This window comes from Notolabrus celidotus, chromosome 4 (assembly GCF_009762535.1).
Source record: "Notolabrus celidotus isolate fNotCel1 chromosome 4, fNotCel1.pri, whole genome shotgun sequence".
Lineage (NCBI taxonomy): Eukaryota > Metazoa > Chordata > Actinopteri > Labriformes > Labridae > Notolabrus > Notolabrus celidotus.
The window spans coordinates 35,124,208-35,196,296 of NC_048275.1; the positions used below are offsets into that span (position 1 = coordinate 35,124,208).

A 72,089-nucleotide genomic window follows, 5' to 3' on the forward strand; every position below is an offset into this window, starting at 1 on the left:
GGATTGGGTGGAATGTGCATGATTGATGGAATAGGTAATTTAAGGGTTGGGATGACGTGGATGTAAATAAATGTGTGCAGAGCTTCTTCAGAGTCAATCTTTGTAGAATAGTTAACATTGAAACAGGCTAAGTGCAGGAATTAAACACTTTGGCCAAACATTAAGAACAAAAAAGAAAAAAAACCTACAGCTTGATGAAGTTCACTAATGCATCCTCCTCTCCATCTCTCCCAGTCCCCACTCCAGTTAAAGTCAGCCTAAACCCCCAGTGCCTTGTCCACCTTTAAATTTCCATATAGAGGAAGAGGGCTGCAGAAAAACCAATTTACTAACAGAGCGACATCATCTGTTTGGCCGTTTATCTCTGACACACCACCCCTCAGTCCAGTGTTGACAGTACATGATATTCCATTAATCTGCCTAATGAAAATTTAACCAGTGTTATAAACAAATAATTGGCCATTATCCTCTCAAAGATCCCGAATAAATTACTTGGGCGTTTTTCATGGCTACTGAAAGAAGAAGAAGCCGGCCCCTCCTGATTGATGTTGGAATAAATGCGGGGCCGGCTCCGACGCTGCGAGTGGGTCTCAGCTAAGCCTGTGATTGACTTAATGAGAGTCTTTGGGGTGAGTAAATGTTCCAAATTGCTCAGTCATTAGCTTTTGCTCGGCTGTCTGAAGATACCCCGGATCTGCAGCGCGGGTCTCTCCTCTTGTACCATTCCGCCTGCAATTACATTTTCATTTAGAGCAAACCTCTGAAGTCCGATAGGCAGGCCCCTTTTCATTATGCTGGCCTCCTTTTTCTTTTTTATCTAAATGGTGTGAAATGTCTCTTCATTTAGACCAATTAAAGTTGAAAAAGACTGTGCTGTAATGAATTATCATACAAATTATTTACTTAATGCCACAATCTCTCTCCCTCTCCTCTCTCATCCTCCTCTCTCTGGCAACCGGGATGCACAGAGTCAGGGAGACAGGGAATACAGTGTGGGGGTCCACGATGGATGGAGGGACTCTGAAATTGAAACTGTCTTTAAAATGATAAACATTTTGCCCTCTTCTTGGCTTTTCACTAAGTCCTGCATGGACTGAGCTCTGCATATGGACAGTCCTCGCTAATGGAGGAACCCATCGTCTGAACAAAGGGAATAGTATGTCGTCAATATAGCTGAATTCAGATATTTCATTTAAGGAGATGTCTAAGCTCTCCTTAATTAAGGACAAGCTTATGGTTTCAAATTAACTCGTTTAATTGAGGGGACCAGCTCTTGTCTGCAAGACGGTGTGGAGAATGTCTCCAGTCTCCTTCTGGAGGCTGTTGGCTGACACATAAACACTGAGAGAGTTCACAACTATCACAGCAGCCCCATCCGTACCTCTGGGACTCTCTCTCTCTCTCTCTCTGCCTCCTCAATGAGACACACACTGCCAAAGACTCCCTCCGTTAGCTTTTCATCAGCAGAACAGCTATTCAGGGCATATTCTCCAGCCATTATTCATGTAAGCAGCCAATGCACCATATTAGGGCTGTTTTTCATGAGCCGACATAATGGGAAGAGGAATGAAACGGTGTATTTTGTCTCAATGTCTTGTCTGTTTTTAAAGCCAGTCAATTCACAGCCTGATAGCGCTGGGTAAAGCTGGTGAAGCCAAAGAGACCTGTCACCATGGAGACAGCAGCTTCTTTTTCATGCCACAGCAATTCGGCAAAAGCCCCGGGATGAGGTGGCAGAGGTGGAAGAGGTGGCAGAGGGGTTGCCACTCTGTCCTCGGCCCAACCAGTCCTTCACTTCCTGCGAAAGAGGAGGACTTGCCTTATACCTTATGACCTTATATCAGAGCCAGTTTAGTCCCAGAGGCTTATTTATACACTGCCAGTCAAAAGTTTGGACACACCTTCTCATTCAATGTTTTTTATTTATTTTAATTATTCTCAACATTGTAGATTAATACTGAAGACATCAAAACTATGAAATAATCTGGTTTTGCCATAATCTGGATTACAACAGTAGTCAAATAGGGCTATCCATTGTGTACTAACCCTACCTCTGAACAACACAACTGATGGTCTCAAACACATTAAGAAGGCAAGTCATTCTACAAATGAACTCTTGACAAGGCTCATGTTCATTAGAAACCATTCCAGGAGACCACTTCATGAAGCAGACTGAGAGAATACCAAGAGTGTGCAAAGCTGTCATGAAGGAAAAAGGGGGCTACTTTACAGAAACTAAAATATCAAACATATTCTGCTTTGTTTAACACTTTTTTGTTCATTAAATAATTCCATATATGTTCTTTCATAGTTTTGATGTCTTCAGTATTAATCTACAGTGTTTACAATCATTACAATAAATACAAACCCTTGAATGAGAAGGTGTTTCCAAACATTTTTAGAATTGCAGGCTGTTGAAATAAAAAGTCCCAGTCTGGACAAAAACTGTCTCAAGTGTGTTATACCCGGTGAAGAAGTCTGAAGTCTTGAGAGGGGTCAGTGCTGGAGGAGTTGACTAAGTGATGTTAAAGTCATTTGGAAATAATCTTAAGTACCTCGTGATTTGCACTAATTGGTATGAAATAACCCACGGTGCTTAGGTGCAGCTACTGCTTCCACAGGCAGCATCTGCTCTGTGTCACTGTGTCAGAGCGGATTCCTCGTGACAGCACAGAAACACCAACACACATCTGCCATGTGGAGCGCCCACCTTTGAGCTCAAGTCACAGGTGCAAAAGAGGGAATGGATTTTTACCAGAAAATCTCTATTTTTCAGCCTTCTGCTGTCTTATCAGTATTAAGGAATACAAGTGCTATATGCTTTCATTATAACAGGACACATAAAGGCTGCAGATATTCTCCTGTGCAAAGGAAGCTATTCTAAATATTGTGACATGAAAGGATTTCAACATAATGACAAGACTGCAGTTTGGCAACTCAAAACAAGCAGCTGGAAGTGGAGGGGTGACATAAATCACAATATTTGCAGATATGTTCACAATACAAAAAATGTGTTTCCTTTCAGCCCGAGACAAGTGATTAGGACATTAAGACTCTCTGCTGTGTGTTTGTTGAGGCTATTTGCTCTCTCAAACATCAGGTTTTCTGAGTAATCATACCCAAGTACCTCTTATAGCACGAACACCGCTGCTTATTATTCAATATAGTTTCTTTTTATAAGAAACAAGGCTGTTTAGAAGTGTTGAGAACAAGTTAGCACTCGTATGAATCTAAAACAAGAATCCCTCTGATGAAGACAACACTCAGTTTACTCTTCATTATTGAAGCATTGCATGGATACAACCTCAGGGTGGTTTAATATGTGCCTATATACAGTAAGTCGCTGTTTTCTCATTCCAAACGTGCAGTAGATATTTCTGAGGGATAGAAATCTCTCAGTCTGAAAGCAGAGTCATGAGTGGTGTAAAAACTGTTCAGTGACACGAAATTCTTCACAAACCTGCAGGCTAACATTACCTCCCTGTTACTTCAACACAAAAGGGGTTGTTTCTTTCATATTAATATCCAAGCCTCACCTAAAAAAATTAATTTGAAACTATGCATACACTCCTGAATAGGAGAGGGTAAAATTATCAATTAAAAGTGGAACAGGTTCTTATTTTAGTGGAAAAAATATGAGCTTTTGTTAAGGAAAGCCCAGGAGCAAAGCTTTCATTAGCCTACATGCATGGCAAAAGCAATTCATCAACTGTAATTTTGCCTCAATGGGCAAAAAAGAGGGATCAACCTCGGCATGCTATTTATGGAGATTTACGGAAGTCTGGGAAATGCTAATGTGATTAACATTTATCTACAACATGTTTCGAAATGGCCCTCATGTCCATGTTTTGCCTTAAAGATTAAGTTATTGCACTTGCTGGAGAAAAGAGAAAAAATATAGAGTGATAAAAAATCTGCTATGCAGTGCAGGAACACACAATGATGATTTTCTCTTTTTTTTTGAGAATTCTCTGTCACATTAGTGGAGGATCCCCCCCACCAATCCCCTCCCCTCTCTCTAAATATCTCTCTTTATGTATGTCTGTCCCTAGATGAAGGCGCGGTGAGGAGAGCGGCGCTTTTGTCCTACCAGAGTGTCTCTCTCGAAAATGTGAACTGTTCCACGGATTAGCTGAGCAGAGATTTATTTAATGCATCCTCATAGAGTATTGTTGAAATCTATTTTGGGATACGGAGCTTGCCAAGCTCTAAGCCTGGTAATATATGCCTGCTACAGTTTAAGAGAGAGGGTTCGCAGACCCTCTTTATGTTGGGATCATAAGGATCATACAGACTCATTGAATATGAAAAATATTCATTGCTGGTTGCACATTTATTGTTTTCACACAGGGCCCAAAAAAAGGTTTGTTTCCATGCCCTCCCTCCTGTCTCTTGTTTGTTTGGCCTGTTTAAATATTTGATGTCCTAGACAATGATTGTGATATTCACCAGATAAGATGCTGCACATGCATATGCCATGAGAGGCCCCTATTTAAGATACCAGCTTAAGGTTCCTGAGAGGCCAACAAAGCCATGGATGGAAAAGACTGCAGTGCATTTGCATTTAAGCTGTGGATTTAGGAACAGCTCGAGCAGAATGAATACTAATAATGTATCTAATTTAAAATGCTAAGTATTTACCTTAGAATTTATTCAACCATAAAACCTCACAAATAAAATCAAAAGACACATTTCCTTTCAATATCTATCATAATGTGCTGGCTGCAAATTGTAATCTGAGGAGCTTTTACCTTTTAGTACAATGCAGACGGAGGGTACTACAGCAGCCTCTTATGAGAACTGTAAACTGAACTGAAGCTCCGTTCTGAGACGCTGAATTCAACCAAGTCCCCCCAAAAAGGGACCATAGGCAAACCCTAGCCTGCGACTACACTTCCCAGCATGCCTTAGGGGAATAAGGTTTGGACCTCTACTCCTTACTGTGAATGGGTAGCAATGTGACAGAGAGTGACACAAAAGAGGAAAGCCAGGGGGTGCGCAGGAGTGGGGGAGAGGGAGCTGGACAAAAGAGAAGACATGGGCTTTGCACGGAGGACATGATAAAGCCAGGAGCATTATCGTCAAGTGTGAAAGACGGGGGCCATACTTCAAACGGGATTTTCTCTCCATGACAGGATACTCTGCTGACGCAGAGCAAATAGCTCTCTGTAGCAGTATATGGCTTCAGGGCTTCTTTGTAAATTCGACAAACTACAATGTGATGATAGGATCTCATACAGTGAAGCCAGCATGCTCAGTATCAAAATTATAGATAAGTCACAATAATGTCAGAGAGGAGAAACAAAAAAATTAGAGTGAGATAAAAAAAAATCTTTGTTTAGTTTTATTTGATTTTATTTTTGAGAACAAATAAATGAGAGCCATGTGAAAGCAACACTGGCAACCCATGTATTATTTTAACTGCTATAGTGGATGCATTAAGCTTTACAAATAAGACTCTTGCAAGGAAGCCACAGAGTTCAATCAATTAGTCTGTGATTATTATTACTGCTGTTGTTATTACTAGTCCCAGCAGCCAGGCTGTTATGGTAACCCTAGACGTGCTCCACACTACTAATCCTTGCCCCTTCCCTAACCTTAACCTTTACTCTCTTAATCAACATCATATTCTGAGCAAGTGGGCAAAATATTTTCATGTTATCTCTCGCAGCGCTCGGTGAGAATTTGTTTTCACTCCAGGAATTCTCAGCTAAAGTTGTCTTCATGCTTGCATACATCACTGTGCACGTCAGACTCTGTGTGTGCACGGCTTTCTGTGCATGCGTGTGTAACTCTGTCTGGGCCAGGGTTGGTTTTTCATCTTTTGTCTGAGTTGAACGTCACAAGGACATTAGGGTCCCAATAAATTAGAGGAAGAAAGGCTCTAATTGGGTGTTGGCTGTTGTAGCTCAGTCTTTATTTAGCTCTGTCTTGCACATTATGGTGCTGTGAACGGGGACAAACAATCATTTCGGCTTGGCCTCAGAGGTTGTGGTGAAATGTGAGATATTTTGAGTTAATAAAAGCAGTAGTACAGTAACCACAGCTAAAGAAGTTTATACTCTGGACTGGTGGAAAACTTTGATTTAATACAATATTCAACCCATCTGTCTCCAAGTTTGAAAAAGGACTATTTAGATGTTGGATCCAAAAGCAAATATAAACTGGACAGCAAGATAAAGGAAAAGCACGAAAACACTGAAGCAAGCAAACATCACAGAGAGACAAAGATATTTCCTATGCAAAGCTCACACACAATGTCATGTGTGATAGCGACAAATCCCGTCCAAGTCACACACAGGGGGGTTGGTGGGGAGACAGAAACGGGGTCAGCTGACTGCATCTTCCAATGAGTCCCCCTCTTTGCTTTGATTCTGCTGATCCAGTATCTCGCCATATAGCAAGGGACACAAAACAGATTTCAGCTTTGGGCTAATCTCATTAAGAAACTCTAACCACCCCTATGAGGAGTGGGGGGGGAAAGTAACTCATGCTGCACTGTGCCAGAGCCAAGGCTCAGGGAGGCAGGTGTAATGTTACATAATTAGCCTCTAAACGGTAAAAAGGAGATTATTGCAAATGGTCTACCAGCCAGCACATGCAGTGGACCTCCTCCCAGAGGACTCCCCAGTCTAGTGAAGCTCAGAAAGTCCCCTGGGGAATTCATGTGTAAGATGGGAAAAACAGGTTATTTGAAGTAAGTGTTTGGTAAAGACCGGCCACGGCTGTTTGTGTTTGAACGTTAAAGAGTTCATAATGAAGGAAGCTTGTTTTGGGGAAATGATCAGAACTGACATGTAGCTTACTTTCTCTTTTTCTTAATAAGTGAAAGTGTTATTATAAAATTCATAAAAGTAGGTTTCATGAAGCCCACGTGTTTGCCCCTGCTAAGACGTCTTGTTAAGCACCAGCAGGTCTCTGCCACTTACTCTCGCAGCGGCTAATAGAAAAATTGATGGAGTCCATCTGATCTGAGGAGCCCACACCTAGTCACTCATAACCTCAAGACTGGATTACCATGTCAGATTGTTGCCATATGTGGCACGGCGCACCACTCTTGCAATGACAGTGATCAACTACAACCATTCACCATAATCATCCAACAAACATACTGTCAGAGTTCAAACACTGATCAGACCCGAGTTCAGGATTTCTGTACGACAGCAAAACACAAAAGCGCATATTGTCCGGCGAACATTAGCATGTCTGTCCGGGCAGAGCCAGCTAAGACAAAGAAGGAACGGCCACATCCCTTTGTTGCCTCTTCAGACACACTGAACCATCAGCTCTATGTTACATTAGTTGTATAACAAATGAGCGTGGGCTCTTTGAACTGGCTGACCACACAAGCCTGGAAGAGTGACTTGGAGCCCAACATGTGGCAGCAATAAGATGGCCCCGCCCTCCCAAAGACATGTGGGAGACACTGCATTCCAGTGGAGCTCATTAAAATGAAGAAACAAATTCAACAAACAATGCCTCAGTCTCAAAGGAGGACCATGAAAAAGTACTGAGAAATGATGCCTGCTATTACGTCTTAATTTAGATGTATTCTCTATTTGTTTGATGATTTCCTTTGTCTTCTCTGCACAACACTCAGGGAGGGAGTCATTTTATAATCCTGCATTCCTTTTGCCCATTAATTCAGTAACTTTAATGAGTCAGCATGACTGACAGCACAATTTTAAGACACTTTAAAGACGGTGACTTTTATAAAGTGCACAGATGTGGTTCAGCATTTAAACCTATCTTTGAATCAGGCGTATTTATAAGTCTTTTTGTTCCACCAGTCTGCCCAGTTAAGCTATGTGTTGTCTGTTTCACTCGGCTGTAAACAGACTGTTGATGACTGTTTGAACTCCTCCTCATACATTTATATGACACAGGACATGTTTGCTTTCTTACTGTTATTGTTAAATGTGACATGATATTCAGTTTGTGTACATGACTTCACAACATGAGGCTGTGCTTTATGAGGATCCCAGAGTATAGTCACTTAAGACTGATAAAAACTCAATAAAATCAAATGCCCACCGGGGAGGCAGTTTCTTCGCTGTAGCAGACATCTGGCATGATTATTTTCAGCTCTTCAGCTAATCCTCTCTAAATGTAAACTACGGAAAATGTGCCAAATGGCTTTAGAGCAAGACTGAATTTTGGACTTGTGGAAGATTTAAATGAGTTTTATAGAAATGTTAGAGGCATTATTGGAAAACACAGTGAGACAATTGTAATTACTTTTCAGCCTGTCACATTTATAATCATTATCCCACTTTTTAGACATGCCAATTTTTGACTTCTGTTAACCATTGCAGCTGTGGAGAAGCCTCATAACATACAGCAGGTTTTTTTTTTCACCATGTTTTGATGTGCCTTCATCTGTGTTGCTGGGCGTTAGATGTTTGATATGTCGCGTTGTGACTGGAAACGCTTGAGTCGTGTGCATGCCATTCAGAGGTGGCCCAGTAAGAGCTAATCTACTTGTCAGGGTTGACTGCCAAGCATATCAGCCCACACACTTCACAATATGACTTTATTCATACTGTGGATCTGGGACATTTACTGTCTCTGCCCACCAGAACACAACACTTACGCCCACCGCTCCCGATGAAAGAAGCCTACATTATAAGCCTGCAAGTGATAAAAAGCTGATCCACATCCTTAACACCTCCCATCTACAACCTCTGCTCCTGTACCCAAAACCTGAACCCTGTTAGGACACATGCCTTTGACAGCAACACTTTTGTTTTAATGCTACACCTCTATATCCTGGTTTTCCTACTCAAAGGACTTCAGGAAAACCAGCAAGCTGTTTGGACATCGCTGTACTTTAAACTGATTCAGGAAAATAATGATGACTACTCTCGAGTGATGATAGCTCCCAAGTAAATGACCTGAAACCTTAAAAGAAAGGTTGCATATCCCTGCAGACATGGAACTGAGAGATGCATTTGATCAGGCTTATTGCACATTGTACCATATTAAAGTGGCTGGCATGATTTATTGAGCTTGAATAATGATACCTCATGGGCATTTCATAAATCTTATAAAAGACTGTGACCTCAGTCGCCAACACTTCATAAATCCGTATCAACAAAATTGGATCTTCAAAAAACACACATGATATTGCAAGTATGTCGAATATGTTTGCTTCAATTAAAGGAAGTGAGCACAGGTCAGATAGGCAGGGTTCACTTAGACATTAAGAGCCAACCTCTTTAGGAAGTAAAACATTCATTGATAAAGAAAAAAGACATCTGCAGTTGTTTAAGGCCTGATAATTTACAAGGAGTTCAGCAGAGGGATGTCAAGTTTTCACACTAATCTAATACAGGGTCTTCCTGGCCGAGCTATTATGAAAAGGATTCCTTGCATAATATATTGTAATGGTAATTTTAACTCTAAACCATAACCCAGAAGAGCTGTCACAGAAAAGGGGGAATGCCAGATGGAAAAAATCTCACTCTGGACGGCATCAAAGTGAGACAAAATGGAAATAATAAACCTATCCAAAGTTCACAATGGCAAAGCTACTCAAATAAACCAATAAATAAATGAGAGCACAAATGTGTAAGCCTCGGGGCAAAGAGAGGATCTTGCTGCCAAGTCACAATCTCAATCTCAGTTTTTAGTACACCACAAGGGGCAGTGTGCAATACATGACAAACAAGGGCTCCAGAGCTGCTCCACATTTGATTCACTGCAGGGGTGGGCTCACAGAAGTCAGCTGAGGTTAGACTCTGTTTATGGATCCAATGTTCTGTAACTGTGAGAGATGAACAACAATTCAAAGTACATAATACTACTACTAATAGAAATAATCAGAACACTAAAATAACAACAACATCAATAACAATAGTAATGACAACAATAACAACAATAACAACAAAAACAATAATAATAATAATAATAATAATAATAATAATCCTAGTAATAATACTAGTAATGATGATAACTAAAATAACAACGACAAGAATAATGATAATAATGATGATGATGATAATAATAATAATAATAATAATAATAATAATAATAATAATAATAATAATAATAATAACAACAATAATAATAGTATTATTGTTGTTGTTGTAATAAAAATACAACAACCATAATTATAATACTACTACTATAATAATAATAATAATAATAATAATAATAATAATAATAATAATAATAATAATAATAATAATAATAATAATAATAATAATAATAATAAAACCACTCCAGCAAAATTGTTTTTATATCATTTAGCTCTGAAATAGAAATTGTCTTTGTCTTATCCTTCATGTGTTCCTGTCATGTGTTACTGTTCTCCTCCTCTGTTGAAGGAGTCTGTGATATTTTGGGGGCTATAAAATTTATGTACACAAGGCCAGCAGAAATACTGAATATCATAAATGCTTGCTGTACAGATTTATTTGAATCAACAAACCGTGTTGCTGTCCTCTTTAATTTCAAGATTAGATCCTTTCCAGGGACAATACATACGATATTGCAGATACAGTTCTCACAATGGTGATGTGTGAGTGTGCTAAATAACACAACCTTTGTTTTTGGCATGTTTCCTAAATATCTTGAAACTCTGGTACTAACTGAAGAAATATCCCAAAAGTGCATTTCAGATTTTTAAATGCAAAATGATACAACCTTGTTTTTTAATGATTACTGACACTTAATTACTTCTAACTACTACACATTGCTTCTTTTTGTCCTATCCTCATGTTTTATTCTAAAGATTTAATGTCTATGAAGTACCTATAAATGATACACTATACTTTCACAAAAGGTCAGTGCATAACACCATTCAGGAGTTTACTATGTGAGGGTAGAGTGGCTGTTCACATTTAAAGAAGATACCTGATTACATACACAGAGGTCTGCAGGCTGAAGAAACACTGAGGAACATGTGGAGGAAACTTAAGAGGACAACCTGAATCAATTCAAGTCCATGGGCTGTATTGATATCATTTAATCCCCCCCCCTCTCTCTCTCTCTCACACACACACACACACACACACACACACTCACGCTCATTTTTCTGAATGCAGGATCGTGTGGTCTTCCTTGTCATCAGCCTCACATTGAGCATTACCTGACACTGAAGCCTTACAGTGGGCAGCACAAACCGGACAAAATAAAGACCAAGGTCACGTCTCAAATATTCTGAATATACTGAAGACATGAAGTCTAAGACATGTCAGCCAGTTCATGGGGGGGCTTGATCATGCTACTGCAGCACATTTGTGTTTTTTTCCACAATGTCACATTTAGGCTCTAATATTCTTCAGGAGAATGAATATATTTGTTGACTAACAGCACGGATAAAACTCTTAAATATTCAGAATTTTTAATCTGGTTTAACATTTCCACCCGTTTTATGCAAATGACAGTCTATTAGCATAATCTCATTTGAGAATACATCCTTTAGTAAAAAGTGAGAGATTATAACCTATTTTTTAAACACATATAAATCAAATGTTCTATTGAAATGTTAATGTTTAAAGTTTGTGTGCTCTGCAGAAAATAAGTCTATTTACATATATACTTTTTTTTTTTGCATTAGTGGCTCATAACTGTATGAAAAGATACAAGACAAAGCTAAAACCTTCATGAGGGAAAACATCCAACAGCTTAAATGTCTTGGCAAACATGAAACATTCATTTAAAGAGCTACAATAAACAACCGCAAATATTCCCTCTGTGATATTTCTGCAGCATTTATGTGGGAAAAACAACAACAACATAATTTCTGAGGAGAGGAGAGGAGAGGAGAGGAGAGGAGAGGAGAGGAGAGGAGAGGAGAGGAGAGGAGAGGAGAGGAGAGGAGAGGAGAGGAGAGGAGTAGGCAGGACATTACTTCAGGCATTTGAGTGGAGACAGGGTCTGTAAGCCCAGCTGAGATACTGAGGTGGATAAAGATGTAAGAAAGGGCCATTATACTGCTGAGATGGAGGGACTGTATTTCTCTGCGTTGGTCTGTCTTGAACCGGTGCAGTTCAGCAGGTCTGAGCCTTCGCTTGAGACAGGCCTCAGGAATGCAAGTGTGGCCACTCAAGCCCGTCCAGCCTGCCATCAAACCAGCTCCATTTCACTGGGCTAACTTACCTATTCACTTACGACAGGACTTCAACTTTATCTCTCCTTGTAACACAACATTAACTGCCAAAGAGCTGGAAATGCATTATCAGCCCGCCCCAAAGCTTGGATTGCTTCCCTCATAAATAAGATCATTATATGAGTGGTAATCCCATTAAATAGATCATTTTGCAAATATCTAAATCCAATTAATAAAGTGTTTTCAGAGGGGGTGCAGCAAATACTGCCTTTTTGAAAGCTGACATGCTGTGACTCAAGTTCTTTGTTCCTCACTCCCTTGGTAGCGAGGGTAATATTAATAAATACAACCCCAAGTCTGAATCACTCTCTGGAAGAAAGCAGGGATTCAGTTTTCGCTTGCCATGAAAGAAAGAAATTTGGGTAAAAGTCAAGGTTTCTCAAACAAAAGGATTCCTGACATTAACTCTGGTTTGTACAGTGTTTGTTGCATTATGTCTTCATGCTGTAATCCTATAAATAAAAAAGATCCCTTTAGCTTGATCTCAACAACATGCTGTACGCTTTGAACTGACTGCCAGATTTATTATGGAATAAAACACTTATAAGAATCAAACTAGATCATTCCCACAGCTGACCTTTACCCTCTGGATGTGGGCTCCATCACTGACCATTCCTACTGTAGAAACACAAACCTGTATCACTTGTTAGTTTCCTTTGCATAATTTTCCTTGTGTGACAAAAAGAGGCATTACAATCCAGCAGATACCCCTAAAGTGCGTATGTTAGTTCTACTGATATGGTAAAGTGCATAATCCGATAAAAGCTGATATCCTAAGCTTTGATTGTGCCTGAAGTGGTTGTTCTACCTTTGTGGAAAGTGCGTCTTGCATGGTAAGAATGTTTTCATATCTTTTCATGGTTTTAATTGCCAGCTAACACTGTTAGGAAAACACTGTGGTTAAAAAATTAGAAAACAGTGCCCCCGGGGGAAGAGAACACGCTCACTCGCTAATCTGAGGTGTACATGAGGCAGCTGCCACCGGATGATCTATGTCACACTTTGTGCCCTTTTTTTTGTACAGAGATGAGGAGCACACAACATCTTTCAGCATCAACATCATTTATTCATCAAGGACTTCATTTATTTTTTCTTAAGTTATATTTTTGGGGTTTTTGTGCTTTATGATAGAACAGCTGAAGAGAGACAGGGAATGTGGGGAGCAGAGAGAGGGGAAGACATGCAGGACATGGTCGCGGCCGGGAGTCGAACTGACGACCTCTGCGATGAGGACCATAGCCTCTGTATGTGGGCTGATAAAACCGCAAAGCCACCAGCGCCCCGTCGATGGATTCATTTTGAAAGCTCAGATGATTTAATGACATCAGATTTTAATGCACTCAGCGTACTGGGAGTCTGTTTTTGAGCACGTGATTCTACTGGAGTGAGAAGTCATCATCTCAGGGCAGAGAGAGGACAGCCTTTAATTCTGAAGCTAACAACAACTCAGTGTACTAATGACAGCATTATCAGACATATCATTACTGTAATTCTTCTCTTCATCAAACAGTGATCCTACAAAGAGGGGCTCTTAAAAACAAACGCTGCTGGGACCAGTCTCCCTCTCCCCCTGTCTGCCTTTACCTGTCTAATCTGTCTTTCTCTAATGCAGAGGAAGAAAGTGAGAACAGTGAAAAGAAAGAGACGTCAAGATTGAGGTCGACCGCCCCCCTTGCAGGGTCAGACTCGAGGGGTTAATACCTGGTGTCTGACACTGCACATAAACTCCGCTGAGCTCATCACACTAATTAAACAGACACACATCCTCTCAGAGCTCCGATGGCCAATCGCTGCCAGCTAAAAAAGCAGTCCATTCATAAAGGTTGGCAGGGTGTGTGTATGTGGGGTGGGCTGGGGAAATGCTACCTGCCCTTCCTCAGTTTGATTAATGTGAAGAACAATGGCGCTCTTGTGGTCTGCCAGCCTCACTCCACTTGGTTCTGGTTCACCGCTGGAGGAGAGGGGACTTCATGTTCCAAGCTCCTCCAAACAGACGTACCAACCCCGGGCCTGACAACACCTTGAGAACTGCTGTCTCCTCTTAACCAGCATGTCCTCATCTTCAGGGTACGCATGTCAAAACACACACTGTAATCCCGAACAAGTTGAAATGTCTCAAAATGTTTGTGGTAACTGATTACATCAGAGTTTTTAAGTAGCGGAAATACAATGTTTCAGTATAACTGAGATTATAAAATACGATTTCAGTTTACTCAATTGTTTTCTTTCTTTTTTGTAACTTTCAAGTTTCCAAACTCAAATTTATAAGTTAAATTTTTTGATATTTTTAATTCATACATACTAGATGAAACTGAGTCCATGTCATGGTTTGGTTAGTTTAGTTTAGTCCTTGTTTTTCATGCCTTGGTTCCTCCCTGTGTTTATTCTGTGTTAGTTCTCCTTTGTCTCTCTTGACGGTTTAGTGATCCATGTCTCTTGTTGTGTTTTCTTAGTCTAGTCTCTTGTTTACTGTTTTATTTTGTAGTTCTGAATCCTTGTGTTTCATGTTTTATTTTGTAGTTCTGAATCCTTGTGTTTCCTGTTTTATTTTGTAGTTCTGAATCCTTGTGTTTCATGTTTTATTTTGTAGTTCTGAATCCTTGTGTTTCCTGTTTTATTTTGTAGCTCTGAATCCTTGTGTTTCATGTTTTATTTTGTAGTTCTGAATCCTTGTGTTTCCTGTTTTATTTTGTAGCTCTGAATCCTTGTTTCATGTTTTATTTTGTAGTTCTGAATCCTTGTGTTTCATATTTTATTTTGTAGTTCTGAATCCTTGTGTTTCATGTTTTATTTTGTAGCTCTGAATCCTTGTGTTTCCTGTTTTATTTTGTAGCTCTGAATCCTTGTGTTTCATATTTTATTTTGTAGCTCTGAATCCTTGTGTTTCCTGTTTTATTTTGTAGCTCTGAATCCTTGTGTTTCATATTTTATTTTGTAGCTCTGAATCCTTGTGTTTCATATTTTATTTTGTAGCTCTGAATCCAGTTTAGTTTTACGTCATGCCCTTGTGTGGTTCCCTCCTTTAGTGATTCCCCTCATTAGTCTCACCTGTTTCCTGTGTTCACACCTGTGTTGATGACTGTGTATTTAGTTCCTCTGTTCCCCCTGTCCCCTGTTGGATCATTGTTGGTCTTCCCTGTACCGGTACAGAGGTTTGGCATTGGCTGTTTCCGAAATCGCCTACTATACTAGCAGTACGTACTGATATGTCCAAAATTCGGTATGTAGTGAGTAGTATGTGAACAAGAGCAAAATCTGCAGTATGCCAAAACTCCCCAGATGTCTACTGATTCAGGAAAATATCTCAGTATGCATCGGACCAGTCTGCCTCGCGTACTGTTTCCCATAATGCACAGCGCTCGTTCTGCTTTTTCTTTTTCCTCATTTTTTGATGGGAGGAAATCCGTTTTTGGGTGCTGTGAAAGTTATCAAATTAAATGTAAACCACTTCCTTACTTTTTAAATCATAAATGGATGCTAAATAAGCATTTTATTTATCGGCTTCGCCGTTGTTTACTTCCGCTTTCCGAAAACGGAATTCCAGCGAAGTCTGGCTCAGCATGCTGCATGACAGATCGGACAGAACAGTCATACTACATACTAAATTCAAACGCAGTATGTAGTAGGCAATACCTACTGCCTACTACATTAGTAAGTAGTATGTAGCAGGCCGTTTCGGAAACAGCCATAGTCTTACCTCGTTACTCGCCGCTTCATGAAGCACAGCCATTGTGGTTTTTCAAGTGTGTGAAGACTAAATTGGTGACGCAGCGTCCCTCTATACACTCAAAAGTTGTTATTTGGACATGGATATTTCAGTAACTCAATCAAATTGATCCGCATATAATTAAAACAACACTAATCGTTCAGATAACTCAATAATTAATTGTTGGTTCAACTAAATAGCTGGTTTTGAGTGCTCCCATAGGAAAATACATTTAGAGAGGAGATCTCAAAAGTGTTTCTTTCATGTCTCCTAGACAACAATGAGATCTGTTTGAAAGCAAAATGAGACTATAGCTTATGTCTCCTGTTTCTCATTCTTGCCTTCAAAAAAAAAGTTGCAAAAAGTCTCAGCTTAGTCTCCCTTTCAGTTCAAAAGGAGATCTGGTCAAAATCTGAAATGATTCTCAGGTATTTCTCAAGTGTTGTGACTCCTTTTGAGCTCAGGTGGAGAAATCAGGGAGCTCTCTCAATTGTCTCAATCTAACCTCATCCATTTGTTTTTGTCAGACTCAGTTTTTGTGTATCAAGTTGAGCTCAGATGGAGCAAAGAAAGAGCCTGAGCTCATCTTTTCATGAACATTTATAGTGCCCTGCAAAATTAACATTTCAATGTAATTGTCCACAAACTTACAATTCTCATTAAAACATTTGAACCACTTGCAAGATCAGCTATTTAGATGTGAAATGATCTCTTCTTTGAATTCACAATCTGGTCATTCCTTTACAAGTCTGTTTGGAACAAATCAACTCAATAAAGCAATATCTTATCTTAACTTCACAAAGATTTAGTGGATTTGAGAGAAATTGCAAAAGATAGAGATTTCATCCCAGGTATGACAGATCATTTATTTAATATATGGGCCGCAAAGGGCCGACCAGATTTAGCCAGATTATTACAATTAAAGGAGGGGGAGATTCTTTTGGGCACTGGTGGCCTAACGGTCTAAGCGCCCCACATGCAGAGGCTACAGTCCTCGTCGCAGGGGTTGCCGGTTCGATTCCCGGCCGGTTGACCATTTCCTGCATGTCTTCCCCCGCTCACTACTCCCCACATTTCCTGTCTCTCTTCAGCTGTCCTGTCAAATAAAGGCAAAAAGGCCAAAAAATATATTTAAAACAAGAGAAGAAAATTAGCCATTAGTGAGATCTCTCATTTAAGTCTCAGATAAGACTCATGTCATGGTCTCAACTATTTCTCCTAGTGAATTTTAGGAGAAACGAATGAGAACAATTTGAAACTTGAATGAGGCTGAAGTGAGAATCTCAATTTTGTCTCCTGAGACTTAGAAGAGAAAGCCTTGAGCAGTAAAATTTTCCTCTGGGCTGTACCCTTAATGGTAATGAGTTACAAGTTCTGTTGGAGTTTACAGTGCATCCTGAACAAAAATCAACAACAATAACAAAAGAAAACAACAACAAAAAACATTTTACAGTACATTTCATTAAATCAGTCCAACAAGGATCTTCAAGACCGTCAGAGAAAGTCTTAATTAGTGATTGTGGTAATTCATGAGATTGTTTTCTTTGTATTGCTCTCTGCTGATTTTAACTGCTCCAGTCATTTCTCTATTTATCTCATCAGAAGTCTTCCTCGTCTTCATTTCAGAGTGAAAACAATAACATCATCTGGTCCCACAAGTTTTTCTTGGCTAAACTTTCCGTTCATGGTGCGGCTGAATCCCAGTTGTGTTAAACTGATTGTGACAGATGGCTTCAAAACTGACTCGTATATTTATATGACATTGACAGATTAATACTTTAATGTCTCATTTGAGGGTTTTTCCTCAGCCTTAACAACCAAGAATCAGACGCGTTGCAAGTAAACAGAAGTCTGTGATGAACTTATTAAACTGTCTCATGTAGGTTTTATCACAAGCGTACAAAAACTCTTCCTCACTGTTGGCATGAAGACAAAAAGCAGAGGGCAATAACCTTGAAGCACAAAGACTTCAAGGTCATCTCTCTTTGGAAGGGACGGTATAATGTTATGTGTGACATACCTAACTGCAGCACTTCTTGTACTCACTAAAAACTTTAGGAACACATTACCAACACTCCCCTTCAGTTGTATTAAAGCCTCTGGAAACATAAACGGAATATTTAAAATTCACATAGAATATCAAAATGTAATGTGTAATCAAGCTTCAAGAAAAAATCTGAGTGAAAATAAACATCCATAACTCTGAAATTACTCTCTTCAAAAACAGCTTATATTTCAGGTCAGAGCATTTCTCAGGACTGTGTGGGCGTGGCCTAACTCTTTGATTGACAGGTCAACAGAGAGTTCACAGCCTGCATGTTTGAGCCGTCTGACTCTGAATCTAAAGACATCAAAACTCCAGAATAATGAAAATGATTCATTGACAAAGGTCTCTGAGTGCTGAGTCACAAAATACTTCAGAATCAGGACTTCTATCATTTATTAGTTTTATCACTCCATAGTCTCCGGGGCATCAGGACCATGAGACGCCCGGAGCAGAGGAGGCTGAAGTGTAGTATGTGCACGCAAAGGAGCTCGGCTCCGCGTGTCAGAAAGAGCTGTTTGTCTAAACTCTGAGCTGTTTGGGGAAAGTTAGTGAACCGGTCCTGGGGAAAGTTAGTGAACCGGTCCTGAGGAAAGTTAGTGAACCGGTCCTGGGGAAAGTTAGTGAGCCGGTCCTGAGGAAAGTTAATGAACCGGTCCTGAGGAAAGTTTGTGAACCGGTCCTGGGGAAAGTTAGTGAGCCGGTCCTGAGGAAAGTTAGTGAACCGGTCCTGGGGAAAGTTAGTGAACCGGTCCTGGGGAAAGTTAGTGAGCCGGTCCTGGGGAAAGTTAGTGAACTGGTCCTGGGGAAAGTTAGTGAACTGGTCCTGAGGGAAATGAGCGGAGCATGTGCAGGACTGCTTTAGTCACTTGTTCGCGGCTCAACTCATCTGCGGCCCAAAGTTTCCACAAATCATGGCAGTTAGAAAACAGAAGAATGACAACAAGCTGTCATCTTCAGCGATGGATGTGCAGACAGGGACACACGAGCACAGCAGTGCAAAGAGCAGAGACAGCTATACAGACAGATTACAGGCAGTACGTGATTAGCTAACAAGCTAACAGCTAAGACAACACTGAGGGGAGCTGGCTGAGACGTCAGGAGAGTGGAGTAGTTTTATTGAACATGTGTGCACGTGAGTCAGTGTTTCATTTATGATTGGTTAGATATTTATTTCATCATAAATATCCAATTTAACCCTGCCTTCTTTATCCTAGCGTTAGAATGGTATCAAATACGTAACCCATAATATTTCAAAAATGGATTGAAGTTCAGTTCCAATATATTAAATATATGTAATAGTATGTAAATGTGACAATAAATATCATAGGTAGAACGTTTTTGTTGATTTGGGTTACCAGACGCTTTAAATGTGGGGACAAAGTGAGCCACCTGCCCATCTCCAAAGCTGGCATTTAATCTTATTTTCAAATTTCATCATTCAGCATTTTACCCTCCCACGGGCTTCAGAGCTCCTGTCCAGCCAAGTCTCCTGTCTGCATGCAGCTTGGCTACACTTTGGAAAATGGTGAAAACATTTAAGGAAACTTGAGGTTTGAACAAACATCAGCAGTCCTCAGAAACCCAGTTTATACGGCAAACAGCAGAGTTTTTCTCACATCTGAAAATGTATAGAGAAGTATTTTTAGTCGACGTGTATTCAGTAAAAAGAAACCCTGACTATACTGCCCTTAAGAAGGACTAAAGTGTTAATGGATGGCCAGTGTCTGTATACTCAGCCAGGTGAGTTTAAACGGTCAATAAGCTATCAGACGTTGTTCCAGTGATACAGGAGATGACCTGCAGTCGCTTTGAATACCAGAACGAGAAAAAGAGAGAGACAGAAGAAAGAAGGAATCTTTCAATTCCTTTCATTAAAACTTACTTCTTTGTATTTTTGGGTATTGTAATCCTCTCTATGAGCAATTTTGTAATAGCATAAACCACTATTTATCTCAGATTAATTAGATCAAAGACCTTTAAATCTCCTCTGGTGGAGAGTGCCTGTGGAGCTTCTCTTTCACAGCCATGTAACACGGAAAATCTTTCCTGCCCATCACTTTCGCAGATTAAAGGACTGTTATAATTGGTCAATTGGTTAATTGTTTTCCTTCTTAATTAGTCACCACAGAGGAATAACAGGCTCTGTTCAATGTTCCTCATTCACAGTAATGTTCCTGTTAGTTTGGACTCACATGCAGGCCACAACCTTTGTTTTGTTTTAGGAGAGCTCAAAACTAAATGATACAAATAGATCTCGCCCCTGATACATATATATGTTATTACTCATTGAGTAGTGCACAGTAATACTGTATTAGTGTTATTCATTGTAAGAAGAAATGAAAACATTTGTAAATAACAAAAGGACAAAACAACATTTATTTCGTTCCAGCTGACAAGTAGTAAGAACACTTGGTATGCAGAAAAAGGTTTACAGGAGTGTTTGGAAGATAAGAGAGGTTGTGCATGTGAATGTGTGTGAATAGCTACATTCGCTTTAGTGAGCTACTTAGTAATAGCACATTATTAGACTGGTATAAAAAGGAGGTAGAGTGTATTACAGAGTCACTGTTGGTAAAGCCTCTTAAAACCAGCACAAAGCATGAGAGAATACTGGTTTATGACTGTAAACAAATAAACCTAAACAAGCATCAGAGCATTCTTGGTACAAGCTAAAACTTGTTTTTCCTGACAGTGGATGTTCCAAATAAGAGAAACACAAAGTCTCTCAGCAGACATCCATAACAACATCACTAATTCATCAGCATTTGCCAAAACAGGCGCATTTCTCAGCTAATATGAGCATCTGCCTGAAGTGTGGTGAATACGTTTGCTGATCCCTGGTAATGTGTATGATGTCACTCTGCAGCATGCAGGGTTGTGTAGAGGACAGTGCAGCCATGTGGAGACAGAGTAGAGCAGGGGTGTCCAAACTTTTTTCAAAGAGGGCCACATATGATGTTGTCAGAATACCTCAGGGCCATTGGCTCCTACTGAGACTTAGGAATCTTAAAGTTATATATGAAATCTTTATTTAATAACAATTATTTACATGTTTTGTTCTCAATAAATCAGTAACTAGGTAGTCCTCAGTTCTCCACAAGCCACGTAAACATGATCAAACTTTATCTTCTTCTGGAGGAAAATGTTTTTCATTAGTCGGGCAATGTGGGAAAAATATTCTCATTATTTTTCTATGGCAGGATCAGGATCTGGATTTCATCACACTTCTATTTCATGTTGTTTTTAAGACTTTTCTGACCAGCAGACAACATTTTATCACAAAATAATTATTGTCCTGAGTTCTGAACAATTTTTATTCACCAAATTTTGCCTTTTCTGCACAATTTCATAATTTTGATCTTGTCTTGTTTACTCTTTTGTGCCCTCTGAACTTTTAGTGTTCATAAAGAACATTTTCACATCATGATAAAAACATTAATTTGAAAACCTGTCAGCTTTCACGTGTTTGTGTTTCCTCCTAATTATATTCTTGCAGAATTCCCAGAGCTTTGGCTTTAGAGAGGTCGTCCATATGAAGCTTTGTGAGATGTTTCTGGATTGACTTTAGTTTTGTTTGTGCTCTTGAAAGAAACTGCAAATGTACAGATGATTCAGAAGGTGATTCATTTCTGTGCTATAAATAACACACTTTAAGATGGAAGCTTGGGGCCATGAATAAATGGACCTTGGGCCGCAATTGGCCCCCGGGCCGCACTTTGGACACGCCTGGAGTAGAGTCTGGACTCTTCTTCAGCCAGTTGTATTTCTCTTTTTTTGAAAACATTAAACATCTCAGACCACAATTTTTGGGCTAAAATTCTGTAACATGGAAAGCCACTGGCAGACACTTCCTTACCCAATTTAGGTACAAATGCAAATACATTCTATCTTACCTTATCTTAAAATAATACAATAACTCTTGCTGAATCATGGATTGTTATTCACTTTTTTGGGACACAAGATGGTTATAATGATAATTTTGATCTCGTGTCTCCCGTGCTAGTCAGTGACAAGGGCCAATACTACTAATAATAATTATTCATAGAATTTATATAGAGCTTTCCTAAGTACTCAAATACTATACTAATACTTAATATATTACACTTGAATATAATACAATACAATATAATATAATATAAAACAATAGAATACAGTAGAATAGAAACAAATGCAATACATTAAAATGAAATAATCTGAAATAAAAATGTAAATATAATATAATGTAATATAATATAATACAATATACAATGTAATATAATAAAATATGATATAATATAAAATAAAATAATGTAATGTAATATAATATTACATATTATAATATAATTTAATATAATGTAATATAATATAATATAATACAATTTAATATGATATAATATAATATAATATGTTGTTATATGTTATAACATGTTATTACCCGGCTTTCTTACTGATCTTCCGGTTGTGTAAGAAGCTTGATTCTGATTGGTCAAAACTCCTTGACAGCGGTTATTAACATTCACTAACATGAGCAGCACTAGAATCAAACTGATCACATGCATTCATGTCAAAACAATCCACTGAAAAGAGTTTGGTCACATTTAAAGCTGGGGCTGGTAGTCTCGGAAAACTAGCATGAATTTGAAAGTAGCATTTCCTCATGACTCCATCTAACCCCTCCCCCCCTCCCTCAGAGCTCCTCCAAAACGAAAATTTTGGCACCCAAAAAAGGGTGATTGGTTGGTGTTTTCCCAGGTTTACTCCGGCTGTAGGTAGCAGCTTTTCTTCGCTCTTTTTTAAGTACACATTATGTATTGATGTCATCAGGACATAAAGATCATTTTAACCAGTATAACAAAAAGTGTATCTAAATCTGATTACCAACCCCATCTTTAACAGGCAGATAAGAATCCATCACCATGGAACGCTAACTGACGTGGAATCACTGGGATGATTTTTTTGAAACTGTAAATATAAATCATTTTAAATCAATTAAATAATATTTTAATTAATGTTTTTGAGGCCGCTCACTGCTCCGCTTCGCGTCAGGGTCTTGTCTCACCCTGTCGAGATTATTTTTCCCATAACTACCTGCTAACCGTACATTATCCCTTACTTATAATATGTTATAATATAATATTATATAATATAATTTAAAATAATATAATATAATATAATATAATATAATATAATATAATATAATATAATATAATATAATATAATATAATATAATATAATATAATATTATGGTGAGCTTGTATGTAGAATAATGCTCAAGGCCAGAGATCCATGTTTAATGAGCAGTATTTATGCCACATGCAGCAGGGGCAAAACTGAACTATCAACCAAAGAACAAACATCGTTATTATCACATCGTACTCACCCTTATTATGACCATTATGATGCTAATGAACAACTTGACTCCAACTGCTGTAATTGATGTTATCATTACTATCCCTGTTATCATCATCATTACTCTAAATGCTAATATTAGCCCTGCTGACTTTAACAGCCATGAATACTAATATCAGTCTATAAGCCATCATTTGTTGTTCCTGTAAATAGAACACTTCTACCATTATTAATGGCACTGTAACCATAAAGCTGCATGTGCTGTTGTTGTTTTTGTCTGGTCTGTCTCCATCCATCTCTCTCTTTCCACATCTTCCTCTATCTCCTCTACAGGCCAAACTTGGTCTCAGCAGGTCTGTTCAACCCGAGTCTGGTTCTGCTCCAGGTTTCTGCCTGTTAATGGACATTTTTTTTGCCACTGTAACTTTGTGAAATGCTCTGCTCATGGGGTTTAAGATAAGACGAGTCACTGTGATCAACTTGTGGTTCGTTGTCAGGGCATCTCTCTTTTCAATGAGAGCAGCTATGGTGCAAGTCTGTCCTGGTGCAGCACAACCATGCATCTCTTGTCAGGTATACTCACCAGGTACACTACCTCTGATAGTCGATCCAAGACCTCACCAGACCTTTGCCAGTGACTGCAGAGCATTGGGGACAACAGCATCGCTGTGCTGTTGACCTTTAAGATTCTGGTTTGGATCCATCATTATCCATTATCCGTCTTCTCTCTCTCTCTTCATCTCTCAATCCCTCTCTCCAACATGGTCTCAGCAGATGTGTGTCTAACATGAGTCTGGTCCTGCTGGAGGTTTCTGCCTGTTAAAGGAAGTTTGTCCTTGCCACTGTAACTTGCTAAATGCTGCAAAGTGCTCTGCTCATGGTGGATTAAGATGAGATCAGACTGAGTCCTGGATCTGATCCTGTCTTGATGTTGGGTCTTTGTTAATAATAGAACATAGAGTACGGTCTAGACCTGCTCTGTTTAGAAAGAGTCTGAGGATAACACTTGTTGGGATTTGGCACTATATACTAATGTATATATAAAGATTGATTGTTGATTGATATTAAATGTCACATTCATACACTGATGGCAGAGGCCGCTTTGTAGAGCCCTCATCAGTATGAGCTAATCCCCTCACCTTCCTGACACAGCCACCAGGGGCACATTTGGGGTTCAGTTCCTTGCCGAAGGACACTTCGGCATGTGGACAGCAGAACCTGGGATTGAAACCCCAGTGGTGTGTTGGACGAGCCCAGTCCATTTGAAGTCTTTGTGTTTTGCAGTAAAGATTTCCAGGCTGTCATCAAGGAGGCTTTTCAAGTGTTGGCACAGCTTTGGATCAAGACCATCACTGCTCCTCTGCCACAGATCCTATACAGCCCTCACTATCTAGGCATATAGTGAAGGCTTTCACTATCTGCCTAAAGTACAGTGCCATATCCTGTTGTTAGTGCCTCCAACTGTAAACTGTAACCATCCATTGCCATCATCTGTTTAACAACCAGGGAGCACAGCTCAACATGAAGCTCTGTATTGAGACATTGAGGCCAGACACTCAAAGACATTGGCAGACTTTGCTGTGCTCAGCCCAAATATACAACAGGCTTCCCTCAAACCTGAGCTTGTTTAGCTGCTGGCACCAGAAGGCGTCAGTCAGATGTATGCCAGATGAGCTGAAATGTGCCCACAGAGTACATACTGCAGCACCACTACCAGCAGTTGTGCCCTCACCTTGTCTACCTTGGCACTTTTTGAGTTTGATTGGAAAAAATGGCTCATTGCAACCGACAAGTCAAGTGCCAGACAGCATATTTATACATCTTAATTAGCAATAATGAAGCGCAGTGCCTGCCAATGATTGGATGCCAATGGTTACTGTGTCATGTTGACTAGGCTGTCTGCCTGTCTGTTGTTTGCCTAGTACTTACACAAGAATTTCACAAATAAAATAGACAAAACAATCTTATGTTTTGCTAAAATCATTCAATCTGAAAATAAACATGTAATGATGAAGGATCTTTAAATACAGGTAGCACTGGAGGATGAATATGTTCATTATCCGCCTGTTACATCCCTTTATGAGAACCAGGCTTATATTTAAAGCTACATTGTTAGACAAACTGAATTTATACTGATGTCTCTTTATGAGCCACAATAGACTGATTATTGCTGAACAGTTATTTTTAATGTATAAAACGGCTGAAGCATGGTACGTGTCAAAAGAAGTGATCAACAAAAGACCTTTGGTTTACATTTTCCATGACTTAGATCCTTGATGAATGATAGATTTGACTTTGGAAAGAAAGCAGGATGAGATTTTTAGCTGACAAAATAACTACTTTCAAATGTACTGGACAAGATCAGCAAAAAATGTTTTGTCCAGAGGAAGGCCAAAATCTACACACATCACAAGCTCCACACAGGAGCCTTAAAGAAAGTTAGGACACAACAAGTCTTTGCTTTTAAGATTGTGTTGCAAACATGCTTATATCATTTATCAATAACTAGTTTGACTTTCTTTCTGAAGGTAAAGGAAACAAGTTGCACAGATTGTTTGGCTTATTTTTTTTTTAACCATGAAATAGGCTACAGCCTCCTTCCCAACGTCTGGATTTATGGCCTGGTAATTCCCCTCTGGGGTAATTTGGCTGGTACATCTGCAGCTTAGCAGCATTCCAGCAGAGCTCTCCTGTGCTGTGAAGTCAGGAGATGACTGATTGATTGATTGTATTACTCTAGTTTTAGGATGGCTTTACTGAGCTATAGCAGTGAAGTTCTAATGTGATCTATCCACTGCAAATTACAACTGTGCCTGACATGAGCAGTGAGCAGCCTGCCTGCCTGCTGCTGGGTTATCCTGCTGTGAAGATCATAAATACCCAAATTTTTAGAATGCAAACTTATGGTTGCATAATAACCTACAGATATTACGATACACATAGTACATACATTTTTATATCAGAGGAAAGTCAACCTCCCTGTACACAAAACACTGTGCAGTCTAAGTCCTGAACCATTCCTAACACAACCTATGTTTAACTGAATAATGAGTATAATCATAATATTATATAATTATATACTGTTGATAATGTCAATGATAGGACATAAATTATTATTTGCAGCCATAAATCCTCAAATGTGAGCCGGCTGTCAGCTTACAGCTCATGTTTCCTTACTTTTCAGTGATAACTCCAACACTCATGTTGCTCAGACAGTGATAATGACATGAGTCACTCACCAGCTTGTTGTAGGAAACACTGTGGTCCTACAAGCTCAACCTGTTCACCAAACCAGCACGTCCTTTAGGTGCACTCAATATACATCTCCTGCAGAGGTTCAAACAAACAGGATTTACTCCTGAGCAGAAGAGAACACACTGCAAAAAATGAGTTTTGTATATTAAAAAGCTCAAATTTAACATCAGATACCTACATTAAACATTAACTGAGGTGTATAACAGACAAATGTGACCCTCATATACTGCTGCTCTTCATGACGTACATTATAAAATGAGATTATCAATTACAAGATAGGTTATTTTTTTTACAGTAAATTTTGTTCCTGTGTTTGGGTCAGAATTTTCACACAAAAAAAACTGGGTCAATATTCGGCACTCACCAGAAGAGGCTCTGCTGGTAAAGTACGCATGCATGAAGAGTTCAATTTTCTATAGATCTTTCCTTTTTTTAGTAATGTTTCATCCTCTTGTCTGATACTGGAGCAGGATTAGAAAACTGAAGTACATTTTCTGTTGGAGTTTTGTTTCAGACGGAGAAACTCTAGAACCAGAGTTGCTAGCTAAAAGAGCTGAATGCCTTTGAACAGGATTTAATGTTATTCAACACAACATGAAGAAACCATGATGCTTAGACTTCAACTATACAGAACATTTAGACAACCTTTGGAGACACTAATCTGAATCTTAACTAGTCCAATGATGATCTTTGGTTGTGTTTTGTAATGTGTTGTAGTGTATTGTGATTCCTTGTTGTGTTTGGTGATTTGTTTTAGTGTGTTGTAAATTGTTTTGTGATTTGTCATAATGTATTCTGATTTCTGGCTGTGTGTTGTGACTAGTGTTTGTGTTTTTTGTGATTAGTGGATGCGTTTTGTCATGTGTGGTTGATTTTTGTGCATTCTTTTAGTATTTCGTAATTCTTTGTAGTTTTTTGTGATTCTTTTATGTTTGATTTGTTGTAGTGTTTTGTGATACAGTATTTTCCAAGAGATGACAACAGAAGGAATGATGTCACAAATGGGAGCATCCTGAGCCTCAGGGGTTGTGTTTTGTTATTTGTTTTGGTGTGACTGTAATTTGTCATAGTGTTTTTGTGATTTGTGGTTTTCTTTGTGGTTATGTTGTGTGATATGTGATTTTTATAATTTGTGGTTGTGCCTTGTTATTTGCATTAACATGTTGTAATTTGTCGGAGTGTTTTATAATTAGATTTTTTTCTGATTGGTCGTAGCATTTTGTGATTTATTGCTGTTGTTTTTTGTGATTTGTCGTCTGGTTTTTGTTAATGTGTGGTTGTGTTTTGTGATTTGTATTTTTATGTATTGTGATTTATTATTATTTTTTTGGGACTGTCTGATCTGTCGTTGTGTTTTGCTCTTCAGGTCCCCTGTATCCATGTTAAGATATTAAGCTGGACCAGAAGCTAAGCCATCTTGTCAGATAGGAGGCCTCAGAAAAATATTTACTTTATAAAGAACAAAATCTGAATGAACAACTATAACTGAGGTTTATTTATATGTAGGAGTGACTTTTTATATAGATGATATTGTGATAAACTGAACAACTGTAGAAATCACACTTCACACCACATTCATACACAAATAGAGGGTGCTATGTTAGGGGACCATCAGTGTTAACTATTCCCATTCATATACATTCACACACTGCCCAGGAACACCCCTAGACTTTTTACCATTTTATAAAGTAAAAATGTGATGCAATACTCCCTTTAACTTTTTTCTACCCTTAGTGAAACAAAAATATATATATACTGTATATGTAGACAGACAGACAGACAGACAGACAGACACATACACACACACACAGCTTTGAGTGAAATTTTGCTTCCTTCACCTTGTTCGCTGACAGACTCTCTTCACCCTGGTTGTCATCTGGCTTTGTTCATCCGACACCGGTCTCGTGGCAGCTATCAGAAGACAATACAACCAATACAATGCACAACACCAGGTTCTGCAGCACATTTGACACCTGATTTATCTCAAGCACCTATTCAGACAAGCTAACTGTCCGAAGAAGAGTCCTGCATTAGAGGAGTGGATAGGGTCTGATACCCAGGGGAATTCAAGGGGTTAACCTAGACATCTGGCCCTCGACCATCCAACAAGTTCAAGGCAGCTGCCACAACAGGCCTGTTTTCCCCTTCAAACACCCCATCCATCTGCTGAATCTTTCCTCATAGAGGTTTCTCAATGATTGCCAGAGGCACTTCCATTCACAGACGCGTGCAGGGTGACACTGATCCCTGCTATGACGCCCATCCATATTTAAAGGGGAGTACAGGTGACCTGTGGGTGGCCCTTTTTGGTATGCCTGGGCTCTCCGGCACCCACAGAATCTGGCATCATACATTTGTCGGATATTCAAATTACAGCCATACGATATATTGCACAATGAACTAATTGGCTGTGATGTAGGAGGCACTCAGATGACACGTGCCGCGGCTGCACAAAAGCTGGAATGTGATCTTCTGATGAATGTGTGAGGATAACAATGACTATGCCATTTAGCTTATGAATACAACAGGTGACACCTACATAAAGCCCAATTACACACTTATTTGTGCTCAGTGTCCCCAAAGGCAGGCTGGAAGTTAACACACAGAGAGATAAAAAATTAATCATGATGCATGTTTTCAAGTCTATCAACAGACCTCTCAGATCTCTATATTAACTCTGTGTTTAAACACTCCTAACACTTAGATTTAACATCATGTAACATTTCATTTCTGTCAATTAGCAAAGGACTTTTGCCCTCAAGGAAAAGAAAGTATGATTTTTATATATTCCCTATGTTCCTATGGTTACAACTGCGACGCATGTTCAGTCATCAGATGTGAAGCGTCTCTGTGATGTGCGTGGCAGCTGCTGCTGTGTCGAGGTGCTCCTCCTCAGGGAGTACTTGATTGAGGTAATAGGTAAGAGGTCATGTTTTAACCTGTTATGTTGCAGAGAGATGGAGAAGACAAAACAGCCTCACAAAAACAACATTCAGTAAACAACTTTTCCTTAAAGTTTCACACAAAAGAAAACAAGTGGGGTTTCAGTCATCAAACGATGCCACTTCTCTTTTTACCAGGAAGGCACAGGAAGTTCTCTGAAACTAAAAGCAGGGAGAAAAAAAATCTACGTAGTTTAAAACACCAATTGTCATTTAATTAACAACCCGTCAAATTTTAAAACTTCCTTTGGGCGCGGGTTGCCTAAGCGCGCTCCATATACAGAGGTTAAAGTCCTTGTTGCAGGGATCGCCGTTTCGACTCCCAGCCGTGACCATTTGCTGCATGTTTTCCACAAGCAGTAACCTCTGGTCTTAAATATGAAGCCCATGCGGAAGTATTTTAAACTGCAATTCCTCAAGCGTCCGCTTGAGGCTGGCTGCAGAAACACCAGAAACCACATACACACCCATTCAAAGAAGACGATCTTTACAGCAGAAATAATCATGTACACAGCCTGGTACAAAAAACAGTTTAGGACTGAATAGCTGTTATTTTTTTAAGATATTAAACTTAAGGGTTTGGCTGACTTGATTGACAGGCGGACACCCTGTAGCTGTTAGTGAAAAGGCTAAGGGCCCACAATGAATTTGGTTTTGTTCAACATTTACAATATAGCTGTCGCCGCCGATTGGCCTCAAAACAACGCTCAGGAACAGATGGGTGACGTCACGGATACTACGTCCATTAATCGTACAGTCTTACGTAGTATCCGTGACGTCACCCATCTGTTCCTGAGCGCTGTTTTGAGGCCAATCGGCGGTGACAGCCATATTGGAAATGCTGAACTCAACCAAACGTAGTGTGAGGTACAACAGCTACAGTGTTCCCACCTGTCAATCAAGTCAGTCATGTCCTTATTTGGGACAAACTTGTAATCTTCTGAACCGTCGTGTTAGAAAAAAATTCACCCCTGTACAGTGTGTGCCGATAGTGAAATTAGCTATGTAGACCCAAGCCGTTTTTTGAACCAGGCTGTAAACATGATTATTTCTACTGCAAAGATTTTCTTCTTTGAATGGGTGTGTATGTGGTTTCTGGTTTTTCCACAGCCAGCCTCAAGTGGACACTCAATGTACTGCAGTTTAAAACACTTTCGCATAGGCTTCATATTTTGAGACCGAAGGTTGTCGCTTGGTCTTCCCCACTCTTCACTCCCCACGTTTCCTGTCTCTCTTCAGCTGTCCTGTCAGATAAAGGCAAAAATGCCCCAAAATAGAAGTTGTATATAAAAACAAGAAACTAGAAAACTTCCACAACAACATAGGAGAGGTGCTGAAGGAAGAAACTGTTTATCAGCGATCCACATCACAGAAGATCTGCATCAGATTGAGACTGTGACGTCAGATATCAGAGGGCAAATGATCCTGAGGTTTAGGTATCTTAACGGCAAAATAAGCAAACACATCAAAACACACAGAGGTTTCATTTACAGTGAGTTTATTGTAAAGGACAATCTTGGGACAGTTTGATCATAATAATAGTGTTGATATTTAAAACCAGTGTTTGGTAATGGGCGGAAATCCAGGAATTCATCATCAGACTGGTTCAATGTTTGTGTTGGCACCTTTAACACACTCGTACTGCAGTTATCACACGGACAGCCTCTGAACGCCACAACTATAAAAAAAAAAAGCCACAGGCTCATGTCCTCAGACATCTCCGCTCAGAATCATTGCATATTGGTCATTATGAGGAAATGTTAAATGCAACAAAAGCTTGTGTGCCCCATTCATTATAAAGAGATTTATCAACCACATAAAGGGTGGATGAAAATGAACACGATCTGGTGTTTGTCTTTATCTTAAATGATAAAATGATTGGAGGTGTTCTAGAGTCAAAAACATGACGAGAAGAAACTAATCATGTGATCTTTCAAGGGCCTGAATGAACTTTGACACCTTGGTCGTACCTCCAGGAGTGGACCTCTTTCTTCTGTCAGTATCAAGAAGTCATTTAGGACTCGACCACGTTGGGACACTCAAATCAATGAACGCCTAATTGTTCTGGCTTCTGTCTAGCAGCTTTCAAACAATTCTATAAACTGAATGAAGCTTTGCTCTCTGGTGAAATCTTTTATAAACACAGTCATCATTTCCTCCAAAACTGTGTGCCACATTACAAGCACCGTCAGGGGATTTAGCGGGAGCTTAAGTCTTAGTGTCTGGCATCTGTATGTGGCCTATGGCAAGCAGCATCATATTATCAGCAGAAGACTTAGAAGACTGCCAGAGGAGGATTGTGAGATCCGAGCCGAGCTTTATGTCATATCCATCAAAAGGTTCAATGCATGCTTCGTCAACATGGAAACAAAATCCCCATGTGTGCACTTTTAGTGGAGTAGGACAGACTTCTACTTAAACACACTTTGATGCATGTGCTAAACAATCTTTAGCATCTTTAATAATGAGAGGCGGATGGGACAGTGAATTTGTCCTGTAAGCATTGTTTTGGAGCAAAGACCGTCAATCTGCAGGTTTTTACACCTCAACAAATTGTTTCATGGAGGTTTGGTTCAGATTAGGGATGTAAACAATTAATCGAGTATCAATGAATTGATGGAGAACTTACTCGAACACATTATTTTGTTTAGATTTTCTATCACGTGGGACAAACATCATGTGGTCTCATATTTGGTTCAGCTATCAGGGAGGGGTTTTAAGTTTAAAGTGTGTTTCTGAATCAGCTGACTGAAGGTGTTGTGCATAGTGGAGGCGCTCTGCTGGGGGCTGCGGCTGAGTGACAGGTCTCCACGAGCGCTTTTTTTCACTGCCGCTGGACTGATTATGAACCGGTTGCGCTCCTGGCTGACACCTGACCACGTTCACATGCTTATTTTTCTCAATAAGAACGAGTAGGCAGAAAACTGCGTCTAAAGTATGTTCTCTTGTTGAATTCTGAGCCTTCACTTTTCTGACTGTTTGTCCGTGGAGATTATTCAGCGTGTTTAACGTTTTGAACACCTCAATATGATCCATAGTTATTTAATACTGTCAGTTATATACATTGTGTTGTGAGGAAAATTTGATTCAGGGATAAAAACGCATTTGGCATTGTTTTTGACATGAAAAACATTTACTTTTATTTTTAATGATTAATCGATAATTGGTCGTTAAAATTTCCAAAGATCGATAACGGAAAATACTTTAAATTGACATCCCTAGTTCAGATAGAAGTTTACTAAAGCAAACAAACCATCCAGTGACATTAAAGCTAAAATGAAAGTACCACTGTAGAATTATTTTTGATGACATTTTATTCCCAATTTTTAAATTGTTGTTACTCGTACTTTGCTCTAACCTCTGGCAGAATGAATCCCTCAGGAGCACTTCTGCTAACATTTCACGGCACACGAAAATGTGCAAAAAGTTAAAAGGTGAAGTAATATTACAAAGTAGCTACACATTATGTACAGTGGAAGTACTAGGAGCTCAGTGAGGTCCATTTACATCTAGCTAAAGTACCAAAACAAGGCTAATTAAAGCTATCGAAAGAGTCTGTAACATCAGGTGTTCCGGCCAAATTCCACCAGATCCGTGTCCGGTCCGTCTCCGATCCGTCACAGCACCGGATCTTTCTATTCTAGTCAATCTGTTAACTTCCACTGGATCTGCTCAGTTGCGTTCTGGCTGCGTTTCTGATCCGGCAGGTCAGAACGCAACAGATCAGAGACACAAGACTTGCTTAATTCTGCCAGATGTCGTGTATGACGCATCAATCTCTACAGAGCAGATGGAGCGGGACAGGAAGTCAGCCACCAAAACACAATGAAAACATCCGGTTAATTTTCAGAATAAAACACTCTGTGTTATCACCAGATTGTATTTCACTTAAATTTGACAACAAAATCATTTTAAAACAGAGCCAGGCCTGGAGTCATCAGAGGTTTTCAGAGGACCAGAAAGATAACATGGATGAGGAGAGGAGGAAGAGAATCCTTGATTCAGGGATTTCCACGGGTAAACCTCGGTTACATGACTCCAGCTGTCCGGCAGTCCTGCTGTCCGGAGCTGGACCACAGTGGATCTGAGACAGACTGGACACGGATCTGGTGGAAGTGCCGTGACAGAGTGTTTACATTTCAGCACATGTGGAAAGAAAGAAAGATCTGGAGACTGATTCTGATCAGCATGAGCTTCTAATTCATCTCACATATTACTCTTCATTTAAAGATCTGATTCAAGCGTTTTGGCTTCTAAGATTGTACGCAGGTCAGAAAACATTCGCCCAATAAAATATGACTTTTGTCACGCGTGTCTCACATTAACATCCGATAGAAAGACGGTGGGGGGAAACACCTGCTAGAAATGATCTCTTTGGATACATGAAATACTTCAGAGGAAGGCGACGTTCAGTCGCCTCATTAGTGTACCTGTATGTTGTTATTGTTTTTACAATAATACATTTCAAAGTCAACCTGAATACATTCAGTATCAAGAGATTTGGGCTTCAACTCCAAAGAGAGATCACATTCCTTCAGAACAAACAACTCTGACAGCAGCAGAAATATCAAGAACATTAGTGAACGTGCTTCTGAGTGTTTCATGGAAAACAGAAGATGAAGCGCTCTGTTGACATTCCTTACATAGACTGTGGCACTGTTGGCACTCTTAGCTGTGAGGATGTTTTATACAGTGTTGTGATCAAATGTTTTCAACATCTGAGACTGGATAGGAATTAGAAGAATACAAAAAAACAGAACTATTACTATCAATAATAATAATAAGTCATAAAAATGGTGTCCAACTTCAGCAGGTATAATACAAAGCATGTACAGGAAGCTGCTTTCATTCAACAGGAGTAAACAACTGAATATGTAACCCAAATCCTACGCAGGTATGTTGAACATAGAGTACAATCACAGGTAAAGGTAATACAAAGACTTTAAACCTGCAGGTAGTCATTTACTGTTCATTCATTTCAGTACCAGAGTGCAAATCAACTGTAACAGCAAATGTTCAGTAGAAAGGAATAATGAGCAGAATAAGAGCCCTGTGCATCATGGAGACGATATCTGTTATTGGGACATTAGCATCGCAGACTGACATGACATAACACGTCAACATCAGCTGATCAGCTGTCACTGTTATCTGTGCCTCAGTGACACTTAGACCCCTTTGCAACCGAGGCAGTTTCAGAGCCGGTTTGGAGCCGGTGCTCAATTGAGAACGATTTTTTTGTGTTTCGACTGCAAGAGAACCGGATTCAAAACAGGTTCCAGAGCAGCACCAACTCTTTACTGGTCTAGCAGCGATAACTGCTTACGTCAGGGGCGAGAGGCGGGGCTGCCGTGACCAGAAAGACAAACCAATTGAGTTTACGCCATTTTCCTGCGGCGAAAATAACAAAGACGAAGCGAATGGATTCCAAGGCTAAGCAGTGGTCGGTCGAGGAAGCATAAGCAAGCATGCTACGCTGTCCACCATTGTTGTTATTGTGAGGGAAAGTTTGCACTAGCGCTGCCGAGAAAAGTGGTCATGTAGAAATTAGCGATGGGCATTTCAAGCCAAAATACTATTCGATAATCATTGACATCTATTCCACAATTATTTCAATACAATAATCGTGCACACACTTGAACCAAAAATTGTGTGACTGTCACTATTGTTTTCTTCTTCATTCGCTATTTAATGCAGTTAGCATTCTTCTTCTGTTATTTAATGCAATTAGCAAACAGCTTTAAGACGCTCTATAGCCACCGTCTGGCGGGAATACTGTATTACACCCAGGCACCGGTAAAACGATGAAAAATGTTACTTTTAAAATGAGAAAATATTCAAAGTAACTCTTCGATTTTTACAAAGTGAACAAATATTCCAAAATAAATGCCCATCCCTAGCTTCTAGTAGCATGCACTGACGGCGTCTGTCTCGATCTTTATGTCGGTGTTTTTGTGACGTGGCGCGGGGTGTGTGTTTTATTTTACAGCTATGTTCAGTCTCTGGAAAGAAGTGTGTTGTAGTGTGGAGAGATTCAGAAACGGAACAAATCGACGCGACTGGTGCTAACACTTTCTTCCTCTTTTGCTATTTAATGCAGTTAGCATTCTTCTTCTTCTGTTACTTAATGCGGTTAGCAAACAGCTTTAAGACGCTCTATAGCCACCGTCTGAAGGGAATACTGTATTACAACCAGGCACTGGAAAAAATGATGAAAACTTTACTTTTAAAATGAGAAAATATTCAAAGTAACTCTTCGATTTTTACAAAGTGAACGAATATTCGAATATTCGAAAATCATTGCTCATCCCTAGTAGATGTGACATCACGACGTGGCTCTTCCACGGCCTCGAGCAGGTCGAAAAACAAACTGCTGCTGAGTTGATTCGCAAGTTGAACCAGCTCCAAACGAGCTTGAGCACCAGCCCGGAACTAGAACCAGGTTTGCGTTGGCCGAAAAGGGGTATCAGTGGCTGTTTACCTCAAACATCAGGGAAGCCTTCTCAGTAGTACTCAGTGAACTTGGAAGAAACCTTACATGAATAACTGACTGAGGTACAGTACTTCATTGTAACTGTAGTTTGAGGGTAAGAAGCTATGCTGATGCTAATTACACATCAGTAAGGCGTTAACAGAAGGTTCTTTTTTAGGGGCGGGGTCTCACAGACTAATACAGAAGAACAGGTGAGAATGGGATCAAGTAGCATTTTCAACATTAGGACCTCACATGTAATCAAAATTACTTTTATGTGTGCATGAGCGATGAAGTATCTATAATCCTCACACACCGTCAGACTGTCAGGTACCGCTCATACAATCTTTAGCAGGACTTTATCAGAGATAAAGGCTGTAACAAATACTCTCCACACGTTTCCCAGGGAATCAAACAACATGAAGAGGTGTGATTAAATGTAAACAAGAAAAAGTTGTGATTATTGCACATTAAAGTCAGTAAAAACCTTCACCCTCGGTAAGTAACGCTTGGTAACTTGATAGCCATCACAATAAAAAAAGTTAAAGTAAAACCAGCAGCTGAAAACAGAAATGTTTGTTTGTGAAGCTCTTTCACTGTCTGCACATAACCACCAATCACTGAGGCTATTAAAGACAGCTGGAGCCTCTGTGAGATGTTTGAACGTAAAACACATCAACATCAGCTTCATCTTTTAACTACAGCAACTAGTAAACGCAGATTTGGCTCTTTATGCACCTGAACATCTTCTGAGCAGATGCTGGAGCTGCGTGTGCAGCAGATCTTTGTAGGTTTATGATCTGACACGCAGAGGCCAAACTTCTATTTGTTCAAAATGTGTTTGAGATGATCATTTATACAACGTGATGATGTTCTCTCATCACGTTTAGTACCCAAAAACTGAATTATTTTTCAGATGAAACATTGGAATGACATTTCTGCCCAACAAAGAGGGCAACATGAATCACATGAGCTCAAATAATCAACACATTGAGAAACATTCTTCAAAATCTGCACATCTGAAATAAAGAATGGCATCACTCAATCAGAAGTTTGGCTTTGATCGATCTGATAATCCTATCACACGGTAACTGAGCCACTTCAACACCTTCGATAGTAAACCTTCATCCTGTGTCTTTGTGTTTCTCTACTTTTTGGAAAGTTTACCGGCCTTCTTTTTTGGTTCATAGGGCGTCCGGAGAATGCTCGGGGTCTCCTCCATGACGCGCACAAGGAGGTCATCGATGTAGTTCTCCAGCTCCCGTATGTGGCTGTCTTTCTTCTTCACCACTTCTTTCTGCTTGATGAGTTCTTGCACAACTTCCTCAAAGGTTAAGTTGCTGTAGGCAGCTACGCTTTCCTGTTTGACCTCCTGAAACAGAAATAAAGGCCAGAATTAACAGGGTTAGTGTCATAGCACAGTCTCTGCAGCAGCCCTTGTGTTGAATGACTTTGTAAATGTGTTACCCTTTTTGTTGACTTATCAAAGTCCTTTAATATGGTTGACCACTCCATTTTATTAAGCAGATTGTCTTCCCTAGGTCTTGATGACTGTGCATGTTACTGGTTTCACAACTATTTAACCAACAGAACTCAAGCAATAGTTGCAGATAGTGTAAAATCATCTTTTACAGAAGTCAGCAAAGGAGTACCCCAGGGATCATTCCTTGGACCTCTTCTATTTGTAAATTAATGGCATTAGAGATGAATTTAAAAATGGTACATTTGATCTTTATGCTGATGATACCATATTATACTCCTGTGCCCCTTCATACACCCAGGCTCTTTTGCAGTTACAGACTGATTTTAATTCACTATAACAAACCCTGATAGGGCTCAGACTAGGGATGGCAACAATTAATCGATAATCGATTATAGATTAATTGATTGTTAAGAACTTACTCAAACACATTTTTTGTTTCGATTTTCTATCATGTGGAACAAACATCATGTGGTCTCATATTTGGTTCAGCTATCAGGGAGGTGTTCTAAGTTTAAAGTAGGGATGTACATTTTAAGTATTTTCCGTGATCGATTTTTGGAAATGTTAACGATCAATTATCGATTAATTGATAAAAAAAAAACATTATTATTCTTACGTCAAAAACAATGCCAAATACGTTGTTTTCCCCCTAAATTGTATTTTTTACAGCAACAAAATGCATATAACTGACGGTATTGAATACGGGCACACGTTTGATACGCAGAATATCAACAATCAGGCTCATTAAAATATTCTCCGCAGACATAACCTTATAAAGTGAAGGCTCATAATATTAACAGAAAAGTACTTCAGACTCACAGTGTCCAGTTTTCTTTCTACTCGTTCTTATTGAGAAAAATCAACATGTGTATTCGGTCAGGTGTCAGCCAGGAGCGCAACCAGGTCATAATGAGTCCCGCTGGAGAAAAGCTCAGACGGCTCTGATGTTGCTGGTCTGTAAAAGTACCGTACCAGGATTTCCCACCTTTCTGTTGCCTTTGTATCCAAAGGTGGGAAATATCCTGTTTAAAGCGGTCAACCTTTGTGTCCGTGTTGTTGTTGGCAGCAGTTTTGTATTGATCCTCTTTTAAAAAGCGCACGTGGAGACCTGACGCACAGCCGCAGCTGAGCGTCTCCGCTGTGAGCAACACCTTTAACAGCTGATTCACATCGAAACATGCTTTAAACTTAAAAAACCTCCCTGATAGATGAGTGTAATATGAGACCACATGATGTTTGATCCACGTGACGGAAAATTGATTTTGAGTCATTTCTTAACAATCAATTAATCGATAATCAATTAATTGTGGTCATCCCTAGTTTAAAGTATGTTTCGATGTGAATCAGCTGACTGAAGGTGTTGCCAACAGCGGAGACGCTCGAACTGGGGGCTGCAGCTGTGTGACAGGTCTCCACGAGCGCTTCTTTTCTCTGACTACCTCTCACCCTGCGACATGATTGGCTGTTCAATGCCGTCTTTGTCTTCTGTCTAATGTTGGGTGGCAACTATCTTTTAAGGCTGCTTAGCACCCCCCTTTCTACTGGTTTGGGGGTGTAATTACAGGTTTAAATATATCACATTTTTATTGATCATTTGTTATATTTATATTGAAAATTATATCACGATATTGATCATTATTGATTTATCGCCCAGCCCTACCCATAATATATCTGTGTAATTCTACAAACTGGTGGGCAAACGCATGTTTGTGTTTTAAAATGCATAAAGATAATTTAAAACACATCCAGTTAGATGATTTTTGTTCGTCTCGTCTAGCAAATTATTTTTTTATTCTTTAATTACAAAAAAAGAAGCTGATTTTGTTTCTGCTGAAGAAACATTGCAAATCGTTATCGAATCATCATCCAGCCCTATATGGAAAAACTTTTAAATAGTGTATACACTCCTCTATCTGATATCTTATGATCTTTTTAAAGAGGTAGTAACTGAGCTACGTAAAATAAGTACTTGTAATAGTTTTAAAACATGAGAGCATTTAGAACCGTTTTGAAAGTCTGAATGTGACTATTTTTTAACTGTGTTTTTGTTTTAATTGTATTTAATTGTATTGCTGCAGGGCACCCTTGATAATGAGACCTTGGACTCAGTGGGTCCTCCCTGCTTAAATAAAGGATAAGTACAAATAATTTGTACAGTTGTAATGATGTCACATTGTCCTCAATCACATCATTTGGCATACATATTCACAAAAATGCAAAGATACTATATTATATTATATTATATTATATTATATTATATTATATTATATTATATTATATTATATTATATAGGATTAGATTAGATTAGATAGGATTAGATAAAGTAGACCAAAATGATGTGAATATGAAACAAAGCATCCGATAACAAATTCAAGTCTAAAGATAGCAACAAAGTAAACACGCTGACATGTTGGCCTGATGTGACATAAACTGTCAAGTGTTTATCTCTCATTATCTGTTGCTAATACAGGCTAATTATGAGTCCTTAAAGTGAGACTTCTTAAGTGCTTGAGCCCTGACATGTCAATGATTCTTCAGCAGATGTTACGATCTGACAGTCTGAGTGTTTATAATGAACCAGGAGCAGTTTAGCTGCTCTAATTAGCTTCTAACATCCTTCTCGGTTTGTTTGTTTCTTTAGTTTCCAGCACCTCAAAGCACAGTTTCTCTAACTACATCAGGAAAACAACTCTAAATAGCATGCTGGACTTTAACGATAAAGGTTTCTAAAACAGAACACAATCTTTATTTTGAGGGGGAAAGCTCAGGTTGCTGATTTCTGCAGCTTAAGGTCAGGACGATAAATATTTTAAAAATGGACCCAACCAAGCCCAGCGCTGCTTTTTTAGAACAACCTATTGGACTAAAGTTGTGTGGTACATTATGTGCAGATCATATTGCACGAGTAACGCTGTAATCATTTTTAATGAGGGGCCACTTCATAGCTTCAATGCTGGTCATCCTCCCCTGAACGGAGAGGGCAGTAAAGCCTTCATCCTATTTCAAATACCACTCTTATCAGCTTCCACTCCCATGCACCATTCAAACGCTGATGGAGAAAGAATATGCAGAAGGACCTGGAGTGTGCCTGCTCACCACTATCTTATCTCTCCCAACAGTAGAAGGTCTACGATGGGGCAACACAGACCAAAATGAAGTATTTGCCACTGAGATTAAATGTGAGGGAGTGTTTTAGGAGCAGGTGATGAAGGTAACTTTTTATAAAGACGCTGCATTTAGGCCGTCTGAGAACAAATAAGAAAACCAGAAGCCAAATGTAAGGGATGTGGATTTACATACAAGCATGTTGTGCTCTGTCACGTACACACATAGCATAATATTAATGCGCTTTAGTAGATGTTCACAAAGGCCTGTAAATTAGCATGAATTGGCAAAGTAATGATGACCATTTTTCTGCGATCAGTGGTGAGAAGATAAGGCGCACACTTGGCATTCTCCACTTGTGTCATTACAGTTTCTAATGAGCTCAGCTTTGAGAATCTAAAAGCTGTGTTTCTTTGAAATGTCTCCCAGCTCTCCGTCCCCCATGTGTTTGCTTAATTAGGGCCTTGGAGCAAAGGAAACAGGATCTGCCATTTCTGGCACTGCTCGGCAAGCACAGGGGCGAAATGAGGAGACCGAAAACCCTCAACACCCACAGAGGAAGGTGAGGAAAGCCATTATCAGCATTCTCTTTCTCATTTAGGTGTCACTACAGCGACTGCACCAACAGATCCACTCGTAAAGAGCAATGTGCTGTGTAACAGACAGACAGACAGACAAGACAGACAGACAGACAGACAGACAGGCAGGCAGGCAGGCAGGCAGGCAGGCAGGCAGGAAGGCAGTCAGGCAGGCAGACAGACAGACAGACAGACAAGGCAGGCAAGCAGGCAGGCAGGCAGGCAGGCAGGCAGGCAGGCAGACAGACAGACAGACAGACAGACAGACAGACAGACAGACAGGCAGGCAGGCAGACATACAGGCAGGAAGGCAGACAAACAGACAGACAGACAGGCAGGCAGGCAGACATACAGGCAGGAAGGCATACAGACAGACAGACAGACAGGCAGGAAGGCAGACAAACAGACAGACATACAGGCAGGCAGGCAGACATACAGGCAGGAAGGCAGACAAACAGACAGACAGACAGGCAGGCAGGCAGACATACAGGCAGGAAGGCAGACAAACAGACAGACATACAGGCAGGCAGGCAGACAAACAGACAGACAGGCAGGCAGAATGACAGACAGGCAGGCAGACAGACAGACAGGCAGGCAGGCAGGCAGACAAACAGACAGACAGACAGGCAGGCAGACAGACAGACAGACAGACAGACAGGCAGGCAGACAGACAGGCAGGCAGGCAGGCAGGCAGGTAGACAGGCAGGCAGGAAGGCAGACAGACAGACAGACAGGCAGGCAGGCAGACAGACAGGCAGGAAGGCAGACAAACAGACAGACAGACAGGAAGACAAACAGACAGGCAGGCAGACAAACAGACAGACAGGCAGACAAACAGACAGACAGACAGACAGGCAGTCAGACAGACAGGCAGGCAGGCAGGCAGACAGACAGAAAGACATACAGGCAGGCAGACAGACAGGCAGGCAGACAGACAGAAAGACATACAGGCAGGCAGACAAACAGACAGACAGACAGGCAGGCAGACAGACAGACAAACAGACAGACAGGCAGGCACACAGACAGACAGACAGACAGACAGACAGGCAGACAGACAGACAGACAGACAGACAGACAGGCAGGCAGGCAGGCAGGCAGGCAGGCAGACAGAAAGGCAGGCAGGCAGACAGACAGACAGACAGACATACAGACAGACAGACAGACAGACAGACTGTCCACTCGTAAAGAGCAATGTGCAGACAGGCAGACAGACAGACAGACATACAGGCAGGCAGACAGACAGACAGGCAGACATACAGGCAGGTAGACATACAGGCAGGCAGACAGACAGACAGACAGACAGACAGACAGACAGGCAGGCAGGCAGGCAGACAGATAGATAGATAGACAGACAGACAGACAGACAGACAGGCAGGCAGACAGACAGACAGACAGACAGACAGACAGGCAGACAGACAGACAGACAGAGACAGAGAGAAAGGCAGACAGGCAGGCAGAAAGGCAGACAGGCAGGCAGGCAGGCAGACAGACAGACAGACAGGCAGGCAGGCAGACAGGCAGAAAGGCAGACAGGCAGTAAAATAAAATAAAATAAAATAAAGTAAACCCAACTCATGAAGGGTAAAACATTAGGTCCAAACAGAGTTTCGATCATTGTGAATGATAATAAACGATATCTCTGCTCAAAGCGTTCATGGATGAATTCAGGGAGACACAGCACCAGCTCTGACCTCACAGACTAAACTTTCACACCACCTCAAATTAAAATCAGCTCAGGCACGGTGACCGATGTGTCCAATTAGGCAAATAACACATCTGAGTTTCAGAGCCCTCAGAGATCACCAGCTGCTACGTAAAATTAACAAAGGGTTCCCAATTATACATGAGCATCACAACACTCTGGAAGTAAAGACACGAGGCTTTCCCTTTTCCCCTCAATCACTGTTCAACAACAACCTCAGACGATGCGTCCAGTTAACGAGGCAGGTCATTGTTCTTACTTTCTTTTTGCCGTTGATGTCCTTCTTCTTATGGCCAAAGATTAGTTCTTCATGTCTTGATGACTTCTTATCACTGCAAACAAACAGACAGAAACACAGACAGTGAATATTATGGACACAATTATTACCATTGAACCAATACAAAGAGGTGTAACATGATGTGCTTTCTGTAGCTGTGTATGAATGCATCAATAAATCAGACACTTTAAATCCTCGTCTTCACCACATTCTGAATGACCAGTGAGCTGCTGTGTGACAAAGACAGTTTAGATGATGGACTAGTGCCTTCAGAGATAAGTAGTTAATTGGGTGGTCTATCTCTGTGGAGGATCTCATTACCATAGCTCAGAGGGCTCTGTTATCAAACCCAAGCACTCTAAAGAGCCACTAATGACACCTTCCACTCAGTTTAACCAGAACATAGCCACAGCGCTCGCCAAGCCTTTATGTGACGCACAGAATACACCGAGCACACTGCCTTTACAGTTTCAACCAGAAAAAGACAATAGACATGTTAAGATCCATCGGACAGAACATTAAGATCTACAAGGTGTTCAAAGATGTATGGCAAAGCTGAAGCTAATAATCTGAACACAGCAAAAATTGGAGTTGAAATTTTAGGGTTAAACATTTCAGAGTTAATTAACTCCCGAAGTGTAGTTTTGACTCTTTCTGATTAAATCCCTCAGTGTTAAACATAGACTGTATAAATAATGGACATAGTATCCGTGATGTCACCCATCTGTTTCTGTGTGCCGACAAAGGAATGAGCTATCCAGACTACACTGGTGTTTTGTACCAGGCTGTAAACAGGTTTATTTCTGCTGCAAAAATCGTCTGTTTTGAATTGGTGTGTATGTGGTTTCTGGTAGTTCCAGAGCAAGGCCTCAAGTGGACACTCGATGAACTGCAGTTTTAACATTTCCGCATTAGCTTCAATTCTCGCAGCCAGTGGTTGCCACTTGGTGTTAACACAACTCTACAGAGAGTCAATTAATCTAAGCTCCGCCCAGGTCTCCAGTAGGGATGGGCATTTCAAGCAAAAACACAATTCGATAGTCAATGGCATCTATTCAGGGATTACTCCTAATAAAGCCCCCACAGTAGTGTGTACTGGCAGTGTCTGTCTCAACCTCTGTGTCTGTGTTTCTGTGACGCGGCGTGGCGTGTGTGTTTGCATTTTACGGCCAGGCTCAGTCTCTGCACTATTTTCCGTTTCTGAATCTCAAACCAGTTCACACATATTAGAGATGGGCAATGATTTATGAATATTTGTTCACTTTCTAAAAAAGTAAAAAAGATTTCCTTTGAATATTTTCTCATTTAAAAAAATACAATATTTCATCTTTTTTTCCAGTGCCTGGTTGTAATACAGTATTCCCGTCAGACGGTGGCTATAGAGCGCCTTAAAGCTGTTTGCTAACCGCATTAAGTAACAGAAGAAGAAGAATGCTAACTGCATTACATAGCAAATGAGGGACAAAACATTAGCAACAGTCGTGGCGATTTTCTGTTTCTGAATCTCATACTGCTACACACGTATTTCCAGAGACTGAACATGGCTGTAAAATGTAAACACACACGCCACGCTGCGTCACAGAAACACTGACATAAAGAGACGGACACCGTCAGAGCCCGCTACTAGCAGCACCTCGTCCTGCTGCTGGTTAACGCGACTGCCAGACAAACGGGCTGTTGATGGGACAGGTATGTGTGTGTGTGTGTGTGTGTGTGTGTGTGTGTGTGTGTGTGTGTGTGAAATAATTGTTGAATAGATGCCAGTGATTATCGAATAGTATTTTGGCTTAAAATGCCCATCCCTACCAGCGACAGTCACTATGGTTTTCTTCTCCTTTTATACTTTTTAATGCAGTTGGCATTCTTCTTCGTCTGTTACTTAACCCGGTTAGCAAACAGCTTTAAGACACTCTATACCCACTGTATGGCGGGACATCGTATCACAACCAGACACCAGTAAAAACAATGAAAAATGTACTTTTAAAATTAGATAATGTTTGCATTAACTCTTCGATTTGTAAGTGAGTAAGTGAAAAAATGTTCAAGCATTCGAATAGAATGTTCCATCACTAGTCGTCTGCGCATTTCACTTCATTCGTTGGAGACAAAGACAAGCTGGCTTTCTTTCCTGTGGTTCAACACAGTGAGTTGAATTAAGTCTAACTTTCTGAAATAAGTATTAATTGATGCTGTGGGCAGCTGTGTACAAAAAGACATCTTTGGAGCATCTACGCTTTACAAAGCCGGTTTGCCAGGACTTAATAGCAACTGTGTCATGGTGTTTAGCTAATGTTAGCTAGCTGTCTATGGCAGCTATGTTTATCTCTGAAAATAAGACTGTCTTCGAAACCGCCTGCTACCCACTGATGGTTGTGTGTAGTATGACAGTTCTGTTGGATCTGGTTCTGCAGGATGCTAGCAACGTCCAAGCTGACAGATAAACTGCTTCTTTAGCATCACTTATAATTTAAAAAGTTAAGAAGTGGTTTATATGGAATTTAAATATTTTCACAGCACTCAAAAACAAAGTCCCCCCCGTCATATATGGTAAAAAGAAGACGCAGAACGCTGTGCATTGTGGGAAACAGTATGTGAGGGAGACTGGTCCGCTGCATACTGAGACATGTTCCTGAATCAGTAGACATCCGGGTAGTTTTGGTATACTGCAGATTTTGCTCTTGTTCACATACTACATACTGAGTTTAGGCCAAATCAGTACGTACTGCTAGTATAGTAGGCGGTTTGAAAACAGCCTGTGTCTTCATTTGGGATAAATATGAACAAAAGATGGAAGACTGCAGTAATGTGTGTGGAGTGTGGAGCTATGTAAACCCTGTAAAGTGTTGAAATCGACTCTGTGGGAGTTAAAATCATCACTGGTCTTTTAGCTGTGTAGTACAACGGTTTTAATTAACACATGTAGCAAGATCACTTGCTGCACAGGTTTTTTATGTTCATCAATATCTCAATGATGAAGAGTCAATGATGAAGTCACGAGAGCCCGCTGCAGACACCTCGTACGTGAAGGTGGATGGTGGAATAAAACTATACATGATGAATGATGGTGTTAAACTATGAGAGATTCATTTGAGGACTTCTACGACACACAACAGGGAGTACCTTATTTTGTAGTTGGAGATGAACGGGTTGGTGTCTCCCTGTGAGTCTCCACTGAAGGGGTTGGGAGAATGCAGATCTCCAGAGCTGCCTGAACGCCCCCCGTTGGTCTTGCGACCTTCCTTCTTTCCCGTTACACGTTCCAGGAGGCTGACCTTCTCCTTTTTCTCCTTCCGTTCTCCCCGGTCCCACAGCTGCCCATGCTCCCCCTCGAATGGATTGCGGTTGCGTGGGAGCGTGGCATACTTTTGTGGAAGGGTATCACCGATATCAGTGAAAGGGTCACTGTGTACCTCGCTATCCTGGTAGCCTGGCACCTCGCTCTGGGAACGCCTGTGAGGGCCACCTGTGATCCCGGAAAGAGAACCAAGAGCATTCCAACAAATGATGACATAATCAAAATAAATCAGACTTTGAAGGGTGAAATATTTGTTCTGGTTTACGATGTGTTTCTCTACAGTTTTCATGAAAAGATGCTATTTATCTTGATTCATCTTTTAAGAAGCTGGAAACAAAAATTAAAAGTCATGATGTGGCCGCTTCAGAGAACTCTGGGGTTAACATCAGACAGGCCAGATGGAGTGGATGGCATGCTGACAACACGTAGACGCCGCATTAATTGACTGTCTTATCCCGCTGCTGCGATACGTCAGCGCGTCCGCCATATTGAATGTGGCGAATCCACCGTGTCAACTAATACAAGATGTGGAAACAGTTTTTTTGAAAAATAAATCACTGTCCTGTTGTATTTAACTCATTTTGATGAACCGTTTTTAAATTCAATTATTATTTTTTATTTTTTAAGTACTAAAAATGATGACTATTTAGACAAAAAAATGTAGGACGTCTGTTATTAAATTAATAATCGGCTGCAACTGGCAGTGAGTATGCTTTTTTTTAGCAATTAAACGATGGATATACTCCATTATAGAAATTATGGACATTTTTTAATTGTATAAAATATCATCTCATGCAAAAAAATGTGCAGTACGTTACTGTCATACTGTTATGCTACTTTTATACGCCCAACCTACAAGTCTTACTGTTTCACTATGATCACTTTACTCATTCTGATCACATTACTCACCCAGTATTAGTCTCCTTCCATACAACTCAGTTTACTTTTGTTAGTTTGATCACCTGTATCTATAACATGCTCAAAATATTTCATCATTTTACATATTTTCAGCCTTCCTGCACTGTCTGGGCCGTTGTTTTCACTCTGTTTTTCATACCACTGCTCTGTGGCCTTTAAATGCCCCCGCTGAGGAATATGTTTTTTTAATTGCACTGTATTAAAGTCAGTTGTCCACATGTAATGTTTTATATCACGTGAGAACAAAGTGCTTAAGACATTGTTAGAATTAACACTAAGCACATTGAAGTAATTCTAAATCCAAGATGACTTTATTTATACTGACCTTTTTAAGAGACAGCTGCTGAAAGTGAAATCAAATATAATGTAGACACGACCTTTAGAAGGATGAATCACAGTACCTTTAAAGCTAGGGTTGGTAGTCACGGAAAACTAGCATTAATTTGAGTGTAGCATTTCCTCAGGACTCCGTCTAACCCCTCCCCCCCTCCCCTCGGAACTCCTCCAAAACAACGCCCCCGCTCACATGCACGAGCGCCGCTGATTCACAACCATATGATGGTGACTGATTCAAAACCGGTCCTCAGCACATGGTTTGTGTTTTGCACTACGTCAAATCATGTCTCACTCAGTGGTAAGAAAACACCAAAACATTCTCATAGTGAAAGTTAAAAACACAAACAAACATGAAATGTACGCTCTGCAGGAGGCGGGCAGAACGGCAGGACAGGATTTGATTGGTTTCATAGTTTGGCTCCTGATGGCAGGGATTGGTTGGTGTTTTCCCAGGTTTACTCTGGCTGTAGATTTTTTACCTCTTTTTTTAGGAACACATTATGTATTGATTGCCATCGGGACAGAAAGATCATTTTAACCTGTAGAACAAAAAGTGGATCTAAATCTGACCACCAACCCCAGCTTTAAGAGGTGTCTCAGTGTTTTAGTGTTTGAGCAGTGAACACGTTTTTAAAAAGGTAACGTTAGCGCTGTGGAAACTTCTACAAATATTTGTTGCATACATTTGGAAAGTTCTGCTAATGGTTATAAGTCAAATTTACAACAGTAAGGTCATATAAGAACATTTGGGAGGCGTGTTTCTACGTACTACTTGTGCACGTCTTTGCAGATTGCCACATGCAACATGGCGGTGACGTTGAAGTACGATCCAGCTAGTCAATGCGGCGTCTACGTATATGTCTATGATTTGAACATTTAGGGTAGAGGTAGAGTTACGTTAGTGACCTAGGGTTTTATTGATATGAATAACCTTATGTGTCTTTGACTTGATTTAGATGAAGGGGCTGAAATGTGATTAACTGCACACACAGTGTTGAAGTGTTTAAGAACAAGGCCCTTTTCTCCTTCAGCTAAAATCAATAAGGCACCCGTCTCCCAGTCCTTTTTCCTTTAATATAAAAACTAGAAGGTAGCAAAGGCTTGACGACGCAATGATAACCAGAACTGCAACTAGTGTTAGCAACATATCTATCTAGTCCCTGAAGACCGAGGCCAAGCATCAAGAAGAGTCTATCTTTGAAATCCTCTCAAATTCAAATATATTCAACTTCTAAGAACAGCTTTGTTTCTCACCCGTCTCTTCGATGGAGTTCATGGAGTCCAGTTTTGGTCGAAAGTGGGTCCCAATGAGATCGGACATGGAATGGGCTGCAGAGAGTTTATGGGTCCCGGCCAGTAGTGATCTCTTGACCTTTACTTCAGCTTGAGGCTGTGGTTCTAATGGCCTGCGGTTCGGCTCGGCATCACACACGGCAGAGCGAGGCAGGATGGCTGAAGACGTGTCACTGAAGCCACTGTCATGTTTGCGTCCCTTCATTTTGTCCTTTAGTTTGGAGAAAGGGGAGCGGGGCTTCTCCTTCATGGAGAGGTCAAACATGCTGGCCGTCATGTTGTTCCTCATGAACTGGATGCTGACCTGGATGCGGCCTCGTTCTTTCCTTTTCTTCCCCGGCTTAGACTCCAAGGAATACCAGCTGAAGAGGGAGAAAATCCAATGTGAAGATTTAGATTGACAGACATGTGAGAAAATATTCTGAGTTGACTATGACGTTTAACACAGACTGTAAAAATAATGGACGTAATATCCGTGACGTCACCCATCTGTTTCTGAAGAGCTCTTTTGAGGCCAATCGTCGGCGGCAGCCGTATTTGAAATGTTGAACTCAATCTACCTTCTGTCGAGCGAGTGTGACGTAAAAGGGCTTTGAGCCTCCTCGCCAACAGCTACAGTGTTCCTGCCTGTCAATCAAGTCAGCTGTGCCTCTCTTAATGGAACACTTGTAATCTTAATATCTTCGAAATTGCTATGCTATGAAAAAATTCACCCCCTATACAGTGTGTGCCGATAGAGAAATGAGCTATCTAGACTACACTTGTCTTTTGAACCAGGCTGTAAACATGTTTATTTCTGCTGTAAAGATCTTCTTCTTTGAATTGGTGTGTATGTGGTTTTTTGTACTTCCGGAGCAAGCCTCAAGTGGACACTCAATGAACTGCAGTTTTTAATACTTCAGCATTGGCTTCAATTCCCCCGGCCGGAGGTTACAGCTTGGCGTAACTTCATTATGAGGTCAGGAACATACGACGACAGGATGTGGTAAAGGTCCTTACACTACGTAACAACACCTCATAAAAAACATCTTCTTCCTTCTTTTCTGCAAGAAGAGGCTAATGAGAGCAGACCAATCAGAAAGCTAAAAACAGCAGGAGCTTAAAGTGTAAATATAATTTGTACACAATTTGTCATATGGGATTCTCTGCATACAGAGCGTAACAAACAGCCTGCTGTTAAATCAAATAATGCTTTTGGGATCCTACTTGTTCAAATTGTGCTCTTTGACTGAAGTAATGGGAATGATGCTTTCACTCTGAGATAAATAAAGTGGCATTTGCACAAATGATCTGGCCTTTGTTCAGATATGTAACAACCAGCAACTGGGAATCTGCAAAGCCACATTGCAGAGGAACCCAACAGCTCATACTGCACATGCTCATGACAGTCATGGAGTATTATGGTGCTGATCATGGACTGTTTCTGTAAATCAATCCGACTGACCGGAGTATGTAGGAGGATTCTGTAAATCCCTGCAAGACCTGAACCGTTCCCAAACTTGTAGAATCATTTTGTTCTCTAAATATATTTGTTTCATTCAATGACATGACTCACTGTATCACTACATGAAAATCAGTGATCAGCTAAATCCAGAATAACGCTTGGTATTGGCTGTTGAACAACAGCAGCTGTTAATGGTATTTTGAACTGTCAGAAGCTGAGTCATTGGGCTTAGTCATGAAAGGCCCAGCTGGGTCCGATTCCCAGGCTGGGGCGAGTAGTGCTCAGTCTGATCAGCAGCCACAGCGTACCACTGCGCCGGGCAGGGGCCGCTCCTCACGTGAGTTTCAAGGCTAAGATAAACCTCCCTGTGCTTGGAACCACAATCCTCCCACTTGGGCCTAGGCTGCTGGGAAACTTCTCACAATCAACAAACACAGGTGGACGATAATTATGGGCTGCCTGCTCAGATGTCAAGGTGGGCTTTTCCTCCTCAATGTGTCAGATCAGAAACACTGCAGACGGGCAGCGGCTACAGACCCACTGTGGAGGGTTGATACCCATCAAGGGACCGAGCACCACTGTCAAGTGTGCCTGCAGTGTGGGATTAGAACAACAAGTAATGTGAGCATGTTCACTCTAGGGACCGCTGAAGACATGCAGGACCTTGAGGTGCATTACTCTGGCACTTTAAACAGATGAAACCCATGACTAGAGCTGGGAGATATTGAAAAAGATGGAATCATGAAAAAATGTTTTCATATCAGTTGATATCGATAATTATTGTGATAAAAATCTAATCATTATTTCATGTATATTTAAAGGCAGATTTTTGCTCCGGAGTGAAAGTTAAAGAAACCAAACATGATTGGCTGTTCAATGGCGTCTTCTTCTTTAAGACACATTGGCGCCCGTTCCCTTTCATGTGGTTGGGGGGTGTAATTACAGGTTTATTTCTATTGAATTTGTATCAAACGTTTGTTATATTTATATTGAGAAAAATTACATCACAATAGTTATCGTTATTGAATTATCACCCAGCCCTACCCATGACTATATCTGTTAATTCTACAAACTGGTTGGCAAAACCCAAGTTCGTGTTTATAAAATGCAGAAAGCAAATTTAAAACACATCCTGTTAGATGATTTTTGTTCACAAATAAAAAAAAAAAAAGGAAAATGTCAAAAAAAAAGAAGCTAATTTTGTTTCTGTTTAAAGAAACACTAAAAGTTTATTTTGAATGAGTCACAGCCCTCTGTGTAGCCAGACATAAAGCTGTCTGCATTCATATACAGCCAGTATGATTCACCTCTGGATGAAATGACTCAGCTATACAGATGCCTGCTGTAGACCATAAATATCACACCTATATGCAGTTTACCCAACATGCACTCCATTTTTGTCTGCAAAGACATTCCCATTGAGGGAAAAATGAAGCATACAGAGGATCAGGAGCGTCTACAGAGAACAAGCTGTTGGTTCATTCTTGATTTTCAATGCCTCCTTTGACAATAATTGTAGGCATGGGAGTGACTAACAAGACATGTTTGGCCAGCTACACTAGTTTCAATTAGTCCAACTACTGCTAACCATGTCAGTGATTAAGCTAAAAATAATCCCTCAGCAATGTGGGCTGTTTCATTGCTAAGCCTCAACAATGGACGGTCAACAAGATGGACAAGTTCCACCAACCCGTGGTCACTTTACTGAACATACATGGAAAAACCTTATTTGTGAAAGTTTGTTTAAATCTGCAGAGGGTAATAACAATGCTTATGCATTGGATCTTTATTTATTTATCTTTTTTTTCCCTTTAGTATATCTGGGTTTTGTTTTACTTGTTTCTTATCAGTAGATGTCAAATTTTTATAATTAACTTTAATTAAGGTTATCTTTTTATTTTTTGATTATTTCTTGTTACCATCTGTTATCTTTTCATTTAGTCTATTCTGTTTATTCCTCTTCCTGAATCTTCTTCATTATTCTCTGTCTAGGTTGTGCTCTTGGTCAGGGGAGGTGGGTGGTGTTAATGTGGGGTATTGTCAGTTCAAGTTCAGTATGACGGTATGTGTGTGTTTATGTTTATATATTGTATGAGCTCAAAATTTCATAAAGTAAAAAAAAAAAGGGAAAATGTGATTTCTGTTCTGTTCATGTGATTGAAGGACAATGCCGTAGTATTGAAGATATGCTGCAGTAGGAGTTGGTCTTTAACCAAGCTGAGAAAACCAAGCTGAGAAAAACAAGAAGTTACCTTTCTGTACGGCCCAAACAGGCAGTGAGGCGTGTAGACAATGAACAATAACCGATTCAACTTCTGACTGGAAGAGTTGTGAAAATAGTTTCCACTTCCTCTTACAAGTCTACTCCTCTACCAACCACACATCTGTGCATGACTGTGAGCTGGAGGTGTTTTATTTTAAAAGTGTAACATACAAGAGGTCATGTAATGTATATTTTATACTGCAGACTCAGGCTTTAGTGTTCTTTATTCAAATTAAAGATTCAAATAAGGAAATTTACTCTTTTTACTGGCACTTAAATAAAACAGACACATCACAGAGTCCTAATATTAGTCAGTGTAGACCAAGGTAATTATAGTTAACGAAAACTAACGAAATAACGAAAACGAGGGGTGAAAAAACATTTTCGTTAACTGAAATAAAAATAAAAACGAGGCTTCACAAAAAAACGAAAACTAACTGAAACTGTATTGTGAGTTTACAAAACTAACTAAAATAAACTAAAATGATAGAGAACATGTCTTTAGTTTTCGTATTAAACTCAGTATTTTGAGTGGATATGTAATATGTGTATCTATTTGATGTGTTTCCGACCACACTCATACCTATTCCTCTGTGGCCTCATTGGGTCTGCTGTACTGTTGTGCTGTACAAGGAGAATATTCACTAAACGGTTAAAGCTCCCTCCTGTCTCCTGTCCAGTGTGTTCTGACCGACACCCCAGGGAGAGTACTATCCTACAGAGTATCTACCAGTATTGCCTATTTTTTTAGGATATGAATTTTTTGTTTGTTTTCTGCCAGTTTCACTTCATTTGGCTCAATCGCACAAGCAGGCACGCGTCCACACTTTGCCTGCAGAGCGTTAATGGCAGCGAAAGTCAGGAGAAAGCGGCAGAGCCCCATTTGGGATTACTTTGAATATGACTGTCTCTGATAGGAGTAAGTGCCTTGCAATGGAAGGTGATAAAATATGTGGACAATTTCTCAAGGGGGAAAATCCCACTAATCTTAAAGTCCATTTGAAAAGCTCACACAAGACGGCTAACCTAGCATACCTTGTCAAGGCAAGAGAGAGCGGCCAGGCCCCTTACCCTGAAACAGAAGCTAACCCCCGGGCAGGCACACAGGCAAAAAAGACTAAAACTAAAACTGAAACTAATAAAAACTAAACTAAAACTAAGTATTTTCAAAAAATAGAAACTAAACTTAACTAGCAAACCCGCTTCAAAAACTAATTAAAACTAAACTGAAATTGAAAACAAAAAGTCAAAACGAAATACAAATAAAAACTAATGAAAAATGCAAAACTATAATAACCTTGGTGTGGACTCATGAAGATGCTTATCAAGTCATTATGTTAGAATCTCCTGCACTATTATTGATCAATATGTGACACTGACATATTATCAGAAAAAAATAGATACATCTGTGGCTCTATATTACATTTCAACATGTAGTGGGTGTCATATTGTAAACTAATGGCATCACAATGATATGATGTAGATAACCAGATTATTTATGGTACCATAGGTAGAAAAGGGCCAAACAGCACCAGTCTCCATTGGTAGCCAGAACATTTTAGTTGGTGTACACACATTTATGAAAAGTGATAGAGTAATAGCCCTGTCAGACCATGATGATTTAGCCAGTGTAAGCCGACGTATAAAACAGTTGTCGAGTACACTGGCGTGCGTCGCATAAGTTATAGGTAAGTTTTGTATAAGTTAAGAGCAAGCTGAAGCTGGCTGGTATACGTCGTAGTACGGCGAGTAAGTGATGTATTCAGCGTATGGATCAAACGTCCGGCATACGCCTGCCATAAGATGTAGGTAAGTTATGCGATGGTTGACACGTTCACACATGTAGAACTGTGTGTCTGCGTGTGTGTGAGCACATTAAGGGCTCCTCAATACCTACCCTGATGAGATAAGGATTACTGGTCTATTATGGATTTAATGAAAGGCTTTTTACTGCTTGAGTGCATGATACTTACTCCATTTTCTTCCTCTCCTTGTTATCAAAGATTTCATTGAGGTTGATGGAGCTCTGACCCAGGAACTTGTCCATCCCGACCAAAGACCGATGCATCACTATGAGGCAGAGTTCGTACACCTCTGGGTTCCCCTCCAAAAGTAAACCAGGTAACTCAAAGGAGGCCTCCTCTCTCCACACGGGGTTGAGCGTCTTCTCTGCCACCGATGTGGAGTACTTCTCTTTGCCCAGCTGGATGATAGTGTAGGCGTCGTTGGTGCCATTTTTGCCTTTGGGCTGTAAACCTGTAGCTTGAAGAACAGTGGCTTGGACATGGGTGGGAAACCACTTCTGAGACTGCTCCCCCAGCGACATCATCAGCAATGGTTATCAGCTGGAATCCATTCAAAACAAACTAGATTGTAAGTTACGTAGCTTTCCTTTGAGTGTCATGTGTCACGTACATAAAGCAACAGACATGATTCAGTGTTCACTAGTTTGTTGTGAATGTCTGTATGGTGAAAGTAGGAATCATTACAAGCAATGACAAGTCTGACTAACTCAGCCAGCCTCATGTTCTGTCAGATCGGTGATGTCCAAGCCACGGGTGAGTCATCTGGAAACATGGAGAGAGACAGAACAGCATGAGTGTGATTCTCAGACATGTTTCATGACTTTAAAGATCAAATAGAAACAAAAAGAACAAAAGGAAGAAACTAGACTGCTTTTAATACAGGTTTCCTGCTCAAGCTGTAAAAAAAACAGGAGTAGTGAGACTTGTTTTAATGATGTCATCTAAAGGCTAAACAGGGTGTTGGTCTATTGTCATTGAGAGTAAAATGACCATTAATGCTGTCACACTCACTTCTCCTGTCTTTGTTCACTGGACACTGTGGGCTCCAGGTTTTATCTAATGATGTGTCATCTCTGACTTTATTTCACTGATGTTATTCTTCTGATATATTAGCTTTTACTGATTATTAAACGACTGCACTCTTATTTATTACATACAAATAAAGCAAAGTGACAGCTGCTCCGTCCGTGGGATTTTCCTGAAGTAGGAATCTTTCTGCTGCTTTGTGACAACGAGCATATCTCGTGTGTTTGAGCCTCTTCACACACTTTAAAGCACGATGTAGTGATAACTTTGGTTTAAAGCCTCTGTTGTTGTTACTCTCTCAGGATAACGTTAGCTCCAGGCAGGCTAGCTAAAGAGCTAGCAAGCTCAGCTAGCATCACTCACACGGCTTCTTACCTCTCTGTCATGTTCCCCCACAGAGGAGGGGGGATCAGCTCTTCCACTTATCAGAGACAGGCTTCTGGATACATGATGTGATGGTTTGGAGGGTAAATGTCACCCGGTGTGAGCTGTTGCTGTTGTTGCTTCAGTTGCTGCTCAGTAAAGTCGGCTCCGGGCCAACCGCGAGCTTTAACTCCTACCGTGACGTCACTTCCTCCTCACCCCGGTGAAAGTTCATCAGACGGGAGGTCCCATCATGGGTCCATGGGTCCCATGCATGGACTGTATAAATAGGGCCCCATGTTGCGAGTTTTAACTTAAACAACAGGTCAGAAAAATACACTGTGATGATACAAATGCACAATTTAAAAATAAGAAAGATGAAAATGAAAGAAGAGAGGAACGAACAATATATTCATCTGGATTGTGGTAAGGTTTTTATCATTTTACTTTTTACCCCATCTTATTTTCCTTTCATTATTTTACTCTCTTAATATCTCATTTACTGCTTTTACTGCTTTTATTCATCTTAAATAATTTATTTATTTTACTCAAGCGGCAACCTCCGGTCTAAAAATATGAATCCAATGTGGAAGTGCTAAAAACTGCAGTTCATCGAGTATCCACTTGAGGCTGGCTCCGGAAGTACCGAAAACCACATACACACCAATTCAAAGAAGCGGATCTTTACAGCAGAAATAAACATGTTTACAGCCTGGTACAAAAAACAAGTGTAGTCTGGATAGCTCATTTCTCTATCGGCACACACTGTAGGGGGGGGGGTGAATTTTTTTCTAGCGCTGCAATTTCAAAGATATTAAGATTGCAAGTCTTCCAATGAGAGGCACAGCTGACTTGATTGACAGGTGGGAACACTGTAGCTGTTGGCTAGGAGGCTCAAACCCCGCCTCTTTATGTCACACTAGCTCAACAGAAGTCAGGTTGAGTTCAACATTTCCAGTATGGCTGCCATAAAACAGGGCTTCAGATACAGATGGGTGACGTCACGGATATTACGTCCATTATTTATACAGTCTATGCTTCAAACACAGTATGCAGTTGACAGTACGTACTGCATACTACATTCATGGGTAGTATGTAACAGGCGGTTTAGAAAACAGCGGATGTTTTACTTTCACTACTCATCCACATGTGTCCGCCTGGAATAACAGTCTGTCAGAAACACTGGAGACAGTTCAACTTCGGTTGTCAGTCTGTCACTCTTTGCATCTATGTTCGGGTTTTTTGCGCCCGTGTTGTTGCATTTGCATTTGTGTTTTTACTAATGTAGTTGTGGTTTCCTTTTGCAAGGAGTTTGGAATATGCAAATTGTGTGCCACTTCCTGGCCACTGTACCTCTGGGTTTGTTTTTATTAAGCTTGTTTTTTTTTACTTAGCGCAGTGATGTACATACTTTATTATTATTATACTTTATTTTATTTTATCGTTCTTATTTTTTATCTTATTCATATTTATATCCTATTTTATTCCTTCTTTCTATCAATATTTTGACTTTTTTCATACCGTGTGTAAGAGCATTCTGTAATAACTGAGTTTCCCCCCCGGGATAAATAAAGTATTTCTGATTTTGATTTCTGATTTATTCTATTTAATGTCTTTCTTCACTTTTATCCTTAAATACTCTATGTATATGATCATTTTATCTCTGCATTGCTTTTAATTCACTATTTACTAAATCAAAAATAGTAACTTTGGGCGCGGACTTAGTCTAATGGTTAAGTTGCACGCCCATGTAGAGGGTGGCCCGGGTTGGAAATCCAGCCTGCGGCCTCTTTGCTGCATGTCATTCCCCCACTCTCTCCGAATTTCCTCCACTGTCCCTTGTCCTCTCCCTCCTTCAATAAAGGTGTAAAAGCTAAAAAAATATATAAAAAATAATATATATGAAAAAAAAATAGTAACTGAAATATAACTTGAGTTATTGATTATACGAGTAATTAGTTACCTGGGAAAGTAACTTCAAAGTTACTTATTTTGCTAATTAATTCTCTGAAAGAAGCAATCTCAGCAGTTGAATTGGAAAGTATGTCTTCAACAACTTATTTGCAGTCAGTGTATTTAGTCCTTCCTGGATTACAGATAGTGGAGTGGGTTGTGATTTAAATCAAGCCTTGGCTGTGTGGATGTAGCGTCTCCTTCTCTATCTGCAGATGTAAATTAGCTAACTAAGCTAAATCTGGTACAATGAATCAAATTACATCATTTATGTTTGATATTATAATATATTATTTACATGGTCACTTTTATGAATCAAATTTATTTAAATTCATTTAAAAATCTGCTGAGCTCACACCTGCAGGTGTTTACAGCACCAGGCTCTCTAACAGCTAGCTAAGTAGAGGCATGTTGTTGGTTTGGTGTTTCAAAAGATTAGAGCTAGTCTTGGCGAAAATACAACTCACCATAATATTCTTTAATTCAAGTAAGGAAAAATAATGCTGGTATTAACAGGTCAGGAAATTCATGCCTGAATGATCATCAGCCACGATGTGTCTTTACTGTGTGTAATATTCTTGTTCCCAGAATAGATGCCAAGTTGGATGATTAATCTCATGTTGTCTGCTGTTTGACGTTAAGCAATGAGAACTGTAATTTCTTCAGCATTATTGAATTTGAAAGAATCAGAATCAGAAAAGTACTTTTTTATATCCTGGGGGAATTCAGTCATTACAGTTGACCCTGAAATAAGATATGAATACAAATACAGTAAAAATAATGATAATAAAAGTATGTAGCCTATAGAAGTGCAGAATAGTTTAGAATAAGCTACGTACAAAATGAATATATGGTTGAAGTCCAAGAGATTACGAAGAGGGCACTCTGGTGGTCTGGCTATGGCCACGTTGAGAACGTTGGACGCCGTATAGTCCGGTTGGTGGAGGGGGGATGCAAACAGCTACCAGTATGACATGTGAGATCTCCCTGTGCAGATAATATGGTCAGAGGCCCACTGCGCTCTCTCTGCTATCCCGGTCTGCCCGGACAGTCTGGAAGCCGTCAATGGAGACGTTGTGGTGAAACTAGATACACCACTAGTTATCATGAGTAGTAGTGTAGTAACAGTAACGTGTATCTGATCAATGTCATTAAATTGACACTGCTCTCTCCTTTTTTATATTAAACAGGATGCTACGTGATAACAAGTCAAACTTCAAATGCCTGCGATGAAGCAAGAGGTCCAAACCACGTGGATGAAGGAAGGCTTTATCTTTAGCTGGTGTGTAAGTATGTACAACTTATAACCATAGACTGTATAAATAATGGCCGTAGTCTCCGTGACGTCACCCATCTGTTCCTGAGCGCTGATTTGAGGCCAATCGTTGGCAGCAGCCATATTGGAAATGTTGAACTCATCCTAACTTTTGTCGAACTAGTGTGACATAAAGAGGCAGGCTTTGAACCTCCTAGTCAACAGCTACAGTGTTCCCACCTGTCAATCAAGTCAGCTGTGCCTCTTATAATAGAAAACTCGTAATCTTATAATCTTCAAAATTGCAGCGTTAGAAAAAAACTCACCCCCCGTACAGTGTGTGCCGATCAAGAAATGAGCTATCCAGACTACACTCGTTTTCTGAACCAGACTGTAAACATGTTTATTTCTGCTGTAAAGATCATCTTTTTGGACTTTGTGTGTATGTGGTTTCCGGTGTTTCTGCAGCCAGCCTCAAGCGGACGCATGATGAACTGCAGTTTATAACACTTCCGCATTGGCTTCATATTTTGTGACCGGAGGTTTCAAGCTGCTTGCTTTTAACACTTCATTTATTCACATTTTAATTGGATGATGCTCTAATGAACACTTAAGGAACTCACTGCTCCCTGTCTGCAGTGATTCTGTGCATATATGTGAACCACAGCTTTGAATGAAGCCAACTGTAGAGTAAGGGGGAATGCATTGTTCAGGTATTTAATGTATGAGCTACTTTATTCAAGATGATAACTTGAAAATAAATGATGTTTGAAAAATACCAGTCAGATTGAAAAGATGCTGCAGTTATGATTTTGCCAGGGGGGTTAAGATGATTTGTAGGTGCGCAGCATCCACAGAAAGGGTCTAAACTTGCTGATGGCTTGTGTTGCAGGCTGCAGGTAGCATAAATAAGGCGATTTAAAAATATCTTAGCAGACTCTCTTCTGTAAGAAATGGTTATGTATATGCATGTGTGTGCGAGGATTCGGGTCATGGAGGGGGGTTACTTGAGAGAGGAAAATCATACAAACATAGGGAGTGCTTTTGTCTCATGAGTGGGACAAGGCGGTAGAGATAAGGGGTTCACTTGAATGAACAAAGACATGCTTGTCATCCCACTTGACAAGTGCATCTTAACCAAACACACCTGCCAATGTTGGTTTTATCGTTCTGCAGTAAGTACACACCACTCGCCTGAGGCCCCGCCTGGGCAATCAGTCAGACTGAGATTATTGTATTTATCTAGAGTAGATCTTTAAATGAAATGCTAAGGTTAGTAAAATATTAGGCTTTTCAAAAGGATCTCACTCACTCTCATATTTTGCCACAATGGTTGGTAGGTGAATAATTATAGATGGGTATAGTAATGACATTATGACTGTTTCAAAAGTAATGATGTTGTTAAAGGTAGGCCTACCTGTACAGTAGTATATGCATCACAGTCTAAAAATGTCTATTTAGCAAACCTTAAATATTAATTTGTGAGGCTGTGAGTTAGTTTAAGCAGTATTTCAACAAATGCATAAATTTGAGTCTTTATAATCACCTAAAAATATGACTACATGAAAAAAGATTCATTAATACATTTATGAGCATATTTTGAAATCCAATTACATTTGCATCCTCCTATTTCTCAAAGTTCTTATATTTTGAAATGTAGAGCAATTAAAACAAAAAATATATCACATTTTTATTTCCCCTTAAATAATAAGCCCCGAAAAATCCTCCCCTTTGACTCCTGTCAGTGAGTTTCATATACCCTGTCTTTGTAGAGTATCAGAATCTACATATTAAAGCAGAATCTGTCAGCGACGGATGAGAGTTTCAGTATCAGAAGTGACCTGGTTTATAGTCCAGGTACATTTGTCTGACATTGTCTCAGCTAGCTTTGGTTGTATGCAGTAAAAGCTTTATTTGCATCAGTAACAAGTGGCACGATGCATCAACACTAATGCAATCTTTGAACCATTCACCAAATCTGATGAAGATTTGGCATTTCATAAATCTATAGACGTCGTACATAAGTTTAAGTTAAGTTTAAGATTGGTAATCACTGAGGGATTCAGCAACCAAGAAAATATATATAGACGTATACATTTATACACACATATACACATACATGCATATAGACATATACATACACAAACAAGTGCATACATACACAAGTACATTCATGCATACAGATAAACATACATACACATCCATATATGTTTTAGTTAATCACATGCTCACCAGAAAAGGTGTAGGCTGAAGCAAAGGCTTATCTTGCGTACCCTTTAGATAACTTATACAGTATAGGCAACATTGTGCTAGTAATTATGGGATATTATTACAAAGCAATCTTTAAACATTTCATTCAGAAACTTACAAACAAAGAACTAAAATCCCAAAACATTTCCTTCTCAAAAATCATCAATTCAAGTAAATCTGAGTGAAATCTTATTTTAATTGACAGTTTCGTTATATACTTATTTATCTGTTTGAAGCCAATTATCTAGTTTTAAACATCCACTCTTATCGCAAACTTCACTCTTATAGCTAGGCTGTTCATTGACTTTTGCAGGTAAAGCCATAAAAACAGGAAGTGTTGCCCAAAATAATCTCCAACACCAGCAACACCAGAAACCATTGTCTGTCTGTCCATATGTAAGCCCCGTTACAGGCTGGTGACCTGCCCTGGTGTACCCAGCATCTTGCCCAATGATGGCTGGCTGTGATAGACTGTAGCCCCCCCAGTGACCTTGAACAGGATAATAATGGTGTATGTGATGGATGAATGGTTGGTAAACCAGAAACCAAGAAATTGGATGCTTCAAGAGACTTTTATCATGATATCAAATTTTGTCAGTCAATAATCAGTGAGTGAGATTGGGGAATCTGCTAAGTCTGACACCAAAATATATTAAAACCTCATAAACCTGCATTTGATGACAAGTTTGAGGATGTAGAAGTATTTTTTGACAGGTTAAATTTTGAAAAGTAAATATTCCGGATTCCGCATCATTTGAAGGTCAGCAATGTAATTCTAGCATATTTGTGACATTGATCTTAATCTACATCTTTGTATGATAGACAGATTTCCTGGAGTTGTGTCTTCCATTGAAGAACACATTAAGATGACACTACGGCCTCATTCAGCTTGCAACTTGCAGCCATCTTCACCCGTCATCAACCTCAAAATCAATTAGCTCTCATCTAACAGGGATATAACCACTAAGAGCAAAGTCCAGTTTGTTGTGGCTTCTAAGAGTGGATTGTTGGCTGGAATTTGATGAAGATGTCTTTTCATACAGATTAATAAAGAGTGAATTGTCCTTGGATAACAGCTGATGGGTTCAGGGTTTCATCAAGGTCCATTCACTTGGACTGTTTTCCTGCATTTAATCATTTACCACAGAAACGAGTAGATGATATTACTCGGACAATATTACAATTTAATTTAGCAGATGCTTTTATCCAAAGTGATGTCCATCTGAGAGTAAGTGCAACTCAAGCAAAGGTCTAGACAGGAGAGAAAAACATGGGTGAGTGCCACAAAGTCCAGCTGAACACAGATGCTGACATACAGAGCAGAGGAAAAGCACAGGGTGTATTAAAACAGATTTTGTCTTTGTTTTATGAATCCAAAACGTTTATTCAAAGGTAGAATGGGACTCTTTAGATTGAATGTAGTTGGGTAACTTATTCCAACATGAGACAACGGAGGAGAAGAGTCAAGTGTTAAGTGTGTGGGCGTTCTTGAAAGAGCAGAGGAGAAGAGTCTGGCTTGTGACGTCAGGCCCTGCTGTGATCGGGGTACTGGGCACCTTTCACTGAGTGTAGCAGGCAAGAGGAAGTACGTACCTGGATGGAGGAGTCCAGGTAGGCTGAAGCTATTTTGCAGGGTTTTAGATTTAATGCAAAAGGCAACTGGGAAAGTAGAGAGATATGAACATCAGACTTGACGACCAGTCACGCTGCGGCTTTCTGGATCATCTGTAGGTTTGAATATGCATGCAGAGGCCTCTCAGTCAGAGTCAATGCAAGATACTATGAGAGGCTGCACCAGGAGCTGTGCTCCATGCTCTGTCAGGCAGGGTCTGATCATCCTGATGTTATACAAGGCAAATAAGCAGAGGACACTCCAGCCTCAAAGGTTGGCTTGTCTTCATCATGACACCCAAGTTCTGGGCAGACTAAGTGGGCATGGGTTTGGTTGGTCCAAGCTGGATGTTGTTCCAACCCCAACACAGTCTCAGCAGATGTGTGTCTAACTTGAGTCTGGTCCTGCTGGAGGTTTCTGCCTGTTAAAGGAAGTTTGTCCTTGCCACTGTAACTTGCTAAATGCTGCAAAGTGCTCTGCTCATGGTGGATTAAGATGAAAGATTAAGATTAAAGAGTATTCAGATAACTTTTGTTGTGATTTGGTGCTATATGAATAAAGATTGATTGATTGATCTGTGGTTGAATAGAATAACTGAGAGGGATGACAAGAAGCTCAGGCTGAAGGTGGCGTTACTTCATCCAGTTGGAGATAGGTAAGGAACAATGAGATCCCATGCTTTCCAGACTTCCCTGTTATCTGTTGTTTCATGACAGGAAGAGCTGGGTTTGGTCTCCATTGCAATGGTATTATAAACAATGGGAGCAGATAATTACATCAAGCAAGGTAGTGTATGTTGAGAAGAGAAGTGGACCAAGCACTGACCCTTCAGGCACTCTGATTGATAAGCCATGGGGTTTGGACATTCCTCCTCTCCTACATACTCTAACATCGCACTTTAACCGCTGAACAGCTGGAGTCATGTGACTGAGGTTTTCCCGCGGTAATTACTGAATCAAGGATTCTCCTCCTCCTCTCCTCATCCATGTTGTCTTTCTGGTCCTCTGAAAACCTCTGACCTGTTGACTCCAGGCCTGGCTCTGCTCATCATGACGGTTTGTTGTTGTAGTTAAGTGAAATACGATCTGGTGATAACACAGAGTGTTTTATTCTGAAAATTAACCGGATGTTTTCATTTTGTTTTGGTGAAACCTGACTTCCTGTCCCGCTCCATCTGCTCTGTTGAGATTAATGCGTTGTGCTCCAGCATCCGGCAGAGAGAGAAGTCTTGTGTATCTGATCCGGAGGGCAATTCAGAGAGTTGATTAAAAGACTCAAGTATTTTTTTTAGGAAGGACAGAACCATAGACTTTGTAAATAATGGACATAGTATCCCTGATGTCACCCATCGCTTCCTGAAGCGCTGTTTTGAAGCCAATCATTGGCAGGAGCCATATTGGAAACGCTGAACTCAACAAAACATAGTGTCAGGTAAAGAGGCGGAGTTTGAGCCTCCTCGCCAACATCTACAGTGATCGCGCCTGTCAGTCCAGTCAGTAATGTCCTTGAATGGGCAAAACTCGTAATCTTAATATCTTCTGAACTGTCGCCTTAGAAAAAAATTCTGCCCCCGTACATTGTGTGCTGAGAGAGAAATTAGCTACATAGACCCAAGCTGTTTTTTTAACCAGGCTGTAAACATGTTTATTATTGTTGCAATGATCGGCTTTTTTGAATGGGTGTGTATGTGGTTTCCGGTGTTTCTACAGCCAGCCTCAAACAGATGCTCGATGAATACATTATAACACTGGGCTTCATATTTTCAGACCTGAGGTTGCCCCATAGACAGAAGTGAAACTGTTCTGAAGTTTCAATCTTTGCTGAGTTGAGGGCGGGTTTTTTGAGCAGTGTGCTGACCCGAGCTTGCTTTCTTGTAAAACACAGTTGATAGTGAGGAGCTGATGATGTGTGTTATGTGCCTAAAGTAACTATCAAGCAGCTAAATGCTTATCAACTATCTTAATCGGAAATGTAGGAAAATGTAGACAGACATCATGAGATAAAACATGACAGACACTGCATTCCTACATCATCTGTATCCTTTTATCCCTTTCCTCTAGTGGGGAATATCGGTACATTTCAAAACAAAGCATCATGCTATAAATTTAAGAGTAGTAGCTTTAGGATCCAGCCTGCACTCTGAGAGGAGGGCTCTGGAGGTCATAAACTGTCTAACATTTAAGTGAACCTGCCTGCACGGCCTGATCCACATGTTGAACAATATTAGCCGTGGCCCCTAACGACCGCCATTCACCTTGTGCACATGGTTCTGGTTTAGGCCCCTCTTTTTTCAACACAAGAAAGGTTGTATTACATTTATTAAACACGTTAAAAAAATCTCCGACTGCAAGATTGTCCATCTGTTGAGGACAAGAGAGAATATATGAAGGGGCATGAGGAACGTAGGGGAGAGGGGAAACAGTTGTGTTGGTGCTGGTCTTAATGTGATGCAGGTCTGAGTTCTGGACGAATGACTGATTTAAAAGGTACAGCTTTTAACCTAGTGGACAGTTAGATCACAGATGACTTTTAATAAAAAAGGAGAAAGGCACACAAATCACCCTCGCTTTGCTCCGAGGAATGTTTTTGTGCATGGCTTTAATATATGGGTGCAGATGTGTGACTGCAGCGTGACGAGCAGAGCTAAAAAGGGCTGTAGCAATGTCAGCCTGGTTACTTCCTAAAACACCATATTTCTACCTTCTGACCCAGAAAATAGTAAATTAAAGATAGGAGCTACAATCTCAACCCCAACTTACTGAAATCCACAGTTTAATGACTGTTTTTAACAAAAACATTTGAAGAGCAGGAAGAACTAAAAGTAAAATGAGGACACTTCAAACTTTTGGTTCAAGCAGCATTTTAATAACATTTGATTGGTTTCTCATCACATCCGAATACAAATGTAAAACCTCACATTACAGTGCATTACCTGCTTTTTCTAGAACTGTATGTTAGGCTATGTTTTGGTATGAGGTCCTTGTTGCAGGTGGGGCGATAAGAATGTCTAATGAATGTTGTTTGTGTTTGTCTTTGATGTTGTAGTTTGGTTTGGTTATTAAAACCCAGAGCAGAGCAAAGTGATCAACAACACAACAGTTAGCCTGTTAGCATGAAGAGACTGTTTTAGATGGTGCTATATTTCATCACAGATGGATTCACTGAATCAACACGTGAGAGGAGATAAGCGCGAGTAGCAAAGACGTTTCAACACAGCTTTAAAATCCTTTTGAACTCAAAAAGCCGTGGCAGAGATCGGCCGGTGTTTCAGTTTAAACAGCGACCCTGTTAACTGGAGACTTTCAGCCGGATGCATCCCTCATAAACGTCTGTAGACGATCATTAAATATCTGATGAGGATATTTTGAAATCTTAATAAAAACTAAACTAGTTTGCATTCCCAGGAACTCCCTCTGTGTTTCAACAGCTGTGTAAACTCCACAAACACTGACAGGTTCAGCTGAAGGTCTCCAGTTTACAGGGTCACTTTTAAAACCGGAACACCGGGAGAGACGCATTCACGGTGGGCTGAGAGAAGACTACTGTTACAAGCTGCTAAATCAAGAGAATCACAGCTTCTTCTTTTGAAAAGTACACACACATACAAAAAAGATAGAACAAATAAAAACTAATGAAAGAAAGAGAAATCAAGAGAATCACAGATGTGTGTGATGTTATTGTGGACGGAGGGCGGAATAAAAACACTGCGGGTAATCTACCTATCAGACACGTTCAGCATTGCAGGCCCGGTCCCCGAAAGTCCCGGGACCATTGAAAAGTACTACCCCCCTTGCAGGGGATTTTAGGGGGGAGATTATCTACCCCTGAACTAAATTTAGACCCTGGTTCCTCCAGTCTAAACGCACGTAGATCAGGGGTAAAGTTCCTGCGGTCGAAAAATGCCTTGACTGTGAGGAGTGTTAGCATCAATCTGACAACATTTATTACCCAAAGCAAAGGAAGCAAAGTGTCTCACAATTATATTTCACAGGACAGTGAGGCGAAAGTGGAGCTTGAGATGCATGCATTGTTACAGTGAAGACATGAACCAGTATGGACATGAGCCATGACAATGAATGAAGGAATGAGATTACAGACACAGGCTTCCAAATTGAGCTTGATTTCAGAGAGGCTCATCCTGAAAACCAGGCCCTGAAAGGACCCGGCATCTGATCAGAACACCTCCTGGATACCTTCCTGTGGTGATAAGACATGCACAACAGGGAGAAGAACCACAATAGTTTCAAAAACATCTTTAAAGAATTTCATATCTCATTTTAGAGGCACCCGGATCCCCTGTGTGTGTATTGGCTGGAAAAGGTAGCTGAGCAGCAGAATGTCTGGGCTTCTTTACTCACCCTGAGCTGAGGTGTAACATTTTACTGTGGAGCATATGTCTGTGAGTGTCAGACATATTGTCTTATAAAAAGACTCATAGTGGCACATTAGGGATTAATCAATAATGCAAATTTGTATTTTCTCATTGAGTCATTTTCAGATTACCTGAAAAATGGTTTATACAATTCATGCAGTGTTCACATAGTTACACATCGCTGTCTGCTTTTCATGTTCTAACCAAACACTAGATACAAAATTAAACAAATTATTATTATTATTATTATTATTATTATTATTATTACTGTTGTTGTTATTGTTATCATTATTATTATTATTACTGTTGTTGTTATTGTTATCATTATATTTTTATTCATATGTCTGACACTCTTTATATGTTCATTTCTTAAAACAATCTAAACATGTATTTGCAAACAAAGAAGTTTTCTCATACGTCTCAGCTCCTGAACCTGTCTGTTATTGATGCAGATGATTATCTGATTGTAGCTCTATTTTTAGAAAAACATTTTTGATGATAATTTTACTCAAGAGGCTGACCACGGATTTTCTTAAAGACACTAATTTTGCATTCCTCGAATAAAAGAAACTACCTGCCTTTCCATTAGTGCTTTCTAACATGCACAGTTTAACATCAGCGTTGCACCCTTAGGTCTTTCTCAGCAGTGAGGGAGAACAGGTGTTTGTCCAGCACCAGTTAAAAAAAGACTCTAGCCTGGCCAGAGGAAGCATCCACATGTGTATGCCCTGCAGTCAGCCTCATACAGGATGAAATAATTCATCAGAACTGTTCAGAAGAGTAACTGTGAGGTTAAGTTCAGAGGCATGCTAATGACAAGAACATGTTCCCCCAAAAAAAGGGAAGCTGTCAGCTCTGAGTGAATTGGGAATGGCAGAACAGAGGTTAGGCCATTCAGACTCCTTATGTCTCTGTATAATCCATGTAAAGGGCTTACAAATGTCCAAAAGAAGTTGGTAGTTTGTTGCATACTTGATTTTGTGCTCCCTTGGCATTGGTTGACTCCTTTAGCTCAGTTCTACTATAGCGCAGACTGTTGGATAAATCAAGACAACATTTTCTGGAGGATGATGCTTTCTGCAATACCTGTCACTGCTGTTTCTTACATTTTATATAAAATATGGTCTAATACATTTTAATAAACTCATGCTGAAGACAGGAATTTTCACAGTCAATATAAATGCAACTGCATTATACAGTGGAATGATTTAAAGTCATTTAAATTCATTTAAAGTAATGAATGTAGAACATGGTCTGAATGAGTCTCTGCAGATTACCATTTTGCTAAGATGGTGAAAGGTATAGTGTTCCAGGAATTTGCATAGCTAATAGGATACATGTGTGTATATCTTAACTGTTACAAGCGGTGAGACATTTAAATGTAAAACAAACACTGCATTTGGAGAGACTGCACATAAAAACACGCAAATATGAACTAGTATTACCTTAGCCCTAAAGAAAAAAAATGAGTGGGATATATCATTACGTTTACCAGCCTTCAAAGCTAGAAGCAGAGTGGAATCAGCTTATTACCAGTTTCTACAAGGATAAACATCCCACACAGCTACTCAGTCTGCACAATTTTATAGCAATTTGCTTACATTAAGATCCAAATTAACATTTCTTCTTTACACACGAACACATCCACAGCACAATGTTCAGAAGTCAGGCTTGCACGTGGAGGGGATAAAACTTCAGTGTTAGGTACACTGAGCTGGTGCAGACAACAACTGGAACCACATGAAGAAACACTAGGCATGGGGTTTTTAAAATGAGTGCAAATAAATCCAAAATAAAGACTGTGATTTTAATAAGTCCACTTTAATTATTTACAAATTTGAACAAAATCTGTTGCAAAATGAATCCAACGTTTTAAAGCTTAGAATTGAATGATAGAGAAATGACAGTTGCTGAATCTGAAAGTCACATTACTGGAAATCCTCCTACTGTTTTTACCAACTGATGAAATAATGTACCAGAGTTTTGTTTTATTTTTTATTATTTTTAAAGTTATATTTTTGGGCATTTTCGCCTTTATTAATAGACGTTTGAACAGATGTGGAAATGTGGGGACTAGAGAGTGGAGGAAGACATGCAGCAAATGGTGGACCGGCCTGGAGTCGAGCCGGCAACCTCTGCGACAAGGACTATGGCCTCTATACGTGGGGCGCTTAGACCGCTAGGCCACCAACGCCCCAAGAGTTTTGTTTTGTTTTATTTTTAAGTGAAATTAATTTATTACCATATTTGTATATCTTTTTTATATTTTATCCATCCATCCATCCATCCATTATCTTGACCGCTTATCCCGTTAGGGGTCACGGGGGGCTGGAGCCTATCCCAGCTGGCTTCGGGCGGAAGGCAGGGTACACCCTGGACAGGTCGGCAACCTATCACAGGGCAAACACAGAGAGACAGACAACCATTCACGCACACACTCACACCTACGGGCAATTTAGAGTGATCAATCAACCTGGGCATGTTTTTGGACTGTGGGAGGAAGCTGGAGAACCCGGAGAGAACCCATGCATGCACAGGGAGAACATGCAAACTCCACACAGAAAGGCACCCGCCCGGCCGGGGATCCAAACCAGGAACCTTCTAGTGGGTGGGGGAATGACATGCAGGAAGGAGGCCAAAAGCTGGAATCGAACCCAGGCCACCCGCTACATGTGCTAAGTCCGCACCCCTTGTATTAATTTTTTTTATATTAATTTGAAGAGTTTATTTGCACATTATACAAAAGATCAATTTTAATAACAAATCCATTAAAGTTTATCGTTTATATATGCATTTTATAGATGCATAGTTACACTGTGTGAGTGATTGATGTAGAAAAATAGTCCTAGATATCAAAAGCTGCTCGTGTAGAGTCATGAAGGTCATGAATGAAAAGGTAATGGCCCTCCATATTTAGATGATACACGCCCAAAAAGATGACCTTTGTATACATTTTGTTGAAAGACCAAACATTATGAGCCTCTGATAACTTGAAAGACATATTTCTCAGATTGCATATGAGATCATTTGTCAGGTTATGTGATCCTAGGATTCATATCAGCACTCCTGCAGCCTCTGTGAAATAGAAGCAAATCCCACTCTCAATACTTTCTATGTATTTCTCACAGACAGAAAAAACTGAATCCAAACTTTCATATGAGACAAAATGCATCTCTTTGTGTGTGTATGTCTTCCTTCATGCAGCCGACTAGTGTGTGTGTCACTGAGCCACCAGCTGAAGGTATCTGGAGTGTTTCCTCGCTCAGGTCAGACTCACTCCAGTGTCCACTAACTTCTCCTTCACATGGATCTATACGTCTTCCAGATGTCTACAGCAGCGCCGGTATGTTCATCATTTTCTGTTTGTTTCACTGTAGTAACTTTGTTCTTAATGTTTAAGAGAGAAGTGTAGTTTAATTGACATTAGTCCTCACATCCTTCAGGTGATGATATTTTGAGAATTGGAAAATCATTTTCAACATTATCAGCGTGACAACAAAGGTCAAGGTGTGATGAAGAAACGCTGAAGTATTGTCAAAGTTTTGTGTCATATCAACCACAAAAGGTTACACTGATGACATTAAGCAGCACTGACATCTCTGATTGGCAATTTTGAGGCTTGTGACCTTTTGTGACGCTCACTGTCAGCACTGAGCTATTATTGCTGGGTGTTAGAAGGATTTATTTTAGAGGATCTTTTCTTTGTTAGTATCTTTAAGCATGACGTGTGCAAGACATTTGTATTCAAATATATCCATCTGCTCAGGTAGGGTACATAAATGCTGCCTGGCACACACACACACATTTAGACAAGCATATTAAACAGTTGCCAAACCAGAGTTTATGTAAAACTAACACATTCCACATGTGTTGAGGGCACATCTGAGAAACAATCGATCAAAATCCAAATTGATTGAGATGGCGAAGACCGTGTATTGAAATGAATGCCATAAGTGTTCCCTGATTGTGAAGCCAAAAGATTTAGAGCTCCCCCTACTGGCTGGCTGCAGTAGAGGTCATAAACCCCGCCTCTGCATGTTAATAAGTGGAACAAGGGTCAAAGTATGAAATTAAAGTACATATCGTGTTTTATCGATCATGTAAATGCATAGACTGTATTAATAATGGATGTAGTATCCGTGACGTCACCCGTCTGTTTCTGAACCGCTGTTTTGAGGTCAATCGGCGGCGGCAGCCATATTGGAAATGTTGAACTCAACCAAACTGCTGTTGAGCTAGTGTGGCATAAAGAGGCGGGCTTTGAGCCTCCTCGCCAACAGCTACAGTGTTCCCGCCTCTCAATCAAGTCAGCTGTGCCTCTCGTAATGGAAACTCGTGATCTTAATATCTTCAAAATTGCTGCGTTAGAAAAAAATAGACAGTGTGTGCCGATCCAGCAATGACCTATCCAGACTACAATGGTTTTTTGTACCAGGCTGTAAACCATGACCTTTTGTAATTTGTGTGTATGTGGATTCCAATACTATTGGAACCAGCCTCAAGCAGATCCTCGATGAACTGCAGTTTTTGACACTTTTGCATTTGCTTCAAATCTCGCGTCTGGAGGTTGCCGCTTGGTTAAATGTGTGTTTTGGTGAGTGGAAAGTATGTGACGTCAGTCCGGAGGCTCCACCAGCGCCACATAATCAGATGGTTGTCCACCTTAATACAGTCAATACTGATGACACCAACATATGCTCTAAGCTTGTCCTCCTTTTTGAAGACAGTTAACCATTTTTAATTAAAAATATATTAAAAACCTGATTCTGCTGCCTGCACTAAGTCACATTAAAATGAGACACTTGCTGTAAATGTGCTATTTTCCAGTAAAAACACCAATTTGATGCTCATCATGTGCCCTGGTGTGCCTAAGAGCCGTTTAAAGAATGCCAATGCA

At 40.1% G+C, this 72,089-nt stretch overlaps 1 protein-coding gene across 4 annotated transcripts; it reads right to left on the bottom strand.

The window, feature by feature from the left end:
• Positions 1–30,874: 30,874 nt before the first annotated feature.
• Positions 30,875–55,972, bottom strand: LOC117811757 (rab11 family-interacting protein 2). 4 transcript variants are annotated; one of them, XM_034682211.1, is made up of 8 exons: positions 55,763–55,969; positions 55,046–55,123; positions 54,530–54,901; positions 48,811–49,211; positions 46,128–46,470; positions 42,990–43,062; positions 37,030–37,234; positions 30,875–31,071 (listed from the first exon to the last, which is right to left on the bottom strand). In XM_034682211.1, exons 3-8 carry the CDS (start codon positions 54,883–54,885, stop codon positions 30,881–30,883), a joined length of 1,569 nt encoding a protein of 522 aa, XP_034538102.1. In that variant the 5' UTR covers positions 54,886–54,901; positions 55,046–55,123; positions 55,763–55,969; the 3' UTR covers positions 30,875–30,880. The 4 variants fall into 4 exon arrangements, with proteins under 4 accessions (XP_034538102.1, XP_034538101.1, XP_034538103.1 ...); XM_034682210.1 differs by having other exon boundaries at positions 54,530–55,123; positions 55,763–55,967; XM_034682212.1 differs by having other exon boundaries at positions 30,914–31,071; positions 37,034–37,234; positions 54,530–55,123; positions 55,763–55,972.
• Between the last annotated feature and the right edge of the window lie 16,117 nt (positions 55,973–72,089).

Bases quoted from the DNA above. Each gene is read 5' to 3' on its own strand.
- LOC117811757 (XM_034682211.1), bottom strand. From the start codon at position 54,885: ATGATGTCGCTGGGGGAGCAGTCTCAGAAGTGGTTTCCCACCCATGTC. The intron at 46,471-48,810 runs GTGAGAAACAAA...CCGGGATCACAG, and splicing joins GAACTCCATCGAAGAGACGG to GTGGCCCTCACAGGCGTTCC. The intron at 37,235-42,989 runs GTAAGAACAATG...TTTCTGTTTCAG, and splicing joins ACATCAACGGCAAAAAGAAA to GAGGTCAAACAGGAAAGCGT.